Genomic DNA, 72,089 nt, shown 5'->3' with positions numbered 1-72,089 from the left:
ACTAGCCATTTCTTTTCTATGCTCGGTAGAGCAATTGTCTGTAAACATTCCTAACTTTGAAAGTACTCTAATTAGGCCTCTAGACTGCCAACATTTTCCCTTATGGTTTGATGTAAGGCCTACTATTAGGTTACTTTTCCCGAACTTGTATTACATCATTAATACTAGTAAAATTGGCAATTAACTACTCTGTTGCTATGACTCTCTCTCTCTCTCTCTGATTATTGGGCCATGTTGATTTAGTCCATAAAACACTCTTATCATACTTGCAATAGACTCTTACTATTGTCATCATCTCTATGAACTTTCAGTAAAAGATGCCTCCTCACAAGCACCCGAATAGAGGTAGACCTGCGACTCAAACACCACCTCCTCCTCCGCAGTTCGATCCAGTGCAGTTTCAAACAGCTGTGATGGCAGCCATGGCCCAAATGAATTCTGGTGATGCTAGTGGAGCCGGAATGGGCACCAACTCCAGACATGGTGAAATTCCCTCACGTACACAGGGGTGTACTTATAAGGATTTCATGAACTGTAAACCAACATTTTTCAATGGGACTGGAGGAATCCTTGCTCTGTCCCAATGGATCGAGAGAGCCGAAGCCGTTTTCGAAATGTGCTCATGCCTCGAAGAAAGCAAAATAAAGTTTGATGCTGCCACCTTCACTGAAAGAGCCCTGACATGGTGGAATGGCCGTGTCAATTCACTCTCTTTAGTAACATCAAATGCCATGGGCTGGGACACACTAAAGGACCTACTGAGAAGGGAGTACTGCCCTAGAGGTGAGATTCTGAAGCTGGAGGAGGAACTCTAGAACCTCAAGATGAAGGGGACAGACATAGTGGCTTATATGGCCAGGTTCTGCGACCTGGTAGCTATGTGGCCTAACATTATCCCTTGTGAGAGCAAGAAAATCGAACGACACATCTGGGGTTTAGTGCCCCCGAATAAAGGAAATGTTCTATCTTCACATCCTGCAACCTTTGACAATGCCAAGGAGATGGCCCACAGGTTGATTGATCATGAAACTCCTTCCACTCCATCAACAGCAACAACAACTGCCACTGCACCGCCCAAGACATCCGACAACAAGAGGAAAAGGTGGGACAAAAAGAGGGACAAGAAAGCTCAATCCTCTTCCAAAAACCAACAAATAGTGGCTGTCCATGCCGCCACCACTCCTGTTACCCCGGTACCAGCAAAATCCTATGTTGGGAACCTGCCCAAGTATCCCAAGTGCCCCTTCCAACACAACGGCCCCTGCCGTGCATTGCACTGCACCAACTGCGGCCGGAAGGGTCATACCGTTCGGTTTTGGAAATCCCAACCCAAACCCATTTCTCAGGTCTCCGGCTCGGGAGTGAGCCAGGCTTGTTACGGCTGCGGTGAAGTTGGCTATTTCAAGAAAAAAATTCCAAAAGTAGGGAATGCATGAGGAACAGGAAGACTACTCGCTATTGGCCACAATGAAGCAGTAGCGGACCCCACAGTATTCACGGCTACGTTCCTTCTCAACAACTCTTATGTTTGTCTCTTATTCGATAGTGGTGCAGAAAGAAGCTTTGTAAACTAAAACTTTAAACACTTACTTAAACAATCCCCACAACCACTAGAATAAACATTCATCGTAGAAATGGCTAACGGAAAGACGGAGAGCTCTAACGAAATCTACATAGGTTTCACCCTCACACTAGATGATCATTCATTCCCAATCGACCTCATACCAGTTCGATCAAGAGTTTCGATGTCATTGTGGGCATGGACTGGTTGAGTCTCCATCGCGCTGATATCCTATGCTTCGACAAAGCCATCCACCTAAATCTGACAAATAGCGAAACCCTGTTAATCTACGGAGACAAACCGGTGCAATCCTTCGTATCATCTCGAGTATTCAAGCCCAGAAGTACTTGAGTAAGGAATATCGCGCATTCCTTGCACACGTTGTTGACACGAGCAAAAAAACGAAAGATCTAAAAGACTTCCCCGTTGTATGTGATTTCCCCGACATCTTTCCAGAGGAGCTCCCAGGTTTACCTCCCAAACGTCAGGTTGAGTTCAGAATCGACCTAGTCCTAGGAGCTACCCCCGTAGCTAAATCGCCTTATTGTTTAGCGCCTACAGAGATGCAAGAACTATCCGGTCAACTTAACGAGCTACTTAGCAAGGGCTGTATAAAACCGAGCTTCTCACCCTGGGGAGCTCCGGTCTTGTTCGTAAAGAAGAAGGACAGATCGTTCCGTATGTGCATCGATTATAGGGAGCTCAACAAACTCTCGGTCAAAAATCGTTACCCTCATCCCTGTATAGACGACCTATTCGACCAACTGCAAGGGGCGAGTTCCTTTTCCAAGATTGATCTTAGGTTCAGGTCTCACCAGTTACGAGTGCATGAGGAGGATGTTCCGAAAACAGCCTTCCGAACTCGTTACGGACACTACGAGTTCGTAGTGATGCCCTTCGGACTAACTAACGCACCCGCAGTATTCATGGACTTGATGAATAGGGTGTGTCGTCCTTACTTAAATCAGTTCGTCATCGTTGTTATTGATGACATACTTATCTACTCTCGAAGTGAGGAAGAACATAGCGATCATCTACGACGAGTCCTAGAAACCCTACGATCGGAGAAGTTATACACGAAGTTCTCTAAGTGCGAATTTTGGATCCAAAGAGTTGAATTCTTAGGACATGTGGTTAGTGAGGAAGGAATCCACATGGACCCATCCAAGATTAAAGCTATCGAGAACTGGTCAGCACCGAAGACACCTACAGAAATTTGTCAATTTCTTGTCCTCGCTGGCTACTACCGCAGATTCATTCAGAACTTCTCTCGGATTGCGAAACCTCTCACCACATTGACTCAGAAAGGCGTGACATTTGACTGGGGAGAGAAACATGAGAAGGCATTCCAAACCCTGAAGCGAGCCCTATGCACCGCACCGGTGTTATCCCTTCCCGAAGGGACAGATGATTTCGTGGTGTACTGCGATGCATCAAACCAAGGGCTCGGTTGTGTCCTGATGCAACGAGGTAAGGTCATCGCCTATGCCTCGAGACAACTGAAGACACATGAGATTAACTACACCACACACGACCTCGAGTTAGGAGCGGTAGTATTCGCTCTAAAGATCTGGAGACATTACCTGTATGGAACGAAGAGCACGATATACACTGACCACAAAAGCCTCCAACACATACTGAACCAGATGGAGCTCAATATGAGACAATGACGGTGGGTCGAGCTACTCAAAGATTACGACTGCGAGATTCGTTATCACCCAGGAAAAACCAATGTGGTAGCAGATGCTCTAAGTAGAAAAGAGTATTATGGACGAAGAGTCAATTCGTTAACCATGACTATCCATTCGCATCTATCTGTACAGATTAAGGAAGCTCAGCTCGAAGCTTTGAAGCCTGAGAATGTGGCGGGAGAATCCCTATGAGGAATGGATAAGAACTTGGAGGTCAAGGGTGATGGAGTCTTATATCACATGGACCGAATTTGGACACCGCGTCATGGTGGTTTCAGAGACTTGGCCATGATGGAAGCACACAACACTCGATATTCCATTCACCCAGGTTCAGATAAGATGTATCTGGATCTCAAAAAGGTATACTGGTGGCCTAACATGAAAGCAGAGATTGCTACCTTCGTGAGTAAATGCCTTACTTGCGTGAAGGTCAAGGTCGAATACCAAAAGCCATCAAGTCTTCTCCAGCAACCAGAGATACTAGAGTGGAAGTGGGAGCGGATCACTATGGATTTCATAACCAAGCTACCCAAGACAACAGGTGGGCTTGATACCATATGGGTCATTGTCAACAGATTGACCAAGTCTGCACACTTCCTACCCATCAAAGAGACAGACAAGATGGAGAAACTCATAAAAACATACATTAAGGAGATTGTACGGCTGCACGGAGTCCCTATATCTATTATCTCCCATATAGATAGTAGATTCACTTCGAGATTTTGGCAATCGCTTCAAAGCACCTTAGGGACGAGGTTGGACATGAGTACAGCCTACCATCCGCAGACTGACGGGCAAAGTGAGAGGACTATACATACCCTGAAGGACATGTTGCGGGCTTGTGTGATCGACTTTGGTAAGGCATGGGATACCCACTTATCCCTTGTAGAGTTTTCTTACGATAACGGTTATCACACGAGCATCAAGGCAGCCCCATTCGAAGCCCTCTATGGTCGGAAGTGAAGATCCCCTCTGTGTTGGGCTGAGGTGGGTGACACTCAGTTAGCTAAAGGACGACTTCCTGACAGCTCTCTCACGGGTTCGGAGATCATTCGAGAAACGACCGAGAAGATTGTACAGATTCGCGAATGATTAAAAGTCGCTAGGGATTGACAGAAAAGCTACGCAGACAAACGAAGAAAACCTTTGGAATTCCAGGTGGGAGACCGAGTCCTTTTGAAAGTCTCACCCTGGAAGGGCACGATACGCTTTGAAAAGCATGGAAAGCTGGACCCAAGGTACATAGGGCCTTTCGAGATTCTTGCTAGAATCGGCCCTGTAGCTTACAAACTCAACCTACCCCGCGAGCTTAGTAACATACATACTACCTTCCATATCTCAAACCTGAAGAAATGCCTATCCGAAGAGACTCTCGTAATCCCACTCGACGAGATCGAGGTCAACGAGAGCCTCAACTTCGTGGAAGAGTCTGCAGAGATTATGGACCGAGAGGTCAAACGAACGAAACAAAGCCGCATCCCAATTGTGAAGGTTCGCTGGAATGCTAAACAAGGATCGGAGTTCACTTGGGAGCGCAAGTATCAAATGAAACTTAAATATCCTCTCCTCTTTGCTTAGTTGTGTTGTAATAACTTAGCTGCTTGAATTCTAAATTTCGGGACAAAATTTCCTCTAATGGGGGAATGATGTGACAACCCGAAATTTATTCCGTCGTTACAACCCATTTCCGTAAATAGAATATTCTATTTTTATTAAGATTCTGTTAATATTAGGGTGGGCAAATAAATAAGTGTTCTATTTTATTTTATTTTATTATTTTCGTAATGAAATAAATAAAAATATGTGAATTGCCCTCCTGTTTGGTTGGAAAAAGTTTTTAATTACGACCAATTAATCGGGTAAAAATTTTAAACCCTGTTTAGCGTCAGTATCGGGTAGATTCCCACCTAGCCCCAAACCCAACCCCTATATAAAGGGTGAGTGGGCACTAGATGGAGCTTTTTACAACTCTAGTCACTCTCTCTCTACTTTCTCTCTCTACAAGTGGGTTTGTTCAAGAATCACCTCATTTAAGCTCCAAATCTTAGGTAATACTCCCTAACTTGTTGTCTAGCTTTGCATTCATACAAACTCGAGATTTAATCACTCAAAAACCATAAAAAAAAACTCGAGTTTACGGTTTGGGAATACCTCCCAAAACCGTAAACACCCTTAAGGGGGGGGGGGGGGTTTGTAGCCCAAAATCCCTCCAAAACTCTTCTAATACTCATCCTTGACTTAGAAACATACATGCACAAAGCTATAAACCAAAAATCAGGCCTTTAGGAGAGTAAACATGAGTTTACGGTCCATGAATATTCATGAACTGTAAACACCATCAATTGTTTTTTGTTTCCCCTAACTCCTTCCTTAACATGATTTTTGGGCTAGAAACTTGTATGTTTGAGCTTAGGACCACAAGACACGAAGTGAAGGATGTGATAAAGGGTTTATGGCCGTAAACCCTAGTGTTTACGACCATAAACTCCCAAGGAGTGGTCCAAGGACCGCAAACTCCAAGGGAGTGCCCTATTTGAACCCTAAACACCCCTCAAGCCTTGGATTTGACCCTAGAACCCTTCTGAGTGATACAAGAAACCTTAAGGCACACAATTATATTCCTCCCATGAGTTTACGGCCCTAAAATCATGGGGGAATAGGTCCCTCAACCGTAAACTCACCAAAGGTGAGTATTTGAGGAGTAAACTCCATAGTGAGGCTTTACACTAGTTCATTGCAACCCAATAGCCTTCTAGCATTTAAAATAAAGTGTTTTCATGCATTAAGGTGTAATTACTTACTTATTTAGTGATTAGATAACTAATTAGACACCATTATGTGTCACTACGTGTTTCATAGGATCTGTGTGAGTGTTCATATTCTCATTTGGCGTTTAGCACTCTACCCGACAACTTCACCCACTAAACTCATTGCAAGTGAGTTCATACCCCTTAATTAACCTTTTCAAATGTTTTTACATGTTTTAGGGGGGATACAGGTTAAATGCAACAAGTTTTAGTATCAAATCATATCTGATTCATAACTTGCAACCAAAAAGCATTTTCTATACTTTTAGCTACTTGTCAATAAAATTGTTTTACATAATCATCAAACACATTTGAAATGTTAAATTGTCATCAAATTATTCTCAAACTGCTTTTAAATTACTTATCTTTTAAACTATATCTACACCAATATATTTATATAAGTAAGACTTGAAGGGCTTAGGGCCAACAACTTGCCTTATTTCTTGTTCTTGTTTGATTGTGGTCTTAGGGTATACTGTTATCCGTCCGACTGTCGTTGAATTCTTAGTTATATATCCTATATATTTGTGTTAGATATGAAAGTTTTCATCTTATTCTATACCTTTATAGATCAAAGGCTTACAACCCCGCACTCTATTTAACTATAATAGGTATAGTTAAGACTACTGCTCGTTACCTCTATTACTAGGATAACCACTATAAATACTACTACTAGAAGTTAATGCACGTTAAAGAGAACACTTAATAAACTATACTTAAAGTTACTATACTATAATACAGAGAATACACTAATCCAGAATATAACACACTATCCCTCTATACGCCACTCTACTGCGCAATTACCATGTAACCAGAGCTTCCCGGAAGGAAAGCAACACTACATGTATAGATCTATACAGGACGGACACTATTACATCCCGAATGTTGACTACAATCCGAGCCTACTAGGCCCAGGGGTGCCACTATATCGCTACACTACGTATGACCGGGAAGGTCATCGTACCCTCTATTACCATTCAATTTGGTTACATCAGAGATCAAAACCATATCCAAATTAACAACACTAAGACTTAAAGTCTAAGCTAACTTCCCGAAGTAAATAAACATATATTACTAATTGAAGTTTGCAACACTATTACAGCCAACAGGCAATACTATTCTTTACTTACGTTACTTGAATGAAATTTATTACCTTATTTTTATAACTGAAAGTTTAAATGGAAATACTTTTACACACTCGAAGGATTTTACTTACAAATGCTCAATTCTGGAAAATATAGGATTTTCTAGGGATTTTCTACTATTCTTAAACATTAATTACAGCTTTTATATTACATGATTATAACTACTTTTATACAAGCAACGACACTAAATTCTTATGAACTCACCAACTTTATGCTGATACTCGTTTTCAAAATAATTTGTATCCTCAGGTCAAAGATAGACAGGTACTGGTGCAGCTTTTGAGAAGATGGAGCATATACAAGATTCATCTTTTATTTTTGTTTATACTTTTGGTGTCTATTAACTGTGCAGAACACGTTGTAATTATAATCACTATATTAATGAAATGGATGTTGTCGCTTGTTTTTACTATTATGCAATTGTTATAATACTATACATGACGTCCTCCACTCCAGAACGTATTCCACCGTTCTCGGTTTTGGGGTGTGGCACCCGTGACGATCGTTAGGTAACTGACAAGCTAAGGGTGTAGGATCCAACACCTCACCAAAAACGAGAAACTGAAAACGAGCTCTATTGTAGCTTTCCTGTCTGCAATGGAAACAAACTTGTGCACTCGGCCTATAATCTCTACCAAAATGGCCCTCCTCGCTACACCTGTGACATACAAAAGTGTTGATTTGGTGTCTAAGCCCATAAATATAACTAGAATGTACTTAAGCCGATTGTAGCATGGTCCTTTTGGGTTGCCTTCACCAGTGCAATATGATAGGATGGACTTTTGAGAATAAGGTTATTTATGATTTATTAGTATATTACAAGTATAATATATTAATATGAAATCATATTATTCAAAGGAGACTAATTAAATATATGGGGATTGATAATGTAAATCAATGATTCTTATAATGTGGGCCAATGATCCATGATTATGTAGATGGGCTAAATTGATCCACGGATAGTCCATGGAGGTTAAACCCATGGAGCATAAGAATGTGGAAAGTCATGGGTCATTAGGGTTTGCATAGTGTAACCCTAGCATTTGCTACACTATAAAATGGATCCCCTAAAGCCAAAATCGGTGGTCACTTACCTTCCAAGAGTATGAAGTTGATTTTATGCAAGTAACCTATTCTCCCAAGCCTCCTCTTGCATATTGGTGTTTGTGAACCATTAGAGGCATCACACTTGGGGTGCTCAAGCTTTCAAAGGTCAAGAACTACAAGTCCTTCTACAAGGTAAGTCATCTAACTAGTTGTATCATTCAATTGTTTAAATGTATACTAGTTAGGACAATGCTTTGGAAAAATGAAAATATGCTTGTATAATTAGTGAAAACATATATCCAAAGCATTTAGGGTCACATGTACAACATATGAGTGTTATAGTGCTCAAAACCCAACATTGGTATCAGAGCCTAGGATTGTTTTCTGTTATACTTGGTGCTTATTTGTTTTCAAAGTTGAAAAAAATCAATTTTCAGCCTTCTGAATGGTGAACTCGCCGAGTGCACTGGCTGACTCGACGAGTCCACCCAGTAATGGACCAACTCAACGAGTCCAGTTCATGTACTCGCCGATTTGGTGCTCATGTGTGCAGAAATTCGAGTTTCTTGGTTTGGTTTGAATTGTGAACACTATCACAAATTGTTTTGGATCATTAAAAATATTTTTTTGACTTGGTAGTGCTTGTACTCATCCAACCACAAGATAATTATCAAATTTTTTAGAAAATTGTTGATTTATATGATAAACAAAGTTTCTTGCAAATTGTTGATATGTAATATCTTGTTTATGAGTTTAGCTAGATCATTCTTGAATTATATGATAATTTTGTTGTTGATAAATTAAAATAAATGAATTTGAATGACCTCTATTACTTGTCCTCAGGTTATGCAAAATGAAAGGTCTCATCTTTAAAAATTGCATTAAACTCATAAGTTATGAATATGAGGAGTTTTGACAAGTTTCAAAACCTGTCCTCAAGTTTTGGAATTGGTAAGGTCACACTAATGAAACTTTAATTCCAAACCCTAGAGTTTTAAAAGTTAAAATTCAACCCTTATATTTTATAATATTATAAGTTTAATAATATATATGTATAAGACAAGTCAGTCTTACCATTAGTAGGCCTCATTCACGAAGTCGGACTATAACGGGGTACTCGGCTGATATGGCGAGAAATATAATTTCCTTTCACAGTTTGTATAAACAATGTTTTACCTTTTCTTTTAATAATGAAATTGGTGGTATTAATGCTTATTACAATGGTGTATTTTATTTTGAATCATTACCTTGCAATGGTATATATGAAACTATGATGGTTGTAGATAACTTAGGAAATAATGTGTTACACATTGATTCTTCCAATGATTTGGATAAGGCATGCTTGTGGAATTGTCGTCTTGGACATGTCAACAAGAAGCGCATAGCCCAACTCCAAAAGGATGGAGTCTTGGAGTCATTCGACTTAAAGTCGGATGACACTTGCAAATCTTGTTTGCTTGGAAAGATGACCAAGTCACCCTTCACTGGTACTTATGAAAGGGATAAAGGTGTGTTGGATCTCATACACACTGATGTGTGTGGACCATTCAGAACTGCCACAAGGGATGCTAACCGCTTCTATGTGACTTTCACTAATGATTACAACAAATATGGGTATATCTACTTAATCAAGCATAAGTCAGAAACCTTTGAAAAAGTTTAAAGAGTTTAAGCAAGAAGTGGAGAATCAATTAGGCAGGAAGATAAAGATGTTACGATCCAATCAAGGAGGAGAGTATCTTAGAATCGAGTTCCTTGACTATCTTAAGGAACGTGGAATTGTTTCACAATTGACACTACCTATGACACCACAGCTTAATGATGTGGCTGAGAGGCACAATAGAACCTTGCTAGACATGGTTCGTTCCATGACGAGTCGAGCTTTGTTACCTATCTTATTATGGGGGTATGCCTTAGAGACTGTCACCTATATCCTTAATCTAGTCCCTACTAAAAAGGTTTTCTAAAAATCCTCACGAGATGTGGACAGGGAACGTTCCCTCGTTAGACCACATCAAAGTTTGGGGTTGCGAGGCTTTCGTGAGACGCGAGACTCATGACAAGCTCTAATATCGGAGTGAGCGATGTATTTTTATTGGCTACCCATAAAAGTCATTTGGATATCTCTTCTAGACCAAGTGACAATGTTGTCTTCGTCGCGAGTAGAGGAGTCTTTCGTGAGAGAGAACTCATATGCCAAGGGGATAGTGGGAGGCAAATTGACCTTGAAGAGCTTCAAGAAGCAAGTAGTGAAGGTACCTCAAACACTAACACTCAACCTGAGGAGGAAACTCCGGTTGAACCAATTAATGAGTCCGTACCTCTAAGACGTTCCAGTAGAGTCAGTGTTCCACCTGTGTTATATGGTTTTCATATAACAACTGAAGGTGATACATTTATTAGTGATAGCACACTGGTAAATCTGGATGAACCTAACAACTACAAGGAAGCCATGGTAGGCCCTGAGTCTGTAAAATAGAAAGAGGCTATGGACAGGGAGATTCAGTCCATGTATGACAATCAAGTTTGGAACTTGGTTGACAATGTACTGGGTCATCAGGCAGTCGGGTGCAAATGGATCTTCAAGAAGAAGACCGACGTTGATGGGAAATTACACACATATAAGGCGCGACTAGTTGTGAAGGGCTTTACTCAAACTCATGGAGTTGACTATGATGAGACCTTCTCACCTGTAGCGAAGATTAAATCTGTAAGGGTTATGCTAGCCATAGTTGCATTTCATGACTATGAAATATGGCAAATGGATGTCAAAACCGCTTTCCTTAATGGAAAGTTGGCTGCAGATGTTTGCATGAGTCAGCCATAGTGTTTTGTCAATGCAAAGTACCCTAATAGAGTGTGTAAGCTTGAAAAATCCATTTATGGATTGAAACAAGCATCTCGCAGATCGAATCTTTGTTTTGATGAGAAAGTCAAAGAGTTTGGATTTTTGAGAAGCGAGGATGAGTCATGTGTATATGTCAAAGCTAGTGGGAGTATAGGGAGCTTTCTAGTATTGTATGTAGATGACATACTGCTCATAGGAAACGACATCCCAACCTTGCAGGAGGTTATGTCCTAGCTTGGGAAGTGTTTTGCTATGAAGGACCTCAGAGAAGCTACTTACATCCTAGGGATAACGATATTGAGAGACAGGAGTAAAATACTAATAGGACTTAGTCAAACTACCCAGTTGAACAAGGTGCTGAAGCGTTTCAGCATGGAGGAGTCCAAGATAGGTGACTTACCTATCCAAAGCAATACCAAAATGAGTAAGACTCAAAGTCCGAGTACAGAGGCTGAGATATCATAGATGAGTCAAATACCATATGCTTCCACAGTTGGCTCGATCATGTATGCTATGACTTATATTCACCTTGATGTGGCCTTTTCTTTGAGCATGGTGTGACAACCCAAAATTTCCATTCTATACAACATACCAAGTCAATAGATATCAGAATAGTTAGTGTTAATTTTCAGACTATTTGGGATAAGTTTGAGTATTCTACGATTAACACATTAGGAGATGCCAGGAGATGGGATGCCCTAGGGTTTATTGTTAAACAATAACATTTCATACTCCAAGAAATTGGAATTTATGACCCAAACATGGAGTTTGCGGTCGTAAACCCCAAGGGGTATATATATGGCCCTTAGCCATTTTTATTCATTTGTTCCATTTCCAACTAGAGAAAAACCCGATTCTCTCTCAAGGATCTTCAGTCTTTCATCCCAAATCGTAAGTGCTTCCATCTTAGAGTATAATAGGGCTTGTTATATGTCTATACATCAAGAAATCATGAGGAAACAACAAGATCAAAGAGTTTAAGGCCCATGAACTCCTTGGACCGTAAACCCTTCTTTAAGGGCCAAAAGTGTGCCCTAGTCCCTTACTTTCCTTGTGAAACTAGTCTAGACTCATACCTTAATGTGTATGGGACTTGAAAGCACAAAAATACCATGGTCCCTATGAGATTACGGCCGCAAACACAAAGAGAATTGGTCTTAGGGCCGTGAACTCCTCAATAGAGGGAAATTGTGCCCTAATCTCTTCCAAGGACTAAACCATCAAGTAGAAATACTTCTAAGGGACATGTAAGGCTTCAATCTATCAAATGAGCAAAAGATTTAGAGCTTACGGCCGTAAACTCAAGGGTTTACGACCGTAAACTCAATGGGTTAAGGTCCTTGGGGAGTAAACTCAAGAAAGGGGTCCTTTGGAACCCTAAACCTAATAGCCTTCTCCAACTACAACTTAGATGCAATCCTTAGGACTTATAACACTTATATAAGGTGGTTAACATGTCCTAGGATGTCTTAACATTGTCAATTAGTAGTTTAAAGACTAATTGGATATATATATATATATATATATATATATATATGTGTGTGTGTGTGTGTGTGTGTGTGATTATATGTTAACTAGGATCTTTGAGTGTGTACAAGTCTTCACTTGACACTTAGCAGTCCTACATCGTTCAGTTCATCCAAACCACCATCTACAAGTGAGTTCATACCCCTTAATCAATGTTTTAAATGATTTTAAATGCTTTAATGAGGGGAATACAAGTAGAAAACAACTTGCTATAGAATCAATCATATGTGATTCATAACTGTGTTTTCATCCAACTGATTCCACATACTTCAAAATGTGATACATGAAATCGTTTTCTGTCTTAAAATATTTTGTTATCAAATGAATTACTTTGGAAATGTTTTATAAAATGACATCAACTCATTTTTATTTATTGTTCAAAACTCTTAAATGTTTTACAAAACCTCTTTCATGTCCTTGGTCAAATCTATATTTATACATTGATGTTCATACATACATATATATATATATATATATATGTATTGATATGACAGCTTTCATTCTTCATTCAGTTCCCACACTCTTGAGTAGCAAGGGTGTATAAACCTTTTTGGGCCACAAATACATTCCAGTAAACTATTATACGGATAGTTAGGGGATACAAAACATTATTCCTATTATAAGGAATCACACCAGAGTTAGCTCATTCATGAGTCTATACTAAATGCTATATGAAGAGATACACTTACATGGGTCCTCTTACATGGATACACTTACATGGATACTTGTACCTAGATACTATATGATGAGATACTATTACATACTATACATGTAGATTAGTTCTGTCTATCCTAGTACAAAAAGATACTATACGGGACTAACCATTCCGGCACCCACCTGTTAGCAACAGAGATAATGAACATCTACGGATGCCTACGATTAATACTTATACTAGGGGTACTTTTATGGGACTCACCATTCCTACGACCTGCTGTTAGCTACAGACGAAAATGAACATCTACGGAGGTTCAAGGTTAATACTTTTCGGCAGTCGCTATGTCGTCTTTATCCTAATACAAAAGGATAATACTTATATGGCTATATTTTCCCTATTACTTTTATTTTGTGATACGTTCACATAAACGATGAGGTAGACTATATATAGTTAATAGTAGTCATGCGGGGGAAAAACCATCTTTGTTACAGCAAAACATTCAAGTCTTGGTAGAAGACTACTTTCAAAACATTCGGGTCTTGGTAGAAGACTACTTTTATACTAGTAGGAAATATGGGATTTTCTAGGGTTTTCACACTTATATCAATGTTTCAATCAATACTTTACATGGCATTCATAACAGCTTTCCAAAACAGATTAATGACACTTAAATACTTATGAATTCACCAGCTTTATGCTGATCTACTCTTTCAAAATAACTTGTATTCTCAGGTCACCAGTAGACAGGTACGATGACCAGGTTTTGAGAAGACGGAGCACAGACAAGACTCGTCTTTTATTTTGATTACATATTTTGGTGTCTTATTACAATGAAAGAACACACATGTATTAAAACTTTACTTTTAATGCAATGGATGATGTTGTTGCTTGTTTACTACTTTACACTGTTATGATACTTCACATGACGTCCTCCACCCCTGAACGTTTCCGCCGTTCTTGGTTTTGGGGTGTGACACATGGTCAACAAATATTAAGGGGATCCTGGTAAAGCTCATTGGACTATGGTTAATAACATTCTTCAGTACCTGTAGAGGATTAAGGATTGGGTCCTTACCCTCGGTAGGAGTGATGACTTGAGAGTAACAAGGCATAGCGATGCCAGCTTTCAAACCCATAGAGATAATTTCCGCTCTCAGTCGGGCTGGGTGTTTACCTTGAATGGTGGAGCAGTGACATGGAAAAGTTCCAAGCAGGAGACTGTAGCTGATTTAACGTGCGAATCACAGTACATTGCATCAAGAGAAGCATTGAAGGAGGCGATATGGTTGAAAAACTTCATCGGAGACCTTGGAGTCATTCCATCCATAACAAAGGAACCTAGAGATTTGCTGCGATAATGAAGGGGTGGTTGCCTTAACAAAGGAACCTAGAGATCATGGTAGATCTAGGCATATCGACAGAAATAACCACTTCATAAGACATCAAGTAGAAGAAGGGATCCTCTTGGTAAAGGGGATATCATCAAAGGATAACCCAACAGATCCCATTACAAAGGGACCGACTAGGGTTAAGCACTTGCAGCATGTAAGGGGCATTGAGCTAATGGACGATATTAGTTTTAGTGGTTAGATAAATAGAAACTTGTAATAGCTAAATTGTAATTGACATTTGATGATTAAATAAAAGGGGTTTTATTTATAAGTAAAGTTACTGTCTTGTACCAATTATTTACTATTGTTTCATTTTGCATGTTTTGACTTCCAGAATAATAAAATTATTCAAACCATCCACAGTCGATCATAAGTTAGAAGTAAGTATGTGTCACACCCAAAAACCGAGAACGGCGGAAACGTTCTGGGGCGGAGGACGTCATGTATTATATCACAACAATGCAAAGTAGTAAACAAGCAACAACATCATCCATTGCATTAATAGTATAATTTTAATTACATTTGAGTTCTTTCATAGTACAATTCTACAAAAATGAATATTCAAAATAAAAGACGAGTCTTGATCGCTCCGTCTTCACAGAACTTGGTAGTCGTACCTGTCTATCCGTATCCTGGGAATGCAAGTTATTTTGAAAGCGAGTATCAGCAATAATGCTGGTGAATTCATAAGTATTTATGTGACTTTGATTTGTAAAGCTGTAAAGAATGACCTGTAAATGTTTGAAGGAAATTTTGTACCAACGAATATGTTTGTAAGTAATTGTAAACGTTTGAAAATCCTAGAAAATCCCATATTTTCTACTAGTATAAAATGTAGCCTTCTACCAAGACTCGACTATTTTGATTGTTTGCTTAAGAAATCCAATATTTGTTTATAAGTGGATGGTAGATTTAAAAGTCCCAAAATGAACTACCATAATGTTTTTCATATCTAAAATAGTAGATTTGTGTACAGTTATAATCGCTAAGTTATATCATAACCCCGTAAATCAACATGTTTTTAATACTCCATGTGAGTTTTATAACCATGCTAATGACCCAGACTGCCTGTAACAACGTTCTTCAGGCGTTGGAATGTTATGACATTTGTCACCCCAAACCCGCCGGTCTAACTGTAGCTAACAGTTTAGGTGCGGGATTGTCAATCCCGTATAGATCTATACACAAGTATCACGCTCCCCCTACAAGGGATTATGGTATATAATATAAGACTTAATAATGCATACTCGAAAGTACGTGAAATGTCTCACAAAACCTAGTATAAAACAGATTTACGTATGAAAATGTCCATTTGTTCTGGTATATGAAAATATCTTCTTTGATATGGTACTTGTAGTATGTAAAATTTTATGTATATCTAGTACACTATCTGATGTAATCCTATCTCTTGTAATTGTATTGTCTTGAAATTTGTATGCCTTGTAATGGTATATAATCGTATCTCTTCATATAGTATGTAATGTATTAGTATAGACTCATTAATAAACTGACTCTTGTGTAATTCCTTGTACTTGGAATGGTAAGTAGTATATCCTAACTATACCTATTATAGTTACTAGTATTGTGCATGTATAACCGAAGTATGCCTTTGCTACCCAAAGGGATTGAATCAACTGATGGAAACTTTATATATATATATATATATATATATACATGCGTGCATTTGACAATAAAAATATAAAAGAAGTTTTGTAAAACCTTTGAAAAGTTTAATAAATAAGAGATGATGACTTGATGTCAGTTTATAAAACGATTTGAAAGTAGTTTGTTTGATAAGAACAATTTTAAGTATAAGAAGACTTTTGTTTGAAACACAATTCTAACAGCGTTTGAAAGGAAACATAAAGTATGTAAGACAATTTGATAAAGAGTTTTTAACATGTAAAAATGTTTGTCGTAAACTATTATAGTTTTTCCAAAAGTTTGTTTCGTTATATAATAAACCCTAGTGAAATGCTCACTTGTTATGTAAAGTGTAACTTTTGTAGTGACATAAATGAACACACATACTCAAAGTATAAATAAAGTGTTTGTGATGAGATTTGTAATCGAGTTTAAGATCAATTCAAGTATGAATTCAGAAAGAAGAATAACGATGAACACGAGAGTAAATATAATATTTGTTCAGCTCATATTATGCTTTTGATTTTACAGAGTACAAAGAATAATCCGTAAAAGACCGAGTGAAAAGTTATCCTACTCACTTAGTACAGACCCCTATTTATAGGAGAACAAAAGCATAACAATACTAAGGACTAGACATTAAGACTACTCTTTATAATGCCTTAGTACAAATAACATTACATCCGAAGACCCTTCTTACGAAGACAAAATAAACTTCGTAACAATCTAACTGACACTTCGACTATTACAACATTTAAGCCCTAACAATCTCCCCCTTTGGAATAAAGTTCGAAGTCCTCAAGACGTCAGTGATTGAACGGCATACATCAACACTCTTCGGATTTCCATGTACCAAGAGATAACTTTCTTTATCTCTTTCTTGTCTCCTTCCGAGTTCTTCTTGCAATGATTCATACGAACAATTAAGTTCGTATATTGTGAATTTGTGTATCTCTCCACTTCGGAAGTTTGAAATAAGAACCTTTTAGCTCTTCCAGCTTTGTCTTTTCCTGCAAAAACAATCCCCAATGGCTTTAAACATATTTCACCGTCTTCGTATTTTTTTAACTCATTCTGCTTCTTCGAAGGTGCCATTGGTGCAGTTATGTCGAAGCCTTTAACAGTAGCAAGTTCGACATCAGTTTGAGCTAAGCACTCAAAATAATTCTCCAACAATATTTTTATGTGCTTACACCCAAGACTGAAAACATCTGGTTCTGTTTCTTGGAGATAAGAAAATGACTTGTCTTTAAGCATCAAGGCAATGTTGATGAGATCATAAGTGTTCATCAAAGGAAAGTCTGCCACAGTAAATTCTTGTAACTTTCCACTTGCTCTTGCCACAATGTACTTAAGATTTTGAAACTTCCCTTCGAAAATGACATCCCTTTTTATAGATATCACCTTCTTGATCTTCTCCAAGAACCATACTTCTTCTCGAGCCTTTGCTAATACAGCATGAAATCTTATCTTCGTCTTCTTTCCCTCTTCAATTTCCATTGTTTTTGTTTCAGCCTTGAACTGTGGCATAACGAACATCATTTCATTGATTGGAAAATCAAGTTGACCAAAATCTATGTTCGTCACCACAAAGCTCTTCTTCGGAATCTTTTCAAAAGAATACATGTGATCAAACATCACCCTGGATTCTATTGTTTCATAATTGAAAACTTTCGAAGGATCACCCTTATCAACATTCGAACCATCCAAAGCTCTTTGTCTCATTATACTTTGAACATGCCTCATTCTCTCAACCTCAGCTACCACCTCAGCTTTCTTCTCTTTATTAGACTTCTCAACCATAACTCCTTTTCCCTTGTCTTTATCATTTGAAGGAGTTATATTCTTTGACAAAGAGACATCACTCTATTTCTCAATTACAATACCTTTTGATATAGGTTTTGAAATTGGAACTGTTGTAGTCACAGTCGACATGATTGGAGCAGCTGAAACAACAGTTGGCTTTAAAACCACTTTCGAAGGATACACTTTTCCTACCACCTTCGTATCTTCAGTTGTCTTCACATGTTCCCCAGCCTTTGTATGACCAACCTTTTCTCCCCCTTGCACCCCTGTGACAGCAGGTGGGGCATCTGATATGTTTGGTAAAAGGCTTGAAATACGAAGTAATGGAGCAAGGTGTTTGTGTAAAATGGCTTCGAAATGTGTAAATTTCTGTGAAAGAAATTCTTGAGAAACAATTGGAGTGGTAGATTTCGAAGACAGGTCTTGGAGTTCTTTCAACAATTTGACCAACTCTCCAAAATTTTGTTCTTCTTTGGCAGAAAGAGAGATCATCTGAGGATTCATCTGCTCGAACATTTTAACACATTGAACAACCGCATCACAAATAATGTCGATCTTCTGATGTGCTGATTCACACCCTTGCTGAATATTCTGAACCTCCTTCGTCATGTCTTCACGAAGTTCGCAAATTTGCATGTTAACATCTTCACGTACCTTCTTAACTTCTTGTACGAAGAGCACATGACGCTCCTTCGTAACAATCTTCAAATCCTTCACCTCCTTCATAAAATCATACTTCAGGGAATTGATTCGATTCTCTGTAGAACTATCATTCTGATCAGTCTTCTCAAGAACTCTTCTTTCAGAATCACGAATTAATCCTGATGCCTTCGAAATAACCCTGCCTTCCATTTCCTTCATTATGGAATCAATTTCCATGGTTGTAACTCCAGCACTGCCCACATCTGCTTGAGATTGCAAGATAGAATTCAATTTCGAATTCAAAATCTTGAACTGCTTCATGGTCATCAGCATATGATCTGGAAAATCTTCTTTGGCTTTATCAAAATGAAGATCTTCGAACGTTCCTCCAAAGCCTTCGTTATCAATTTCATCATCAACAACCATGGTTTCAGCAATAGGTGAGGATGGATTGGGTGGATCAGTTGATTGAGTTGAGAAGATAGTGGTAAATGGTTGATCCATAATTGATTGAAATGTTGGAGAATCAGTTGTGGATGTAACCTGAGGTAAAGAAGTTGGTTCAATAAGCTTCACATCAGCAGGCTCCGAAATATCAGTAGTCTGACTAATATCTACTTCTTTAGGAATTTCATCTTCGGGTGTCTCAGGAACTTGATCTACTTCTTCGATTCATTGGGTTTTCTTCAAAAATTTTGCCATATCTTCAGCCCATCATTTCTTAGAAGATGGAGACACCGGAGCTGGAATTTCTCTAACTGTGACCCCTTGATGTGTAACCTGTGTTTTCTTCACCAACTGAGATTTTCTCTTGATTTTGACACGTCGAAAAACACCCGTCTTCGAAGGAATCGTTTCTTTTGATAGAGACGCTTCGATTACTGGTGTATCAACCACTGAGGTTAAAATTGGAGACACCTCTTCGACAACACCAGATGTATCTATTGGTTCTTGATCCTTTGGTTCTGCTTTCACCCCTTTTTCCGAAGACCCACCCTCTGTCTTCTTTGATTTCTTCGACTTCTTCTTCTCTTCGTGCTGTAACATACCAGTAACGACGGTTGTGTCAATGGATTGCAAATATGACACCAACACATCATTCGTTGGATCCACCTTCTTGAGCATTGCATCCGAAATGCGATCAATTGTTGTATAGATATCCGGATCATCATACACCTCCTTCGGACTATCATACATGTGAAAAACCGCTTTTTCTTCATATTCCAGAACTTCGATTTTCTCCTTCTGATAGACATATTGTACTATCAGACTCCAATATCTTGCACAAGAAATCCCCTGCTTAGCACTCGTCTTGGAAATGCTAGTTAAGAACTCTGTCCATAATTGTTCAGAGTAATCTACTTGCAGATCGTAATACAATCCAGCTACCATTGCATACACCTCCATCCTTCCTTTATCAAGACCCACAGTTCTTCCAGAAAGACATCGAAGGAAGATGCCAAACAAAAAATTCCATATTGTAGGTAACCTCGACTTCTTGAAATCACTGATACGCGTCAGAGGAGGTTGATGGCCCATCTCGTTGAACATGAACACCACTTGAGAAGAAGAAAGTTCATCATAAGGACCAGAATTTGGAATTCCCAAAATCTTGCAAAATAAACGCTTGGAGACCCTAATTCTCGTATCATTCACCATTGTGAATTCCACACAACCAGTCTCCTTGTTGTATGATGCAGTAGAACCCGCCTTTGATAGCCAAGACATCGGAGCAGCAAAGGAATCAAACATTGCTTTAGACAGAACTGAATTATGTAAAGCAACCACAAGCATTTGAAGTTCCTCCGGATACTTTGACAAATCCGATTCTACTTGGTAGTTGGAACCCTGGATCTTTAAAATCGGAACGCTAATTATTTCGTCTGTGGTTGGTGATGAAGTAGTCGCCATTGTTGATGATTAGAGCAAAGAACATTTGAAGAAGATGAATTGCAAAGAGAATTTTGTGTTACAGAAGGTTTGATCACATAAAGTGTTATTGATTTCTGATTTGCCCTTTTATATGTAACCCTAGAATTTTGAATTTGAAGCGGGATACAATAAATGCTTGCTGACATGGCACCTTGAAATACGGAATGTACTCATCAAAAAGTAACAATCGTAACTGTCAACATGCCTTACACGCTTATCATACACCATGCGTCATCAAGAAACAAGACTGTTTGATATTCCCCAAGAGAATTGTAACCGTCAGATGCCTTCGGAATAGAGGTCAGGCTCTTTCACTTTGAGGTTTAAAAAACGAAGTCATATGCCAGAATTTCGAAATCGTCAGTTTAAGTTGGTATTACTCAAACCTCAAGGATTTCGTGTGTGCTGTGTTCCAAAAGAAATTAGATGAGAAACAAAGAAAAAAATTTTGAAAACTTGTGATGTCAAAAATTTATTTTGACACAAAAACATTTTAATCCCAGGCAAAGATATCTTCGAAAATTATCAAGAGAGATAATTAACAGCTTGTTTGGTTTCCCGTGAGTTACAATCGATAACTTGTAGAGAAGTTTCGAAGGGTTTCTTTTATAGGTCAAATGGGTGGCTTCGAAAATTTCGTTACATATCAACCTTAACATAAGGTGAGAAATTGTAAACAAAATTAGTTGTATAACCAATTTAGTCAGTGACAACTTGGTTGCGAATGATATTCAAAGTAACTAGAATTTTGAAAATATACTCACACAGAAATCATATTCATAAAAAAAAATTATGTTGGATCTTGTTGGGAACAAACATCGTAGTTTTCGAATGTTTGATTAAGATCACTCAAAAGAAATGAATATGATTTTGAGTATAAAAGGTACTGAAACAAATGCTTCGTAAGATCTGGAACATGGTTCCCCGTCAATTCCTTAAGGTTTATGATATTTTGGGTTTCACTTCCATCACGGACTCATGATGTTAGATCATAAACACAGACTTGTGATTTGTCTAGGTTTTGATTGGTTTGATCAAAGACCTCAAGGACAAATCGCTTCGAAATTTTAGAATGTAAGAATTGTTTGGTATAAAAAGATTGGATAAGAATCGAAATGTACCTCTGCTATAATGGACAAAACAGAAAACTCTTAACTCATTTGAGAAGAGTAAGGTAGCTCTTGTTGATTTATGCAAATACAAGCCTTGTTGGGAAGAAATTTTCATGAGATAATTTCATCAAGGCTTTCATTTCCCATACATAGAATCATACGAGGCTTGAGACAACATGTAGCAGCATGCTTCTAGGGACATCCTAACTAATCCAAAGTTTATCGAGATCATACCTTTCCATAGAAACTAAACACATGAATCCTTCGTATTTGAAACTTGATAAAACTCACAATACACATGTTAAAACCAAAGAGAACAAAAAAATATTTTTGGTATTTCTGAAAATTTTCAAAAAAAAAAAATTAAAAACAAACCGAAACAAAATCTTTTTGGATTTTTAATTTTTCAATAAAAGAAAATATTTTTGATTTTTCAGGTTTTTCATATAAAAAAAAATTAAACAAACTAAAAGTCTAACCTTAGTTGAAATGTGTACAAATACGAAGCATTCGAACCGTTGACTTGAACATTAATCTCTGATTATGTATTTCAACAAGGAATAAATCTTCCGAATGCGAAGCGTTCGAAGCGTTGACCATGAACAGTAACCTCTGAACACTGAATCACCCTTTCCGTCCGTACACCAAATGATTTAGACCCATCACTCTTTGCTTTTATCACATAGAAGTAAATTTCCATTAATCATACTCAATCCTTCTAAGATACGAAGAAATGATTTTTCATCCAATGCCTTTGTAAAAATATCTGCCAATTGTTCTGTGGATTTCACAAAATGAACTTCAATATTTCCATCTTCAACATGATCTTTGATGAAATGATATCGAAGAGCAATGTGCTTAGTCTTCGAATGCTGCACAGGATTATGACAAATTCTTATTGCACTTTGTGAATCACAATATAAAGGAATCTTTTTCATATTAATTGCATAATCTCTTAATTGACTTTGAATCCATATTATTTGTGATGTACACGCAGCTGCAGCAACATATTCAGCTTCAGCGGTAGATATTGAAATACATGTTTGCTTCTTCGATTGCCAACTAACCAACTTTCCATCTAGTAATTGACACCCACCAGTTGTGCTTTTACGATCAAGACTACATCCTCCAAGATCCGCATCCGAATAAGCTTGTACAAAGAACTTTATTTTCGAAGGATACCACAAACCTAACGAAATAGTTCCTTTCAAATATCGAAAAATATTCTTCACTGCTGTTAGATGTGGTTCACGTGGATTCGATTGATACCTTGCACAATTCCTAACAGAAAACATAATATCAGGTCTACTTGCAGTTAAATACAATAAAGACCCAATCATGCTTCGATACAGAGTGATATCAACAACAGATTTATCTAACGAAGGCGGTAGCTTTATGCCCGTTGCCATTGGTATTCGTAACCTTGTGCTATTCGTCATTCCAAACTTTTCTAACAAATTCTTCGTATATTTCTCCTGATTAATGAAGATGCCTTCCCTGTTTTGACGAATATTCAAACCCAAAAAGTTATTAATTTTGCCCATCATACTCATTTCAAATTTGTTTTTCATCAGGTCTTCGAATTCTTTAGATAAAGCAGGGTCAGTTGAGCCAAAAATTATATCATCAACAAATATTTGAACAAGCATCAGATGATTTCCAATTTTCTCTCAAAATAAAGTGGGATCAACTGATCCTTGTTTAAATTTAGATTGTTTCAAAAATGATGTTAGAGTTGCATACCATGCTCTTGGTGCTTGTTTTAACCCATATACAGCTTTATCTAAAATATAAACATGATCAGGATGTTCTGTGTTTATAAAACCTGGTGGTTGTTCAACATATACCGTTTCTTCGAGTTCTCCGTTTAAGAATGCACATTTTACATCCATTTGATAGACATCAAAATCTTTATGAGCTGCAAAATCCAGAAAAATACGAACAGCCTCGAGTCTTGCGACAGGGGCAAATGTTTCTTCGTAATCAATTCCTTCTTGTTGAGAATATCCTTTAACAACAAGTCTAGCCTTATTTCGAATAATTTTTCCATCTTTGTCAGTTTTGTTTTTATAAATCCATTTGATTCCAACAATTGACACATCAACAGGTTTTGGAATTAATCTCCAAACCTTGTTTCTTTCGAATTCAGACAATTCAGCTTGCATAGCAACAACCCAATCAGAGTGTTCCATTGCAACCTTAACTGTCTTTGGTTCAATTTTGGAAATAAAAACATTAAACATGCATAACTCTTGATGATTATTCAATACCTCATTTCGTGCATGAAGTTGTGCCCTTGTCATTATACCTGCTTGTGGATCGCCAAGAATTTGATCTTTTGGATGATTTCTTGTCCATTTATCCAATGGTGGATAATTAGGATCAAAATCCAAAGGTGCATCTTCAAACATAACATCTGTTTCTGATCCATTTATGGAAATTGAATCTTCAGCATCATCAAAATGTTCTTCTTCAAGAATTGGATCCTTCTCAATTATGGGCTCCCCCTCGATGATTGACTCCGTTTTGATATTTTGCTCTGGGCGTACTCCGAGGTTACACTAGGCGTTCACTTGCATCACTGCTGACCGCATCCTCGGGCGAAGTGTCTGGTCGACGTGGACGATCCGGAGCCTAGTATCCGAGTACACTGGGCGTACGAGGGTACGCAGGGCGTAAATTGTTTCGGTGCGCGTGCCACGATCTTGTAAAATCCGTAACTTTCGCATACCGGCTCCATTTTTTACGTTCTTTATATCCACACGAAGGTGAGAGAATACTCTACAACTTTCATTCAGACTCCGTCGGCTAATTTTGACTTTATTTTTAATTATATTTTAATTAATAGGCCGGGACACGATATCTTCGTTAAAAATCCATAACTTCTTTATCCGACGTCCGTTTTCGTTTGTCTTTTTACCATCAAACCACTATTCTCGAGACCTTCAACTCTCGTTTAAGTCGTGTCGGCTAAAAATCGCTCGATCTTTATTTCGAGTTTTTAGTTGTCTACCGCTGTTACGAAACTTAGAAAATTTGTAACCTCTTCATATGATGTCTGTTTTGGGTGTTCTTTTTATGCATGATCATGGCTTAACGAAATCTACGACTATCGTTTAGATACCTAAGGCTAAATGTTATTGTATTGAAACTTCGCGTTTTTCGCTTAATCGGTGTCGCCTGGTTTTGCCGAGAATCTTCGGTTGGTCATAACTTCTCCGTTATAACTCGGATTTTAGTGTTCTTTATATGTACGAAAACCTTGATACAATTCCTACCACTTTATTTAACCCAAATAATATTTTAGGAAAGTTATATTTTGGCCTAAATTTGACTGGTGTTACATTATATTGTCTCAAAATGTCGGGTTGTCACAGTATGAAAGAAGGTTGTCATGAGTTGGATCGTAGATGTCTAAGGTGTTAGACATAGCAAGAGTTTGCTCCACCACTCATGAGTGCTCCTGAAATAAGATTTGAGTATTGGATTCAACCCACGCTCACCTGAATTACTTCATCAAATTTATCAAGAGTAATTGTGAGATGATAATATCATATAGTCTTCAAACCAAGATATATGAGTTGTTGACTACGAGTTGGTTGTGCATTGATGTCACGAAAACGCATCAGTAACTTGATGTTATAAAACGTGTCGTTGTGCATGATTTGATGAGTAGTTAGTACAAGCATATAATGTCGAAGTTTAATTGTTCCTTTTATTCTAAGAGGATTAAAAGCAATATCTTGGGCCCCTCGATGATTCTGTTTTGACTATATACCGGGCCCGGTCAAAACTAAATTGATGTGTTCAGTTATGTTCTATGTCATACGAATCGGAAATTGGGAAACAAATTGTAGGACAATAAGTATGACTATGTTCCATATGTTTGTCCGCATATATATCTTGAGAACAGAGGAATATATGATCTCTTATCTAAAGGACGTGTCATTGACTAGGTTAGAGTTCGACAGCAACTTTTGAAAGCTTACGATTGCTAAGTCGGATCCTGAAGTCGCGTTGGCAGTAATAGTTATTAGACTTATCCAAGTAGGAGGCTGTTGGATTTGGTGTCTAACCCATAACTATAACTGGAATGTACTTGACCCAATTGTAGCAAGGTCCTTTTGGGTTGCCTTCACCAGTGCAATTTGATAGGATGGACTTTTGAGAATAAGGTTATTTATGATTTATTAATATATTACAAGTATAATATATTAATATGAAATCATATTATTTAATTAGTATTGATCAAGAATTAATTTGGAATTAATTTTGTGGTCAAAAGAGACTAATTAAATATATGGGGATTGATTATGTAAATCAATGATTCTTATAATGTCGGCCAATGATCCATGATTATGTAAATGAGCTAAACTGATCCATGGATAGTCCATGGAGGCTAAACCCATGGAGCATAAGAGTATGGAAAGTCATGGGTCATTAGGGTTTGCAAAGTGTAACCCTAGCATTTGATACACTATAAAATGGATCCCCTAGAGCCAAAATCGGTGGCCACTTACCTTCCAACAGTATAAAGTTGATTTTTTGCAAGTAACCTATTCTATCAAGCCTCATCTTGCACATTGGTGTTTGTGAACCATTAGAGGCATCACACTTGGGGTGCACAGGCTTTCAAAGGTCAAGAACTACAAGTCCTTCTAAAAGGTAAGTCATTCAACTAGTTGTATCATTCAATTGTTCAAATGTATGTTAGTTAGGACAATGCTTTGGGAAAATGAAAATATGCATGTATAATAAGAGAAAACATAGATCTAAAGCATTTAGGGTTGCATGTGCATCATAGGAGTGTTATAGTGCTCAAAACCCAACAAAAAGATCCGTACCTCAATTCAACGACTCCCGAACTTCGGCCGGTGAACTTGAAGCGTTTCACTACAGGCTGGGATTGGATCGGAGCCTGATATTGCTTCCTCGTCTGGGTCTTTATCTCAATCTATCGCCTCCTCGCGACATCCTAAAACTCAGCTAGAGAACAACAACGATGGGTGGACACGAACTGTCGATATCCGTCTTGAGCATGCTCAATTACTAAGTCATCTGAGTCTACTCTGAAGTAGCGAACTCAAGTCTAAACAAAGTCCTCTCAGTGAACATCTTGGAGATCTCCGTCATCGACTCGGTCGTCTGTCTCAGATCCAGGTACTCCTAACCCAGCCTCTCCATTTCCACCAAGGGAACATATCTCGTACGGAACATCTCCAAGAGCTGCTACCAAGTCACCGCAACCCTCTAATCATGAGTGTAAGAGCTAGTCACCAGTCTCCACCAATCCTTCGCCCTCGATCTGAGAAGGTTTAGGGCACACTTGACCTTCTAGTCATCCGCACTAGAACATGTTAAAAAACAAACCTCCACATCAGATAACCATCTCATCGCTACAATCGGTTCCTTGACACCATTAACCTCCAGAGGCTTCGTATTTTCGAAGTCCCGATACTGGAAAGCTCTCTCTCCTCGAAACCTAACAACAGTAATTGCCACGATAGCTGCAACAACAACATCGTCATAAAGTAAATCATAACGATCATTGAATAGCTCGACCGTGGCACTCTTGACCAGCCCAAACAACTCCAGAGTAGCCTCCATGACCGCCTCAGCTACTTTTGTAGCAATAATCCCATGAATTTCCTCCTCACTCATACCTACTCTCCTAGTGCCTCCAACACCTAATTATGAAACTCCAAAAGGCGGCATACTGAAAATATACCAAGGAAAGATCAGACATTACAACACAATGCTCCACACACCAGACCTACTCCTATTAGTTCCTTAGTAACCTCAAAATTCCTCCTGAATTTCATACGTATTGTAACACCCCATTTATTTAATAAATAAATAAATTAATTAATGAATGAATAGTAACCCTAAAATAGCAGCAGGATAAGGATGTGTACACTGATGATTCGGGAGTTAAGAGCTTTAGAAGCTCTAGATTATCATAGGGCTAGGCACCCCATCGCTAGCAGCAGATGGTTGGTAGATGTCACAAACACTTTTCGTACCAGACGTTGTCTCGAAAGGAGACAAGATTTGACTTACTTCCTATCACCTAAGGGACAGAGCATGAGATTGATAGGAAGAGTTGGTAGAAGGTTGAGTGATGATGCGGTTGATGCTATGTCATGGGATGACTTTTAGACTAGATTCTGGGCAGAGTGTGCGCAGGCGATTAAGGCGCAACACTTGGCGCAACAGTTGTTATCTCTCCACCAGAAGACTGAGACTGTAGCAGAGATCACTGCCAAATCTCGGGAAAGAGCTTATATGGTACCACAGTATGTAGCAGATGAGGAAATGAAGAAGCTAAGTTATCAGAACATACTATAGAATGATAGGAGGGAGATCGTGGGTATCTCGGGGTGCAAGACCCTGAATGATATGACTTCTAGATCTTGAGAACGGGATATGGACTTGGAGAACATTGCTAAGAGGGAACCATATCAGTTGCTTATATTTGAAGGGTCTCGGGATGAGACCCTAGATTTAGGATTAGCTTTCGAGAGACTAGTAGGACCAAATTCGGTGCAGCACTTTCGGGAAACTGCACAAGGGAGCCTTTCGTTCCAAGGATTTGAGTAAGTGTAACCCTGAGTTATCATCGGTTTGTGTCTGAATTATATTTTCAAGAGATTTCATATGCCAATTTTATATCGAGAAGCACTTGATGGAGGTGATCAAGACTTTGAGGAGGGAGAGAATTTTTGCAAGGTTCTCCAAATGTGAGTTCTAGTTGCGTGGGGTGCAATTCCTTGGGCACCCTGTCAACCAAAAGGGTATACTAGTCGATCCAGCGAAGATATAGTCTGTGATGCGGTGGGAGATTATGAGGTCTCCAACTGAGATTCAGAGCTTCCTGGGTTTAGCGGGTTATTACGGGAGATTTATTCAGGTTCTTGGAGGTGGTGTGATCTTTTGGACTGGATAGTATTAAAACACTAGCAATGGTAAGCGTGGTTTTCAGTAGATTGGGCACAGAATGGTGGGAAGGATTGAGAATCCTTCCAGTATTGTGTGATGTAAGACATTAGATGAATCAAAGTAGGGGAGAATCATCCAAGGATTCAGAAGTAGGAGCAGTTTTGAAACAAGGATAAGTTTAGCATCCGTGTCAGGAAGTAAGACAGCTCAACCGGCTATATGGTTTGAGGATAGTGTGAGAGGGAAGTTCGGAAAAACTTGCCAATAAGGAGATCGTGTTCCCGTAATGTTTTCCAGCAAGCCTTGGGGTATCAGGTTGGGGATTCCAGTCAGGACATGAGTTCAGTTGAGTGCGGGTCAAGCGTGTGTTCGATCCAGTGTTAGAGTGTTGTAAATCTACAGGTGTAGCTATAGCGTTCACTAGCAACCAGATAGTATTAGAGTGTTGTAAGTTTGCGGGAGTAGCCATAGCATTCACTAGCAGCCAGACAGTGATAGAGTGTTATAAGTCTGCGGGTGTAGCCATAGCATTCACTAGGTTAGTATATAGCATGAGTGCATTGTTAGGACGCGGAAAGAATAGTAGTACCCACCAGTTTGGGTGTAGCAGTGAGGATATGGAAATCCACATATTGGATATCGGAATTACCCAGACAGATTAGACCTGGTTAAGCCAGTGATAAGACTGTAGGAGCGCCACTGTAGTTATGGGATTAGAAAAGCAATGGACCATGTGAGGTCGTTTGTGATTTAAGGCTACCTTTGGTCATGTAGCAATCACTTTTAGCCTTGGGTTTGGTGACATCTCGACACATGGAACCAATCAGTTAGATCAAAAAGTTGTTAGAGTCACAGTCGCATGATAACTAGTTGCAACTAGTTCCAGAGAAGGATTTCGTTCAGAAGTCGTGTGAGGTGACTAAGTGGGAGTCCTTTGGCTCCGCAGCCGGGCCGGAAACCGGTATTTCAGAGGACTGACAAATGAACTGAGACTAGGAAAGTCTTGGTAGATTCTGGAAAGTAGTCGTGTGGCAACATACTGCTTCAAGCAGTTCAGTGTTCGGACAGGTTTAGCGTTTAGGCAGTGTTAGTATTTGTGTTTTAGGTTGCAGATACGGACGGAATAGCTGGTTGATTGGGAAGTGACAAGTCACTCACAGCGGGATCAGCTGAGCCTTGGCCGAGTATAAGTGAGCTACAAGGGTAATGGGTCAGTGACTCTTTTTTCCAATGGGAACCTCTAGTTATCAATAGTTGAGTAGTCAGTTGAGGGATAAGTGGATTGGGTTCAACAATGATGATTCAGTATGAGAGATTCAGACCATCTCGGGATAGCAAATTTTAGACGGGGTATATGTGGTCTTGTCGTGGGGAATTCGTTCACCTGCGGAATTTTAGGGCTTTACGAAGATTGGTCACGGCTACCTTGGGAAGGCTAGGGTGTGCCCAGGATGATGACCATGTTACTTGAGTGGTTAGCGCGTAGGGAATGGTAAGAAATAATTTCAAGGACGAAATCTAATTTAAGTGGGGAGAGTTGTAACATCCCGTTTATTTAAAAAATAAATAAACAAAATAATGAATGAATAGTAACCCTAAAATAAATAATTATATAGCAGGGTGTTGGTCTCAAGGGTTAGTTATTACAATTCTAGAAGTTGGGGGCTAGAGGTGCAAGTTCTAGATTTAATTTCAAAAGGATTTCAGAAGTCAGGGTGCGTGTGGTAATTAAAGGACTTAAATTGAAAAGATTTGAAGGTTTAGGGGGCTAATTGGTAACATCAGGACTTATTATGAAAGGAATTATGGAAGTAAGGGTTAAAAGATAATTTTCGGATTAGTTTTGCAAATAATTCACAAGTGGAGGGTTGTAGGGTAACTTTTGGACATCAACTGAAAAACAAATATTGTAAGGAGGGCCATACTTGTAATAATGCTTCAAGGCTTCAAATGGAACATTACATACATGCCTTCTCCATCACGCATCTTAAACCCTAAACCTAAAGCTATGCAACAGCTGCCACCACCATGCGGACATTCTTCATCCGTCGCTGCCCACCTGAGAATCGACCTCCATGGTTGCTACCGGTGACGCCCACTGCCGACAAAACCGCAAACCCGAATCCCAACCTCGTATGCTGCCGGAAAGTCACCGAAATCGATAGAGGAAGTCGGGAACGACGAAGTTCAGGCGGAAACGACTGGATGGCCCTCGGTAAGCTTGATGATCTGTCAGCCAGCAGCCTGGAATTTATTCACGGGACTTCAGCAGCATGAGGTGAGTTTTCCTCCAGTAGGAACGGGTCTAAGGCACCAATTCTGACCCGTTTATGTAGTTACAGTATGTCGGGGAAAGCCCGATGTTGGGGATAAGCCGGTGCAGTTTATATGTTTAGTTTATTTCAGATTTCGGTCTGATGTCGGGGTGGTCCCGAGAAGTAGTTTTGTATGCTTGATGTCTTTGTGATTCATGCATGTTTATGTTATGTGTTATGTGTTCCAGACTCTAGGCCGATGTCGGGCAAGCCCAATGCAATTTATGTATGTTATATGTTTGAGTTTATGTTATGATTCAGTTTATTCTGGACTTTGGTACGATACCGGGTGGGGCCTGATGCAGTGGGCGGGGCCCAAGTTATTCCGGACTTAGGTCAAATTTCGGACGGGGCCCGATGTAGTTGGCGGGGCCCAAGTTATTCTGGACTTAGGTCTGATGTCGCGCAAGGCCCGATGCAGTGGGTGGGGCCCAATTTATTCTGGACATAGGTTCGATGCTGGGTGGGACCCGATGCAGTGGTCAGGGCCCAAGTTATTCCGGACTTAGGTCTGATGTCGGGCGGGGCCCAATGTAGGGGGCAAGCTAGTCCGGACTTCGGTCTGATGTCGGGCGAGGCCCGATGCAGTGGGCAAGGCCCAGTATGTGCTATATGAGTTATTGTATGGTATGTGGTAGTTTGGGGAGACTCACTAAGCTTCGTGCTTACAGTTTTCAATTTTGGTTTCAGGTACTTCAGGTTTCAAAAGAGGAGCTTGGGAAGGTTGCATTGCACACACCATTTGTTCAGCCTGGGATGTTTATACTCTGATATACATGACGGTTGTTATAGTATTCTAAGATAGATTGTTTATGATTTTTCTAAGACATATAATGACTATGGTTTTTATTATTAAATTAAAACGAAATTTTTAGACCGTGTTTTTGGGTTGTTACACGGATCCTGTGTTTTCAGTAGTACGGGACAATACAACCTTCCACACGGATCCTCTTAGGTATGCTAACACCCACTTCTCCTACAAGCTACAAATAATTTCCTAGGCACTCTTCCTAGGATTATCCCTGCTCCCGCACCATTGGTTGCTTTTGTGCATGCTTGTTGTACACAATACGAGATCAGATAGACTATCGCATAATTGAATCTGCCCTAAGTCCACAACCAAACAAGGAACATGAAATAAGGCTAAGTTGATCATTCTAAGGCTATTAAATCCCGAACATATACAACTAATCAACATACACATAATAATCACAAATCATGTAATATATATCAGGCAAGCAAACCCCTATATCATAAGGCATCATAGAAATCAGGCATTTCTATCCAACAGTTCCTAAAAGGACCTTAGCTTATCCACTAGCACATTTTCCTAATTTTTCACATATCAACAACATCAAAACTCAGTACATATAACGAACCACTCTCATGTTTGGGCTCTAGCTGACTATACATATCGCATCTTCCTACAAAACCAAAGTTAAGTCAAGGTCCACGTTCCTAATCCTAAGCTAACAATCAAATAAGAACATGAAAAGAGAGTAATTCCATGTCCCTAACCCAACCATTTTATTATAAATTCTTTTTCAAAACGTTTTTTGAAAATTCTTGGATCCTAGTTTGAGACTGCATTCACATAAGTGTCCTCCAATTCGCTCAAACCAGGGCTCTGATACCAACTTGTAATGTCTGATTTTCACGACCATTTTTTCATTTTATTTAAAGTAAAACTTCCCAATTATAAAACCATTTTAAGAAAACCATCTATTCCCAATTACAATTATTAAAAATCAGATTATTATAGTGAATGCGAAATCCTCAATGCTGCTGATGAGTGTGTACAATCCTGTCTTCGCCTTCCTGTAGCAACCGATGATACCTGAAACAATAAACAACTGGGTAAGCATAAAGCTTAGTGATTTTCCCCCAAAATACCCCATATGATAAACATACAAGCATGAATAATGGCCCACAACCTCCCGGTTGGAATGCACAGTCCCAATCAGTCCTTAGACTGGAATGCCAACATGTAACGGGTCCAATTAGCCATCGGGATGGAATACGCAGGTTTTATTGGCCTACCGCCTAAACCCAACCTCTCTTCCCGAGCCTCCATTCCTATAGCTTACATTCGGCCTGCACCGAGTATCTTGGCCTACAACACAAAGCAAGACCGCCTCAACCCAATATTACCATATATTGACATATAAACAATCAGGATCAAGTAGGCACACATTACAGGCAAACAACAACTATACAAATCACTCCTGCCTACTAGTCCTCTCACAGCACACAATCGTACTACCAACTAACTTCCATGAAATACGTAACCATAAGTACCCAAATGTGAGATAGCCACCCAAAGAGATGATCCTACTCTAAAGCCACAACCAAACAAGGAACATGCAAGAAAGCCTAGATCAACAGTTTGCAGGCTATCCTTAATGACTACATACAGTCCCTAGGGCACTCCATTAGATGATAACCAACAAGTACAGGTGAACATACAGATCTACATATCCCTATCGCATAGCAACATCCTACATACCAGGATACAGATCTAAGAGATCACTACAACATAGCAACATACTAAGTACCAATAATCCAAGGAATACATGACCGTATATACTTAGAGTTGAGATGGACACCATGCATGTGATCCTACTCTAGAGCCACAACCAAGCAAGGAACAGGAAAGAGAGCCTAGATCAAGATTCCTCGGTCTACCCTACATAACCATATACAGTCCCTATGGCATCCCTCTATTAAAAGATAACCAAAACTAATGGGTTGGGATTGGTGTCTTCGCCCCATGGTATAATGAGTTGAAACTCACCTGAATCGAAGAACTCTGAACACTGCAATATAATCCCTTTCTCAGCACTGCTTGTTCCTGCATATCCACTAACACCAGAACCAAATAGAATCTCAATCAATAGCCAAAAATCCTCAAGTTTTACCTAAAGTCAAACTTGGTCAAAAAGTCAACGTTCAGTGCCACGTCTTGGTTCTCCTTGGCCACATCGTAGCAAATGTCAAAACAAGGTAGTTACGATTTTTGACTTCCCCACGTCGTAACTACCCTCATCACGTCGTGGCCACCGGAAAAATCACCAATTTATTAATATGAGCTTAATCCTTTCATACTATGCTCATACTTCCAGATCTACTTCTCTATACTGACTTAATAGATAAAGTTTCCAACTTTATCCATTAGGACCTCACCATAGGACAAGATCTTAAACCCTATGTCCATTAAGTCCTAAATGTGACCAAAACTCAAACATTAGGCTAAGAACACTCAAGCTAAGAACTTTTTCTCACTAGCTTAGAAGTTAATGACCAGATGAGCACCACATCAAACTCTAGAGTTCCTCAAACTCCAAGAGCACTCAGTAATGGGACCAAATCATCCAAAAATGGTCCCAAACATCAAACAAGAAACACAAAGGTCAAGATATGAACTTTATACCTCCAATAACTCAGAAATGTGAAGAAGATCTTGGATCCTAGCTTGCTCCTTGCTTCATTGCACCAAAATAAACCACCTTCTTCTTCAAGTTTCACCAAATGAAGCAAACAACCACATGATATAGCCACCAAGCTCATTTCCATGGAACAGAGGATATGATTTTGAGATGAAGGAATGGAGGCTGAAGAAGATGACCTAAAATGGGGCCTGACCAGGCGCTATGCTGTGGCTATCCAATGCCACGCAATGGTGACCCTCAAAAACACGCATTAAAAAATATCACGCCACGTTGTTGGTATCCAAGTCCCACGTCGTGGCTGGGGGTCTACTCTAAAAATCCTTATTTGATTTCTTAAGTCTTGGCCCAACTTCTTTGGAAAACGGGATGTTACAAATGTTGTTTCATGTGGGGTGATTATATTAACACTTTCGCTGACAGTTGTATTGGTACTAGGTGTAGCCAATGTTGAAATGGTGTTTAGAAATCGGCTTTTTATTGGTGTGGGTTGAGTGGTTAGTGTTGTTTCCATGTTTGGAAAAATTAGGAATGAGGGTGTTATATGTGTTCATCCTTGAAGTTTGGTTGTTGGTGTAGCCTTGAGCGTCACCATTGGGTGGATCGAACTTGGATTGGTATCTATTGAATCATAAAAGTGACCCTCTTAAACTTGACCTACCGTAGCCCCTTGAAGATCCGCAGTCAAGTCAATTCAGCAACCGCATCCGAAGTCACCATCATCAGCAGTTCACTATCTAGTTTTCTTAGTTTAGCTTTTTATCTGCTTTTCTTAGAATAATCTCTTTTATCCAGTATGCCTTGCATGGCTCCGTTTAGATAGTTGAACAAGTGTAACCTTTGAGTCTCTATATATAGAACTCAATCTTTCTCAACTTAATACACATTTCTGGTATCACTTCGCATCCTAAATCTCATATATTGTCTTATTACTCTCATCTCTTTCTTACTCTCTAATCTCACTATTTCATAACTGAACATCATCTCTCTTCGGAGCAAGTCATTCTTGACTTAATCACTAAGCTTGATCTCATTTACTAACTTGGTTTGAATGCATTCCTTGTTTAGAATCAACTTACGTGTATACTTGATATAATACCTGCTGTCATTATATTTCCTTACATTTCCGCATCTAACACACTAATTATCTAACTGTAACTTATTATTATTGTTGAGATTTTAGATCCATTGAGATAAACTATTCCGCAACTATACTTGTTCTAACATTTGTTCAAGTGTGTCTCAAGTTTTTCTCTCTACAATTGGTAAAATAGCCAAAGTGGTTGCCTTTTGAAGCAAAACTCTGATTTTCAAAAAGCCTTATATACCACTGAAGCTCATTTCGTTACAAAAAACAAAAAAAAAACTTTTTAAAACAAGGAAATATGGCACAGGCATTATCTCTTCATGTATCAAACAGTGTTGGTGGTTCGAATAGAGCACCAATACTTGTGGCAAATGAATATCATCACTGGTCTCAGAGAATGGAAAGATATTTAAGGAGACTTGGAAGAGACATATGGAGATCTGTAAAAGAAGGACCTCATGTTCCTGTTCTTACTACAATACAAACCGATGGAGCCACATCCAGACTAGGAGGAGGTCAACCAGCATTGAATCATCCCACCAAGGACGATCTTGACAAAATCGAAGATGACGCTATTTCCTTTTATGATATTTCTTGCTGACTTGCGCCTGACAACTTCGACATAATCATAAATTGCAACTCTGCAAAGGAGATCTGGGATGTTCTCAAAAATCTGTATGAAGGAACTGAACAAGCTCAAGACAAAAAGCTTACTACTGCACTCAATGAGTTTAACCACTTTAAAGCTCATGCGGGTGAAAGTTTGGAAGATTCCTTTAAAAGGTTTAATCTGATAGTCACTAAACTATCCATGATGGCACTGTCCGAAGCAACCATGAAACAAATCTTCAGTTTCTTAACGGTTTATGAAGGCATTGGACGACTGCCAAAATGATTGTTCAAGGGGATAGAAAAATTCATTCTCTACCTCTCTATAAGCTCTATGGTGAACTGTAAGCTCAAGAATCTACCGTACTCAAAGACTATGCAGACTTCGGTGGTCCATTATCCCTCGTAGCACAATCCCCTCACTCTCAATCATACTCCACTGCTTATGACAACCGTCCGCATTCATATGAAGCAGACTTAGAGTATGACGATGAAGAAGAATTTCAGAATGCAATTTCTCTTGTCAGCCAACAATTCAACTGATTACCACCTTCATTCTGAAAGAACCAGCAGTACAACAAGCCACCTTTCAACCGCAATCTTAACTCTCAAAACAATCACTCCCATTTCACTAAAAAACCTTACCCACCACCGCAGTCTCAAAATACTCAACCCAAGGAGTCACTGCAGTCCATCCAAACTATGGACTCTGGTACTCCTTCAGAAGATAAAAGTGATGTTGTGATATGTCACAAGTGCAACAAAAAAAATCATTTTGCCAAAGACTACAAGGCAAATGTAGTTAAAGATAGAGCATTCTATCTCAGGATGGCTCAAGAGATGGAAGAAAGGGAAAAAGGAAGAGCATATGTTGCTCAAGTGAAAAGAGACCATCAAGTTTGGTCCTCGGGGATGAAGATGAAGACATCAGCAGCATCAAAGGAAAGGGAAAGATTTGTATGATTGCAACTGCTGATGAGGATGGATCCACAAAGACGGATAAGAATTATTGTTATATGGCTAAAGATGGGACACTCAGCATCGTCGAACAGGTAAAACTTATGATCAAATTCTAAATTATAGCATGCATGATTGTCAGCCCTTCATAGACAACCTTAATGACACATGTGTTGCCGTCCTTACATACTATAACAAAGCATTAGATGAGAAGAACATTGCGTCCCAAGAGATGTTTCACGTAAGAGGACAAATGGACAACAAATGACTCAAAATGGTTATGTTAAAAAGGGAATTAATGTTAGAGAAAGATGCAAGAATGTTGAGTGAAACACAGTTAGAAATAGCTTTGAATCAGAGAGATTTAGCTCAGAGTGAAATTGTACGCTTAAATATTTTAAAAGAAAAATTGTTAATAAAAGTGAAGCCATCGAGAATCTTGTTAACAATGGGACTACTGATAATACGTACAATTGGGGTTGGTCCAATGGGTACTCTACCGCAACGGACTCATCACCCCGATTCAATAAGGACTATCCCTCCTGACCGTGAGTTTATGTTTCCGGTCAATAGCAAAACATTTCCTAAAGATATCAAAGTTCACTTTGGTAGACTTCATGATCTGAGTAACAATTATGTTATCAAAGAAATTCTTCCTGGATTTTCTAATCCTATAGACAACACAACTATTCCCAGTTCTTAGACTTCATCAATCGCTGATGAGGAAATTGTCTTGGAAGGTCCCCAAGTCTCAATAGACTTCCCGTCTCTATCGTCAGACTGCAATATACCTTACTGCAGTCATGAACCTCAGTATGTCCATCTATCTTCCATCAATTGTCACACCAATGTATCCACTTAGACTTATTCCGCGGTTGTTGAAGGCTCCAAACCGTAGACCTTAGTCAAAAGTATTGTGACCATCCAACCAATTCACCATGAATTACCAGTCGAAAATTTTGAAGTTGGTCAATGTTCCCTGAATCCTGAACTCTCTAGTTCGGATGAATCAAGTCCTCATTTTTCAAAATTACCAATTGTCTCAAGGAAACTGCAACTAAATGTCACTGATTGCGGTTCTCCTAAAACCAAGGCGAGAAAGGCTTTCAAGGAAGAAATTCGATCTCGTGGGAAAAAGCGGGAAAATCTTTCAAAAAAAGCAACTTGTCAAAATTCCTACGTCTAGAAGTCCATAAAAACTTGTTTTCTCAAATTATCTGTCCAAAAACTCTATAGTCAAGAAAACGAAGAAAAAGGAATGTAAAGTTTCTAAATCCATTCCAAATCCATCTGACACAACCCAAAAGAAAGTAAAGTCTTTTCGAAGTAATGGTTTTCAAATCTATTCCTTAGATAATCCAAAATGGAAGGGTATTTTGCCAACTCCAGCACTCTTAAAGTCACATCAAAATTTTAAGAAATCACTTCACAAAAGGTCTACACGTGCTTTTACACCTGTGAAATCTGCTTTTTCAAATCCTACTGTCATACCTCACAACCCTCGGACTGGTCACAAACATACTTCCTTACAAATACCATTGACTAAACAAAAGGTCAAAACAAATGACAAAAGTCCAGTTTGCAAATGTCAGTTTCAAACATTTTCTTCTCATATCAAATCACACTCTTTTCAAAAACCTCGTATCTTTTTTCAATCTCACAAAACTCCAAAAAAATCTCAAACACCCAAGACTAGGTCCAAAATTTGACACGAAACCTGTCCCTGTAACCTCGTATCATGCATCAATTAAGAATTTGTATGTTGCCCCAGGCTCCAAACTCGTTTGGGTTCCTAAATTGACCGTTTAATTCTCAGGCTTTGTGCAAGGAGGACCAAGAAGAAGAATGGTTGATTGACAGTGCCTGCTCTGTAACATCCCAAAATTCAAGGCCAAAAATTTCATTTTTAATTAGGTTATTACATAAAACCAAAGTGTGAATAATCAAAATATAATATTATAAAACCATATCATAGTATAATCCCAAGGATCTCGTGTGCGGAAAACATAGTGTGATGCGCTGCGACCAAGCCGAATCCTTTCCTTTGAAACAAAGTACCTAAAACCAAAACTGTAAACCGTAAGCACGAAGCTTAGTGAGTTCCCAAAATACCACATATACATATTAGCTACTCGAGGCTATAGCTCTGTAAGACCTTTCAGTCAATGTGTCTCAGTGGGACCCTCCGGTCCCACAACTCTGGTAGACCTTCCGGCCCTACCATGGCTTGCCTTTCGGCCTCAACTCTGATCGCCTTTCGGCCATAACTCTGATTACCTTCCGGCCATAACTCTATCAACCTTCCGGTCCCAAATCATACAACATATACATAACACATAGATAAGAACATATATCACATAAACAAAATGCATAATATCACATAGACAAAATGCATAATATCACATAACTCGCATAAGCATGTAAGACCTTCCGGTCACACATAATTACCACTCTAGATAAGGTATAGCGAGAAGACTCCCTGACACTGCTGAAGTTTCGTAGACTCAATCCCACACTGCTGAGGTCCTGTAGACTCAACCCTAGCTGCTGGATGACAGATCCCGATCTTTCAATTATCAAAACATCACCCAATTAATAATTGGTTCCCCCTACCTAACCATAAGTACCTACTTTGGATGATTACTACATTGCCCCAGGCTTGGCTTTATTTAAGCCCAAGGCCCAATCCATAGGCCCAAAGTCAATTAGGAATCAAAGCCCAACATATGGCCTAGTTTTCCAAATTGGGCCCCAGCCTATACATGGTCTTATTCTAAGGCTCATCCTCATATAATCATTAAGGCCCAAACTGTGGCCCAACTATGGCCCAATTTTCCAAATTGGGCCCAAACCCCTTACATGGGCCTTACCCTAGGCCCATTAATTTATTCTAGACTATTTGCTTGATCTTGGATGGTCCAGTATTATCTTAATCATTTAGGCCCAATAAGAAGGCCCAATAATAAACCCAAGTGAAACTAGGGTTTCACATAAAATGATGATTAGGGTTAAGTTTCCTACTTAAACCATTAAGGACTTAATCCATTAAGTCCAATATTACTTAGATTAATTTCTTGCCAAAGATTATTATTTAATATCTCCAGTTATTAAATAATTCCCGTGTGTCCCGATTGATTCCCCAAATTAGGGTTTTGATGGCATTAGGATTTTCCAAACCAAAATTAGGGTTTCCAACCCAAATGCTAGCCCATTTATTAATTTGTTGCGCTTTTAGATCAATTAGGGTCTTATTGGGCCTATTAAGCCCACTAAAATATTATTAAGCCTATTAGGGTTTTCTTGGGTCCATTAGGGCTCACAAGGCCCAATAGGGTTTCGAGCATCCCTAATTGATTCAATTTACAAGGCCCAATAGGCCTTCGGATATAAGATATCTGCTGATCCTTCCGGTGAATCAGTGGATCACAAGACTTATAGAGGAATAATTGGCTCATTGATGTACCTCACCGCAAGCCGACCAGACATTGTCTTTGCAACAGGTGTATGCGCAAGGTACCATGCTGATCCAAAAATGTCACACATGACCGCAGCAAAGTAGATTCTACGATGCTTAAAGGGTAGTAAGACCCTTGGTCTATGGTACCCCGCAGGAAATGACTTCAGCCTACAAGCATTCACTGATGCGGATCATGGCGGATGCAGACTAGATCGAAAAAGCACCTCCGGTGGATGTCAATTTCTGTGTGGAAGACTCGTCAGCTGGTCGTCAAGAAAACAAAGTTGTGTATCATTGTCTACCGCAGAAGTTGAATATGTGGCTGCAGCCATCTGTTGTTCACAAGTCTTATGGATGAAAACACAACTTATAGACTATGGATACAAAATGTTGCGGATACCAATTTATTGTGACTTTGAAAGTGCTATAGCGATTTCTCACAATCCTATTAATCACTCTAAGACGAAGCATATTGAACTACGGTATCACTTCATCAAAGACCACATCCTGAAATGTAACATTGAACTAATTTTTGTTCATACTCAAGAAGATATTGTTGATGTATTCACAAAGGCACCTGACTCTACAAAACTCAACAGTTTCTTACAAATGTTTGGAATGATGAATCCGGACCCACAATGCTTTTTGAATTGATAGGTACCACAGACCACTCTTGGTCTCTAATTGCGGTCCTAATTAAATTTATTTATGATAGATAATTTTGGTGTATCCCAGGTACCGCAGTATCCCTCTTACACCGCAACTATATATCATATCTATCTTTCAATGGTCCTTATTGATTGTTATTACTAATTTTTGTTCAAGTGTTCTCCTCAGCTCTTCTACTGCAGTCATCAAACCATCCATCCACAATGATAAAAGATCCATCCGCAATGAAGTCTCAATTTCTCATCTACTTCCAAAATTCTTGAAACAGTGTGTGCTATTTAATAATCCATCATTAAATAAGAAAAACATTCTAAAAAAACATTCTTGGTGTAGCATATAATCGTTTCAATTCTACTTTTCAAATAAACCTTTTGTCAGGCCTATTTTATGTATGATGACAAAAAGAACAGTTTTCCATAAATATTTCTTTTTAAGAAATCCTTTTCCTCTAAACTATCGCTTCCTATTACCCCAAAACGTCAAATCCGTTACATATTCCTCCTTTATACAATGGATTAACCCCCTTCACCACACGTTCTTTAGACATGATGGTTTAGGGACTGACATTTTATTAAATGCAACTGCTTTTGAAAATTAAAAAAAAATAAAACAAATCTTTTAATGATTTGTGGCTGAGATTGCTTTCAAATAAAAAAACAAACGTTTTATTTTACCCGAATCTACTTAGGGTAAAATCAACTAAGTTTTAATCTGCCACCATAAAACCTTCCTTTTCTTCCCAAGAAAGGTGTACGCTTTTTGAAAAACTCTCAAGACGAACTTCATCTTCTTGCACTCAATTTTTCTGCAAGTTCTTCAAACCTTTTTCAAAATGGTGAAATTGGGTGTCTTAAAGAAACAATCCAAAGCATCTGTCTCTGTTCATCCAACTGGTTCAGACTCCGACTCAAGAAACCAAATGCCATCAATTGCTTCAAGCAATTTTAGGACAGTGTTTGATGTGGATTCGTCTTATAATGCTCCAATTAAGCTGATGATCAAGTTCTTGTCAAATTATATGTTGTTCAATCCATTCGACACCTTCACCGATGTAGTACCATTTTCAACCCTCTACAAATGTGCTTTCTCTGCATATCGCCCCTTCAACAACCTTCAAGAGATGCATCTGAATCTGGTGAATGATTCTTTGGTTATTCTGACCATAGAAAAGTTTCTCAACGCCATTAATCTGTTAGTTCATCCTTCAACAAAGTTCTTCACCCCAAGCACGACCGATATCTTATCTGCACTCTACTAAATTGGATACCAAAAGAAGCTCAAAGGCGTAGGCGAATTCAAGAAGAATCAGTTGCCTACGGTATGGTAGTTTGTTTTCCACTTCGTCATCCGCAGTCTGTCTGGCAGGACCGGAGGCACTGATAACATAGGTCTCAAACTATTAGAGTTGGTATGGAGCATCTTCACTGGCCACGATGTCAACTATGGTCAGTTTTTGTGGGATGACTTCCTGTAGTACATTCCCAAAGAAAGTCCAAGAGAAAGTCCGACCAAACTCACATTTGCAATATTCTGGTCTCTATGTATCTCTGATCTACATACTGATGCGGGTCTGAGCATGGCAATGATGTCAACCTCTTTATCACCAGAGATCTTAAAAGGTACAACCCCTCTAAAGATTAATCTCTTTTAGGACCTATTAGACGACTGCCAGCCCACATACTGTCTACACTTGGACTTGAAACCAATGATGTTACAGATCACTTAGAGGCTATGGAAGGTATTGACCCATACCTTCCTACCCTGCCTCTACCTATTCAAAACATTCAAACCTCAACCCCACCCATCAATCCTGATAGTACCGCAACCCCATCCTCTACTACTCTATCAAACTTTCCTTTATCTCAAAGGGTAAAGAAGGTTGCCTCAGCCAACCAAGGCCCCCACAACATCTCCAAGAAACATGGAACCCCAACGAAGAAGGATACTTCCAGGAACCTTGAACCTTCCATGAAAAGGAAACTCAAACCAATTGTGCCTTCAAATGACGAATCAGATGATGATTCTGATGATGACGCACAACCCATTGCAATCCTCAAGAAACGAAAAACCCAATCCACATACCAAATGCGTGACCGGACTGATACCGCAGTCTCTCCAAAGGCTCTGGTAGTCCTTGGGGTGGCTGCAGACCCATTCAACACCACAATCGAATTCCACTCAGACACATAAAGTGTGTATGTTTCAACTATTCATGGAGACTCACCCTCAGCTCAATCCCAAGGGGATGGAACTGGTTCTCGCCCTAAGGTCTCCAGGGCTTCCCGTCTACATTACTTTTCTCCTGAGGAGTTGAATTCCATCCTTTTGTCTGTAACCTATACACTACCAACACCTTCCCAACTGCAGGGCACTTCTTCCGCCCTTACCATAACTGAGTCGAGGCTATACTTGACCACGGGTCAAGGAGACCGAGGAAGCTCAGGAAATCCTACTCTGCTTCCATCTTTTCTTGGTGGTTTAGGCACGGTGAGCACAATGGTGCAAGGATCCGTGAACCCGAGGGACACCTTGGTGCGATTTCAAGGAATTGACGATATTGATCTCAATGACTCATTGAGTACTTACAAGCCATCAAATGAAGTTGAAGCAAATAAATATGCCGCTTTCCGTAGGGCATTTCAAGCAATAAAGGATCGTCAAACCAAGCAGCTTCAACAAAAACAGCTAGAAATTCAAACATTGGCTAAGTACTAGGCAGACACAATTAACAACGCCAACACCGCAACCACTATTTTGAAAGTGCAGGAGTGGATGTCCAACATGGCTAAGACAGTCTGCAACGCTCAGACTACTCCCGGTGATCAAGGTACTTCAAGAATCCCTCCAACTCCAAATGCTCAAACTTCTCAAGACGATGGCACCGCAATCGAAGTTAGCTCTGCACCTACATTCAGGTTCGATGACTTTGATCTCAATGAGGTCAATCAGCCTACCCCTTCTAATGATGACTTAATGATATTTGATGAAGAAGAAGCTTCAAGTGGCTCTCAACACTCCACCTCCAAGCCCAAAGACAAAAAGAAGAAGAAGATTGTTGTCTCAAGGAAAGAGTTTCTGAGTCTACAAGCCAAAGTAGATCAGATTATTGATGCGGTCAAGCCCACTCAACCGCAACCTGAAAACATTCCAGGGCCGCAGTCCTTAATTGAAAGAATCTAAAGACTGGAAACTCGTGAACGACTGGCTGCTGAGCGAATTTCTCTGAAAGTTGAAATGGAGATTCGTTCTTTGGACACAAGTCGCAAGGCTGACCATCAGCAATTTATGGATACTGCAAAGCGCCTCATCTCTGAGGTATCTACAATCAAGGCAGACCTTCAAACCGCCATTGCGGTTCAATCAACACACTCAAAGAAGTTGATAGATGAAACTCATACTGCCTATGAGTCCACCATCTCGGTCCTCCAATCTACGATCAACAGTCTTCGACTTTCACTATCTTCAAACTTTCATGGTCCAGAGATCCTTCAACTTACCAAAGAGATTCATCGCTTACTTTTTAACACCACCATTCCCAACAATCAACAACTGGTTGATGCACTTAAAGATCAATTCGAAAATGTGTGTGCTAAAGTCGATGGTCTTAAGCAATGGCTTGAGGAATCTCCGGCTCTGCATTCCTCAAGAGGGGGAAGTAATGAAGACCATCATTCAGAGAGCATCTCTAAGCAACATAGAAGCTCTCTGGTTATTAATGAAAGAACTCCTTCACCGCAACCATCTCCTCACAAGAATCCAAGCCATCAAACTCCACCGCAACATCAGTCACCACTGCAACAGGGAAACATTCAAGAAAATGATCCTAAGTGACCGAAAACTCCTCCCCACTTCAAATATTTAGCATCCAACATGTCATCCGAACACTCAAGTGACTCTCCCACAACAAAACAAAACAAAGCAGACTGGAAAGCAACCAAATTTGTTGAGCTTATCTGGAGAGAAAACGGATTCGACATCACCATGGATGAATCCTTAATCAATTCTTGGATTAATCCTCACTGCAGATTGTTAGATGATGACTATAAACCCGAACTTACCTTTGTTGAACACCCATCTGATGGATACTAGGATGTTCCAATATCACCAATGCAAAATACTTCACTGTATTTGAGCAATTTGACCGCAGCTTACCTGATCACAAAAGACTACCCATGGAATTTGAAAGACTTAATCGATTCCATGCCAAACATGCTTCATCAATAGAGAAAATCTAGTCTAACGATAGACCATCCGCAGTCAAGAACTTTAAACCCCGGAAATTCATGAAAGTTGACTTCATCCGGTATACTCTTACAAGAAGGAATCAGGACTACGTCCGCACACAAGCGGACTTCCCATGTATGAATCCAGAAGAAATCTTCCTGATAGCAAAGGTGTTCCAAAACAAAGCAGAAAAGTATCCAAAGATGAAGATAGCGTTTGAAAGGGCAAGCACATTCCTAAGGGAAACCATCTGTGACTTCGCAAAAATTAATATAGACATTCACCCTGCCCTGCCCAAAAAGTTCAATCTACCACCACTAGATCTTGCACCAATGTTGACTGAAGGATATCAAGAGAGATATTTGGGTGCAACAAATTCCCAGATCTTGGAGTCATTTTCAAAAGGAAACTCAATGATACCAAAATGACTGCCATGAATCGTCTCACAAGGAAGCAAATTGAAGTTTGTCCAACTGCAGTTCAAAACTCCAAACACACAACTGCTGAAGTCAGGTTCGAAATTTTAAGAAGGATCACCTGGTTAGAGAATATAAGAAAGTTTTGGTGGATTCTAATCAAGTTCCTAAAACTTGATAATTGAAGAAAAAGTTGAAGAGGTCAGTTAGGGGGAAATTGTTGAATCATAAAAGTGACCCTGTTAAACTTGACCTACCGCAGCCCCTTGAAGATCTGCAGTCAAGTCAGTTTAGCAACTGCATCCGAAGTCATCATCATCAGCAGTTCACTATCTAGTTTTCTTAGTTTAGCTTTTTATCTGATTTTCTTACAATACTCTCTTTTATCCAGTATGTCTTGCATAGCTACGTTTAGATAGTTGAACAAGTGTAACCTTTGAGTCTCTATATATAGAACGCAATCTTTCTCAAATCAATACACATCTGATATCACTTCGCATCCTAAATCTCATATCTTGTGTTATTACTCTCATCTCTTTCTTACTCTCCAAACTCACTATTTCATAACTGAACATCATCTCTCTTCGGAGCAAGTCATTCGTGACTTAATCACTAAGCTTGATCTCATTTACTAACTTGGTTTGAATGCAATCCTTATTAAGAATCAACTTACGTGTATACTTGATATAATACCTGCTGTCATTATATTTCCTTACATTTCCGCATCTAACACTCTAATTATCTAACTCTAACTTATTATTATTATTATTATTATTATTATTATTATTATTATTATTGAGCGTTTAGATCCTTTGAGATAAACTATTCTGCAGCTATACTTGTTCTAACGTTTGTTCAAGTGTGTCTCAAGTTTTTCTCTTTATAGTATCAACCTTCTACTTTCCATCCATGTTTCATGATCATAGTAGTTGTCATAACGGATGATGCTAATGATGCAACCAAGTCCCAAAGGGAGAGGATTTAGATAGATGAGTATAGAGTATAAAGTCTTCTTGCTTGAGTTAATTGTGCGAAGACCCATTGATCATAAAGAAAAGACTAGGGTCGGCTGTAATCTGGGGGTGTTTTTCGAGATTACGTTTCTACGCCAAAGTTAGGGGTGTATACTCAAGAGACTGTCTGAGAGCGATAAAGAGAGTTAGGAAGTAAAGTGTTATATGTTGATACCTCCTATAAAGGAGGTATTTATAGTTTTGATGAGTGGACAATGTTTGTCTCATCATATGATTTATGAGGCACTGTCATGTATGATTTTGCAGGTGATTGTGGGTGACGAACAATTCTTTGTAAGAATCTGGTGAGATGATTTTGATTCTCACGCCTTCTTTTAGGTTCGGTTGTATCGCAATCAGACTCGACCTATATCGTAGTTCCTAGGGTGTCATTGCTTGGTCCAATATAATTCAACCGGGTCGTTGTCCGTCTTACAGACATGTTGGGTGGTACTCTACTAGTTTTTTTGTTTATATTTGATAAATCATGATTTCGAAGAAACATAAATGTGTTTGTATGGCTTTGTTTAGAAGTTTTAGTAATGTGTGTTCCACCACTCTCTAGATATTAAAATTCTATACATATACATCTATTTTACTCTCTAGACACTTTCCTAGAACGAAATGAATGATTGTTTCTTGTAGAAGGATTCATCCTGCTTATCTACCCTCTTCATAGTTCGAACACAAAAGCAAGTTGTAGGTTCATCATTTGCTCACTAATGAAATAAACCACATATGAATTTTGGTGAGTTTTTTACTTTTTAAGCAAAATATATTCGGCATTATTTTCGGGAACCTTAAATTGGCAGATCTAGAACTCAAATGCATGTTGTAAACTCAATTCAACTTGATTAGTCTTAAAAATATAAAATACTTTTTATTTAATAAAAAATAAATAAAAGAAAATTCCAAACTAAGCAATTCTCGATTCAATGACCTCCGCCGAGAATTTCGGACTGCAATTGAAATCATTCTCTACCCAACTAATTAAAAAATAATAAATAAAATAAAAACTTATCCAGATAATATCCAACAATAAAATAAATTTTAAAAAAGGAAAATACGATTCCATTTTGGAATGTCTGTACGGATAATCAGGATACTGAATCCGACCCAAACCCAAACCCAAAACCTCCAAGATAATGCTGACATGGCACAATAACTGAACCGTTATCTTTGGTTGAATAGCGTTAAGGTTAGTTATTCCGGATCTAACTAATTAGTTAAGCGTCGGTGATTGAATTAACTTAACCATAGTTAATTTGTTTTTTTAACATGTCGAAATCAAACGCCGTTAACTTTTAGCCAATTTCATGTATTCTTCTCTATAAAATGAGGCCGTTAGTTGGGACTGCTGATTTGACTCCTCACTTCGTCTCTTTCCCTCTCTCTGCACACATATATATCATCCCTCACCTTATTCGGAATTCAGATCCAAACATACTAAAATTACACACACTCACTGTGTGTGAGAGTGTCAGAAAGCTTGAAGGAGAGAGGAAGAAGCTAGAGTTTTTGAAATGGCAATGGCGGTGGTTAAGGAATCGGTGTTTCGTTGTTCAATTCTGTTGCTTATTGCGTCGCTTATGGTCGTCTCCGCCGCAGCCGCCGCCGGTGATAAATCGGATATTAGGTGCGTTTCTCTTTCCTTCATTCCAATCGGTGTTTGTTTTGGTTACGACGAAGTTGAAGCTTGATTCTGATTCATAACAATGTGTATTTCCGTTTGTCGTAATCTGCGTTAATCGTTTTCAAATGAGATTTTAGAATGTTGAAGTGAGTTTATTAGAAATATTGAATTCGGAATGTGATATGTGAAATATGTGTATGACGCAGGGGTGTTGAAACAGAGCAGTTTCAGAGCTTGAACGTTTCATCAATGGCAGAAAGGTATACAATGAAAATCACCCCTCTCGACTTTTAATTACTTTTAAAAATGCTTAATCGATTGAATGGAAGTTACAATGACAAAATCGAAATCGTTAAAAAACAGTAACAATTTTGAGATCTGAAACTGTTACTACTGTTATTTATCATTCGAGTCGTCGTCTTCGTTCAACCGATCCTCTGAAACAAAATCCGAAACAGCATCTTCTGGGCAGATTGGTCATTTCACACAGATTCGAGGCCGTTTTCAGTTACAATGTTATTTTCTCTTTCACGCACTAAAAACACACTGCAGACACAAATCAAAATACAGTGACCACTGGTTGCAGAGTGTACTTTTCCCTTCGTCTACTTTTTTTCCCACCACTTCCTACGTGCAATTATATGATGCATGTCGGTACTTTTACAGAATTGCCCTTGGCTCAAGATCACTTTAATGGCATTCCATTTTATGTTTGTGTATATGGTGCTCAAGATCACTTTAATATGGAAGGTTGAATGATACTGAAATTCCGATACATCAGACATTTTTTTTTCTTTTTAATATAGCTTGCATTGATGACTGACAACAACTGTCTTTGTTTTTTACTTTTTATATTCTTTTCTTTCTGATTTCCTAATGTTAGCTTCATATTTTACAAACAGAGCAAAGGCGTCTGAAGCTTTGAACGAAAATGCTGTTCAAGATCCTGAGGAAGTGGTCTCCATGGTTGAAATGTAAAACTCTCTCTCTGTAAATTCTCTGAATCTCTAGTAAATTTGGAAGAGTAAAATTAAAATTGACAAACTGTTTATAATAGCATTAATTGGGTTTAAAAATAGGTATAGGCGTACCTAAAACTCAACTCACTTTTTTGACTCTTAATTCTTCGTATCCACTTAATAATTAATACAACTTCACATTTCATTCTCAACTCACATGGGATGTTTATTCATAATCATTAAACTCATTGATTTTAATTTCAAATGGCGCACATTGTTTTGCCGGGAAATGAGATACCTATAATTTTGGATTTTGATGAAATTGGAATTCGAGATTTTCTATCACATGTTTTGGTTATGAAATGAAAGGAATTTAATCCGTTGCTAAAAAAACGTAAAAGGAATTCAATTTATTTTTTACAATAAGATGGCATGTCACCTTGATAATATATATATAAATGAAAACCCAAATTGAGTAGCAAACATCCATCAATTTTGGTAAAAGCCCAACAAGAGCACATGAGCACAATTATTAATAATAGTTAAAACACTGTGCTAACTTCCTTTTTTCACACTCAAGTAAACGTACCAAACAAATCTTCTTTTTCTATTTCTTTATAGAAAATTACATTTTTGGTCCCTTAATATTGTTGATTTTTGTAATTTTGGTCTTCAAAACATTTCTTTTACAGTTTTAGTCCTGGTTTGAGGTTTACTAACATTTATGTTCTTGTTCCAACCAAAATGGTAATTTTTGGTATATCCACCTTTGTATTTGGGTCAAAGAAAATATAGTCATTTTCATGAAAACATGAAGTAAAAACATTACAAAACATCAAATAATGTCCATATATACAAGATATATACAAGAGAACACTTTAAGACAAACATTGTAAAAATCAGTTATACTAAGAACAAAAAAATATATTTTACTTTTGTTTTTCTGATTTTTCAATTTTGGTCCTAAAAGGTTTATTTCGCAATTATAGTCCTCAAATGATAATTTATTATTATTGATTATATTTAAATATTGTCACAAAACTCATTTTTTTGAACATAAAATCTCAAACAAAAACAAAAGCGAAAACAAAAACTACTAAAGAAAAATATTTTTAAACTAAAATTACAAAAATCAAACAAAAAATGTAACTTAGTAGTATTTAGTAATTTACTCTTTTTTATCTTTTAACAAAGTAGTAATTTATATTTAATTTCTCTTAATGATATGAAACAGGGTAATTAAAAACAACACCGAAAGAAGAAAACTCGGATACTTCTCATGTGGAACCGGAAACCCAATCGACGATTGCTGGCGTTGCGACCCAAACTGGCAAAAAAACCGGAAACGCCTCGCCGACTGCGGCATCGGATTTGGCCGGAATGCAATCGGAGGTCGCGACGGCCGTTATTACATGGTCACAGATTCCGGCGACGACGATCCAGTGAACCCACGACCCGGCACCCTCCGCCACGCCGTCATTCAAGATACCCCTCTTTGGATCGTGTTCAAACGCGACATGGTGATTCAATTGAAGCAAGAACTTATTATGAACAGTTTTAAAACCATCGATGCTCGTGGAGTCAATGTTCATATCGCGAATGGAGCTTGTATTACTGTTCAATTTGTTACTAATGTTATTATCCATGGGTTACATATTCATGATTGTAAACCTACCGGAAATGCGTTGGTGAGAAGCTCGCCGGAGCATTTTGGGTGGCGGACGATGGCGGATGGTGACGCAATTTCGATATTCGGGTCGAGTCATATTTGGGTGGATCATAATTCGTTGTCTAATTGTGCTGATGGGCTTGTGGATGCTGTTATGGGCTCAACTGCTATCACTATTTCTAATAATTACTTCACTCACCACAATGAGGTAAAAAAAAAAATCTATTTTTCATCTTTTGATATTACTAATATAGTCATTTTCTCTATAACATAAATGTGAAGTGTAATAAATAATAATAGCATGTTATTTGATGAAAATAACAAAACAGGTGATGCTATTGGGGCATAGCGACTCATACACAAGGGATAAGCTTATGCAAGTCACAATTGCGTACAACCATTTCGGAGAAGGTCTTATTCAAAGAATGCCAAGGTATTTATTTATTCATAACTTTTTAAAAAAATATATATAATACTAAAATTAGACAAAAATGCAAAAACTAAAATTTGGTAAATTATTTTTAAAAAATTGACAGATGCAGACATGGATATTTCCATGTGGTAAACAACGACTACACCCACTGGGAAATGTACGCAATTGGTGGAAGTGCAAACCCCACAATTAATAGTCAAGGCAACCGATACCTTGCTCCTGTTAATCCCTTTGCCAAAGAGGTACTACTACTTTTAACTTCCTGTACTTCTCATAATTACTTTTTTTTTTTTTCCTTTTTTGTTATTGTTCACTTTAAACTCATACCAAAAATTAAAAGAATATTTAATTTTTTAACTTATTGTTATTATTATTATCATTATTTTGCATTCAAAGCTAGTGATTATTACATTTTTGACATTTTGGTTCTGGTTGACTCAAAGTCAAACCAACCATTATTAAATTTTAACTAATTAAAAAAAAAAAAAAAAACATTTTACAGGTCACAAAAAGAGTGGATACAGCTGCAAGCCAATGGCACGGATGGAACTGGAGATCAGAAGGCGATTTGCTCCTTAACGGCGCTTATTTCACTCCATCCGGCGCCGGCGCCTCCGGGAGTTACGCTAGGGCTTCAAGTTTAGGTGCCAAGTCTTCTTCCATGGTCGCCACCATCACCTCCGGCGCCGGCGTCTTAAACTGCCGTAGAGGCCGCCAGTGCTAACCGCCGTTACCCTTCCGTCAATTCTCATTTTCTTTTTTTTCTTTTTTTCTTTTACAGCTTCCACTATCATCACCTTATATACACTACTTTTTTATTTTTCTTTTTCATTCTTCATTTTCGAAGTTCAACCAACTGCCAAAGAGCAGATCCGTAGCGTTGTTTATGATTATATTTCCTTCTTCATTCTACCAAAACCCATTATCCATTTATCCCCTTCTACCTACCCGACCGACCCGACCCGGGTTTATTGGATTACAGGATCCGAATGTTTTAATTTTATTTATTTTGGTAATGGTAGTTTTTCTCATATGTGAATGTCAAAAACTATGAGTAATGAAAAAGGAAGAAATAGAAAGGGGAAATTATTTGTTGTTATGGTGTATGGGTCATTGGATTGGATATATATTGTTGATCTCTTTACTTTTTCTTGCGAATGGAAGCAAGAATCTTTTTTCTTTTTTGGATTGGTGACACGTGGTGCAATCCTTTTACTCTTTTGATATTGAAAAGGTTTGAGGACATTATGTTTTTGTGTCAACCCTTTGTAATGATCGTGTGTCGAAAGTATGATCAATCGTATAGGATTCTTTATCGAAGTTGGGCAATTTTTATAACAACTTTTTTGTTTCTTTTTGCGTAAAGTAACTAAATGTTGTAATTTGAAGCTTAAATTCGAAGCAAATCGGGTATTCTTTTAAGATCATGTTTAGTAAAAATAGTTGGTATATGAAAATTAAAAGTCAGATTTTATTGTGTATAAATTTTTTGTAAAAATATATGTAAGCTTTTATAAGATTTAAAATTACATAAATATATAAACTATAAAATAAAAACTTATAAAATCTATTAAAAGTTATTTGAAATAACTTTTGGATTATTAGCTTTTTATTCTAATGTAAATTTTTTAATTCCATTAACTCAAATGGAGTTTTTTTTGTCAGTTTTTTTATAGGTTAAAAGTTTTCAAAAATACATGACACCAAAATAAAACATAAAATTGAAAAAATAAGTTATAGAAAATTAAATATGTACTTACCTTCTATATCAAATTAACCCGTAGGCTTAAAGTCAATTGGTTTAGTTGGCTAAAAAACCCTTTCATAGTCATTGCCTTGTAATTTTATTAGTTCTCTAGTGTTTTTGATATTTATATACAATTATACATGAAGACATTCAAAAAAAAATTAAAAAAAAAATAAATAAATAAACCTAAAGCATAAAATTGAAAAATGTAAGTTAATAGACATGCACTTTACGATTCTTTATCAAAATAGATAATGTATAAGCTTTACCTACATTGTGTCAAAGTTGTATATTTCTTTCGATTTAGGAGACATAATCTTTTTAACCGATTACCGGTTAAAAATATTGTTGGCTAGTTACAATGGTGATGTGGTATTTTTTTTTTCCTTTGACTTGGTTGCCACATGTGGACCAAGATCTTGATTCTTAAAAACCGGCTCATATCTCTGAATGACAATGACTCGTTTCGTCATACATGAGACGGTTGAGGGGTTGTCGAAGAAGAAAGCGAATTTGATTGCACTGGTGGGTCAGATGGATGGGGAGGTGTAACCTAAAAACCAGTATAATTAAAGTAAACGTTATTTTTCAAAAAAAAAAAAATTTCATGTAATCGTGTTTGTGATAATGTTTAAAAACTTGTGTCACATATTCATGATCATGTCTACATTGGCTAAAAAATACAAAGTGGGTGCTATTTTGAGCCACAAATAATGTCTAAATTAATAAAATTAATTATTATTTGTCGCAATTTAAAGCTCAAGAAGTGATGAAACTTAGAGAATAAGGAAGCATAAGGTGGATTTATAAATTATAATACCATATTTGGGTATTTCTAATTTAGAATAAGGAAGGATTTATAAATTATAATAGAGTAAATTACATGAATGGTCCCTATGATTTAGGGTAAGTTGCATGTTTGGCCCCTAACTTATTTTTTAACCTGAAAGGTCCTTGTTGTTTCTTTTTGTTACACACTTGGTACCTGTATTACCTAAAAAGACTATTTTGCCCTTGATTTATTAATTTATTTAAATAAACACACCTTCAACACCGCCCTCTTACCTTACCTTACATATATCTTAACATTTTTATCTATTTAAATAATAGTCTTTTTAGGTAACACAGAGATCAAACGCATAACAAAAACAAACAGCAGGGACCAAGTACGTAACAAAAATAAACAGTACGGACTTTCCGAGTTAAAAAGAAAGTTATAGACAAAGCACGCAAACTACGCCAAACCATAGGGACCATTCATGTAATTTACTCATTATAATATCATATTTGGGTATTTTTCTAATTTTCTATTTCCATTGGATATTTAGATGTCATTATACAAAATCCAAAAGAGATCCTTGAATGAAAGAAGGAGAGGATTTAGGTTTAAGGGTCATGTGAGGTCTGGGCCATGATCAACATGTGCATGTGACTCTAATCGTGGGTAGGTCCTGTTTTCAATACATTAATATATAGATGTGGTAATGGTAATGGTAATGGTAGGGGCATTTCCTTTTGGCTTCAATTGCATTGCCATGTTTACATGGATTTTGTGAAGCAAACACATTCCAACATTTTCAAGCTTTTTATCCTATCATGGGAAGGGTTAACGTTATTTTGTCCAATTAGGCAAGGTAATTTTATTTTTATATAGTATATACTAATCCATAATAAATTTATAAGCTATTGTACTAGAATCATTGGATAATATGGATAATAGGTGGATTAAGTTAAATATAAATATATCATGCATAACATACATGAGGGTATTGTTTTGTTCATGTTGATTTTTTATTAAATATAAATATATGTCTAAATATTTGTATTGTTTAGTTTATTTTGTTTTAGGGTTTACAATCACAAACTAACTAATCAAAGTTTGTTTTTTCGTCATGTATTCGAGTTGTTATACTTTTGAATAAAATAGAGGTCCTAATCTAACTACTAACCAATTAAGGGGTCATGGGTTCAATCTCAGTCAGAGGAGATATATAATTATTTGTTGTTAAAAAAAAAAAAAAATGAATACAGACTACTTGTACACATTTCAAAAATTTATAATCATTTTTGTCAAACATTTATATATAAATAAAAACTATAAATTTCGGTTTTTAGCTGACATCTTTTAGAATATTGTTTTTTCTTGACACGTGAATATTTACTTCTCATTTAAAATCAAATACACACTTTCTATCAAAAAAATAAGTCATCCATAAATCAGCTAGTTTTTGACAAATTTATCAAAATCATTGAAATATCAATTTTTTCGAGTTCATATTGATTTGTGTAATGCACCGAATTAAACAGTCTCATTCAAGTCCTTTAACATAGGGTAGAGACCATTATTAATGGTGGTCTACAACAATTGACTTTTAGTTTTAAACTTGATCACCGCAATCAACTCCAAACTCTATGCCAATTAATAACTCAAGATTAATTTACAACTTGAAGTTCTAACTTATCTCCAAAATCTAGAACTTCATGTCTTCAAGTTGAAGTTCTATTGTAAATTTCACATAAACAAAATGATGTCACGTAAATTGGTTTCAATTGGATACATAAGATGATTTATTTGACATCCATTCAAGGTTTTTCAAAGGCATTCATCATGTTCCATTGAGTTGTTAGAAGTCCAGTGTAATGTCTACATCAAGCATCATAATTAACGCCACCATTTGTTCGAGCATTGTGCAGTTAGGCTATAAAGCATTAAGTGTATTTCAACAGCAAATTCTATACGCACCCCTTAAACAACAGCAACCCTGGGTGTCCCTTAATCAACAGCAACCCTGGGTGTATGAGTGGTGCGGTCCTATGAGGCCTCCAATTTAAGGAGCCTCCAAATTTAAGGATAAATATATAGTTATGGTGTTTGTATTTTCATTAAATACATTTTAATGTGTTATTATTAAAGAAAACTAGTGATGTCATTTAGCTATAAAAATAATGTGATATTTGGTTGTAACCTTGAAGTAATTTTAATTGTGAAAAAAATCATCAAAAATCAAAATCTTATCATAAATTTTATAATTTATCAAAAATTTGAGAAAATATTTATTTAAAAAATTATAAAACTTACAAAAAATATCAAACCCTGACAATACTAATAACGGTGTTGGTAGATCATCAGCAACGGTGTTGCTCATCTCTCTCGTTGGAAATTGTCATCATGAATGATTTATTTGTGAATTCATAATGAAGTTAAACGGTCATATTAGGGCATTTATTTGTGATTTGTCACTATGTTTTATTGTTTTAGTTTTTCAATGTTTGATATAAACAGTCATAGTAGGGCATTTAAGGCATCACAGGATTTAGCGTGGGATGGGGGAAGGGGGACGATGGTCTTTCCATTTTTTGGTTTTTAGTATTAATATAGTCTAATAATAAGAAAAAATAGAAAACAAATCAAATTTTGTTTGATGCCTTCACTATTTTAAACATTAACGTTTTAACAAATATTATAAATATATATAGTTAATTTATTATCATTGATTTCTTTTAGTTACAAAAAGATTTCTCAAACTATAAAATTTAATCAGGGTTGCTCTAAACATAAAAAAAAAACAATTTATTCATAGTCAAATAGGATATATCAATTGATTTATCGTCGAACAAATGCTGAAATATATTCTTAATGAAGAATCGGTTGTGGAAGAACATAGAAGCTGAATTGCATGTGCCAGTAAATATGGATGAAGCTGTTGAAGAACCTAAGGAAGAAGTTTACGATGTAATGAAAGAACCAAGAAAAGAAGAAGTTGAACTGCAATTGCAAGAAGATAAGCCTTGTGTAGAAGAAGACATAAACACCTTGAATGGTAATGGTGATGGCAGAGAAAATATTTATACAAACGTCTATTATCCTATAAATCGGAACAACTAATGAACGAAGACATGATGTTGTGGTAGTGAATTTAAAAGATATTTATTAGCAACTTTAAGTTTTGAATTTTGTGGCAACAAATTTACTTAATAATATTGTACAATAATTTTTTTTGGGAGCCTCACTGTGATTTTCGCACAAGGCCTTTAAAATGCCAGGGTCGGGACTTCCCTTAAATTGTTTTATGTACCCCTTGTGAGTGGAATATTGTGTGTACCCCATTGATTTGAAAATTTATATGAGTGAGGAAAATACATATGGTAACATCCATTTCAACATTTCAGGCTATATCACCAACATATATCACCATCATACCAGTTGCTTCATCAACCTTTCATAATATTTTTTTTAAATCACTCTTTTACCTTTTACCACAACCCTATATATAAAAGACACATAAATGTAAAAGTAAAATCAACTTGAGTATTAAAAGACAAACTACATGCTAAGCTATAGAAAAGTAAAATTAGAACAAAATTAAAGGTGCTCGGTATGCCTTCAGCAGGTCCTGCTTATATCGCATATATGATATGCATGCTCTTGAAAGAGAATGAGTGCCTTCTGCTCCTTCCCCATCATGTAGTTCCTCTGAGGATACATTTTTCTTCTTTCTCTCATTCTGACGTTGGGACTATCTCAAACATTCTTGTTGCAACTCTCTTTCTAGCTAGCACAACCCTGCCTTTAATTATTCCTCATTCAACCACCGTTAGGGGGCTCTGAGTACACTTGTAACATCCAAAAAAAATTTGATTTTTAAATTAATAAAATTGTTATCCAAACATCATCAACAACCATGGTAAATCAAATTTATCATCTATGTCATCAAAATATCAGAGTCATCATGAAAACGCGGAACAATATTGTGTGTGCACTACAATCAATCCGAGCTCTTCCCCTCAGCACCCAAAGTACCTACAACATAAACTAAAAACTGGAAGCACAAAGCTTAGTGAGTTCCCCAAAATACCACATATCATACATAATAATCATATACTAGGGCCCCGCCCTTTATCGGGCCTCGTCCGGCATTGGGTCCCTCTCGGCATACAGATCTGTCGGTCTTCAGGCCCTGCATAGCATCGGGCCCCCGCCTGGTACAAATATAAACATATAAACATATACTCATATGAACACATGCGATAATCAAAAAGATAATAGCATAAAATACAGTCATCGAGCCCCGCCCGACATTGGGCCTTGCCTAGTAAGCATACCAACACATAACACATGCAAGAGTCACGCATACATCTAGCATCCTAAAATAATAAACCATGGGTCGACATTGGTGCCTTCGACCCGCTAAACACAGTGAGGAGACTCACCTCTAACTACTGAATCACTCAGATAAATCTCTATCTACTGGTCCAGCAAATCCCCACGTTGTCATCATAAAACACATCCAATTAACAATTGGATTCTAACCCATATCTAAGACTCTAAGCTAGGGTAAAAGACCAATTTACCATTTATAAAACATGGCCCAAAACCAAGGCCCAACTTAACCATACAAAGGACCAAATCCTAAAGATGATGGGTTCGGGCCCAATTTGGAAGATTGGGTCACATATATATATATATATATATATATATATATATATATATATATATATATGACCCAATCTTCCAAATTGGGCCCGAACCCATCATCGGCCTAAAATCCATGGAAGCATAACATGCTAGTCCAAAGCCGCAAACCCTAATGGCCTAAGGCCCAAAATCAACCCATTGGGTTTCTGCACAGAACGCCTAGCGTTCCTTCCAACGATGGCTGGCTTCCGAACGCCGAGCGTTCACATGCAAATGCTTGGTGTTTGCTCGTTATTCACCAACTTCCAAAGCAATGCCCTAATGGCTTAAGATATCAATTCCAAACTTTAGATCCAAATATAAGGGAATTTCTAAAGCCATAAAGTTGCAAACTTTATGGCCATGCAAGGTTACAAAGAGCCCAAAAACTAAAACTCCAACTCCTTAACTGTCACACCCCAAAACCGAGAACGGCGGAAACGTTCTCAGGTGGAGGACGTCATGTACAGTATCATAACAATGCATAATAGTAAAGACAAGCAACAACATCCATTGCATTAATATAATAATTATAATACAAGCGTGTTCTGTATAGTTTGTTAGACACCAAAAGTATAATCAAAATAAAAGATGAATCTTGTATGTGCTCCATCTTCTCAAAAGTTGCATCTGTACCTATCTACTGATGACCTAAGAATACAAGTTATTTTGAAAGCGAGTATCAGCATAAAGCTCGTGAGTTCATAAGTATTTATTGTCATTTCTTATATAAAAATGTTTACAACCATGTAGTATAATAGCTGATATTGATGTTTGAAATTACTATGCTCCCTAGAAAATCCTATATTTTCTAGTAAAAGTAGTCTTCTACCAAGACCCGGTTGCTTGCATGTTTGATCCTTTGAAAATGTAAAAGTTTTCCCAGTGAAACTATCCGTATGAGAATATAGTTTTAGACTTCATTCATATAAAGTAATTGGGATAATAATGTTTTATCCCCAGTAGTGTCACTATCGGCGTAATGGAATGAAAATGCAGACTCCAGGTAGTATTAAATGTACAATACACCTTGAGGAATCTGTTTTGCCTTTAATTCTTAATGTGTTAATTAAAGGTCTGAATGTGAACTTGTATATAACCATACTGGTTGACGATCGAATAACGGATGACCCTCCAAGTCATATGTAGTGATGTGACATTTTGTCACCCCTCGGCCTTTCGGCTCGGGCTGTAGCTAGCAGTTAGGATATGGGAGTGTCTGTCCCGTATAGATCTATACACACAATGCCCACTCTCCCACCAGGAGACTCTGGTTACACGGTGTTACCACTATGAAGTGTCGTATCGAGAAGTAGTATGTCACATTCTAATTATAGTATATTATCTTGTATATTGTATAATGTATTTTCTGTTAAAATGTATCGAGTGTTCTCTTGTATAGTATATAGTATTCTCTTGGTATAGTATTTACCATGTATTGACTCACAACTGTACTGAATCTAGTAGGTGTCATAGTAATAGTAGAAATGAGTAGCAATCCTTAACTATACCTATTATAGTTAAATAGAAATATTGGTTGCATGCCTGTGATACACAAAGGTACTGAACTGAAGTGAAGACTTTTATATCCATCACAAATATATATAATATATAACTAAGAATTCAACGACAGTCGGACAGTTAACAATATACCCTAAGTCCACAATCAAACAAGAATAGGAAGTAAGGTGAGTTATCAGTCCTAAGTCCTTCAAGTCTTACTTATATAGATATATTGGTGTAGATATGATTTAGGAACAAAAGAAGTTTAAAAGAGTTTGGAAATATTTTTATAACAATTTATCATGAAAATGAGTTTGATAAATATTTAAAGCAGTTTTGTTGGCAAAGCAGTTAACAATATAGAAAATCCTTTTGGTTGCAAGTTATAAATCACATGCGATTGATACTATAACTTGTTTGATTTAACTTGTATCCCCCCCATAAAAGCATTTAAAAACATTTAAAAGGTTGATTAATGGGTATGAACTCACCTGCAGTGAGTGGAGTGGATGGAAGTGTCGGGTAGGATGCTAGGTGTCAAGTGAGGACTTGAACACACACGCGGATCCTATATAACATGTAGTGATACATAATTGTATCCAATTAGTTATTTAATCACTAATGAAGTAAGTAAAGACACTCTAATGCATGAAAACACTTTGTTTCAAGTGCTAGGAGTGGTAAGGGTTGTATCAAAGGAGAGTATGGCCTCACATTGGAGTTTACTCCTCAAATGGTGGCCCTTAAGGGTGTTTACGGTTTCTGGGCCATTTCCCCCATGAGTTCACGTCCGTAAACTCATGGGAATGATGCATTTGACTGTTTCAAGGTCTCATGCTTCACAAAGAAGGGTTCTAGGTTCGAATCAAAGGCTTAGGAAGCGGTTAGGGCTCGATATGGCACTCCCTTGGAGTTTACGGTCCTTGGACCACTCCTTGGGAGTTTACGGTCGTAAACCCTAGATTTTATGGCCGTAAACCCTTGGCCACTTCATCCTTTTCGTGTTTTGTGGTTCTTAGTTCATGCATGCAAGTTCTAGCCTCTTGTCCAAGAATTAGAAGGTGTTAGGGGCATCAAAACACCCTTTGGGAGTGTTTACGGTTTTGGGAGATCCCCAAACCATAAACACTTGTTCTTGGGGATTTTTGGTGTTCATTCCATGGATTTGCAAGCACACTAAGTAAATAACTAGTTAGGAAGAGTATACTCACTTATAGGAAGCTTGTAAGAGTGTTTAGGACCCAAGAACACTAGTGTGTGTTCTTGGTGTTTAGAAGAACACTTGAAGATCTAGTTAAAAATCGAAAATCTAAGGATGAAATGATGTATAAACACTACATTAAGTGTTGTATGAAAGAATCTAGGAAGGAAAACTTACATTTTTGGCGGATTTGGAAGAAGTGTGTGATGATACTTGAGAGAAAAAGCATGTGTTCTTGAGGTAGGAAGTGGGAAGTGAGTAAAAAGGGTGTAAACTAATGTTATATGTATGAGTCTTGGGAAAATGGTGTTTATGGCCCAAACACCCCTTGTTTGGCCATAAACACCTAGCTAAGGTGTTGATTGATTTGGTTGTTATACCTCACTAATAACGAGACCACCTTTTATTTAAATCGTTTGACGAAATTAAAATAAAACACCCAAACGGGATTAAAACCGGCCAAAAATGTACTGGAATGTTTTCGACTAATATTAGAAGTGTTTGATTGTATAAATTATACAAATGAAAATTTTGGGTTGTCACATCATCCCCCCGTTAGAGGGAATTTCGTCCCGAAATTAGAGTTCAAACAACTAAGTTATTACATAATAACTAAGCAAAAAGATGAGGATATTTAAGTTTTATTTGATCCTCGCGCTCCCATGTGAACTCTAGTCCTCGCTTGGCATTCCAGCGAAATGCCGCTTTGTTTCGTTCGTTTGACCTCTCGGTCCATAATCTCCACAGGTTCTTCCACGAAGTTGAGGCTCTCGTTGATCTCGATCTCGTCGAGTGGGATTACAAGAGTCTCGTCGGATATGCACTTTTTCAAGTTCGAGACGTGGAAGGTAGGATGTACGTTACTGAGGTCGCGGGGTAGATTGAGTTTGTAAGCTACGGGGCCGATTCTAGCGAGAATCTCGAAAGGCCCTATGTATCTTGGATTCAGCTTTCCACGCTTTCCAAAGCGTATCAAGCCTTTCCAGGGTGAGACTTTCAAAAGGACTCGGTCTCCCACCTGGAACTCCAAAGGTTTTCTTTGTTTGTCTGCGTAGCTTTTCTGTCGATCTCTAGAGGCTTTTAATCGTTCACGAATCTGAACGATCTTCTCTGTCGTTTCCCGAATGATCTACGGACCCGTGAGAGTGTTGTCAGGAACTCGTCCTTTAGCTAACTGAGTGTCACCCACCTCAGCCCATCACAGAGGGGACCTGCACTTTCGGCCGTAGAGGGCTTCGAATGGAGCATCCTTGATGCTCGTGTGATAACTGTTGTTGTAGGAGAACTCGACAAGGGGTAAGTGGGTATCCCACGCCTTCCCAAAGTCAATCATACAGGCTCACAACATATCTTCTAAGGTCTGGATAGTTCTCTCACTTTGTCCCTCGGTCTGTGGATGGTAGGTTGTACTCATGTCCAACCTCATTCCTAAGGAGCTTTGCAGTGACTGCCAGAATCTCGAAGTGAATCTACTATCCCTATCGGAGATAATAGATATGGGAACACCATGCAGTCATACGATCTCCCTAATGTATGTTCTTGTGAGTTTCTCCATCTTGTATGTTTCCTTGATGGGTAGGAAGTGCGTGGACTTGGTCAATTTGTCGACGATGACCCATATGGTATCAAGCCCACCCATTGTCTTGGGTAGCTTGGTTATGAAATCCATGGTGATCCGCTCCCACTTCCATTCAGGTATCTACGGTTGCTGGAGTAGACCTAATGGTTTCTGGTATTCGACCTTGACCTTGGCGCAAGTAAGGCATTTACTCACGAAGGTAGCGATTTTCGCTTTCATGTTAGGCCACCAGTATGATTTCTTGAGATCCATATACATCTTATCTGAACCTGGGTGGACGGAATATCGAGTGCTGTGCGCTTCCTTCATGACCAAGTCTCTGAAGCCACCGTGTCGTGGTGTCCAGATCCAGTTCATGAGATATAAGGCTCCATCACCCTTAACTTCTAGGTTCTTATCCATTCCTCACAGGGATTCTCCCGCTACATTTTCAGGTTTCAAGGCTTCGAGCTGAGCCTCCTTAATTTGTGTGGATAGATACGAATGGATAGTCATTGTTAATGACTTGACCCTTCGACCAGAATATTCTTTTCGACTTAGGGCGTCTACTACTACATTGGCTTTACCCGGATGATAACGAATTTCGCATTCGTAGTCATTGAGTAGCTCGACCCACCGACGTTGTCTCATATTGAGCTCATTCTGGTTGAATATGTGTTGTAAGATTTTGTGGTCTGTAAAGATGGTGCTCTTCGTACCATACAAGTAGTGTCTCCAGATCTTTAGGGAGAACACAACCGCTCCTAATTAGAGGTCGTATGTGGTGTGATTGACCTCGTGTGTCTTAAGCTGTCTTGAGGCGTAGGCGATGACCTTACCTCGTTGCATCAGAACACAACCGAGCCCCTGATTGGATGCACCGCAGTATACCACGAAATCTTATATCCCTTCGGGGAGGGATAGTATCAGTGCGGTGCATAAGGCTCGTTTTAGGGTTTGGAATGCCTTCTCTTGTTTCTCTCCCCAGTCAAAGGCCACGCCTTTCTAGGTCAATGTTGTAAGGGGCTTCGCAATTCGAGAGAAGTTCTGTATGAACCTGCAGTAGTAGCCAGCGAGGCCTAAAAATTGACGAATTTCTGTAGGCGTCTTCGGTGCTGACCAATTCTCAATAGCTTTAATCTTGGATGGGTCCACGTGGATTCCTTCTTCGCTAACCATGTGTCCTAAGAATTCGACTCTTCGGATCCAAAATTCGCACTTAGAGAACTTCGCATATAGCTTCTCCGATCGTAGGGTTTCCAGGACTTGTTGTAGATTATCGCTAAGCTCCTCCTTACTTCGAGAGTAGGTAAGTATGTCATCAATGAAGGCGATGACGAACTGATCCAAGTAAGGACGACACACTTTATTCATTAGGTCCATGAATACCGCGGGCGCGTTGGTCAGTCCGAACAGCATTACTACGAACTCGTAGTGTCCGTAACGAGTTCGGAAGGCTGTTTTTGGGACATCCTCCTCAAGCACTCGTAACTGGTGATACCCGGACCTCATATCAATCTTGGAAAAGTAACTCACCTCTTGCAGTTGGTCGAATAAATCGTCTATACGAGGAAGAGGGTAACGATTTTTGACCGTCATCTTGTTGAGTTCTCTATAGTCAATGCACATACGGAACGATCCGTCTTTCTTCTTTACGAATAAGACCGGCGCTCCCCAGGGTGATAAGCTTGGTTTTATAAAGCCCTTGCTGAGCAGCTCGTTAAGTTGACTAGACAGTTCTTGCATCTTAGCAGGCGCTAGACGATAGGGCGATTTGGCTACAGGGGGTAGCTCCTGGAATTAAGTCGATCCTGAACTCGACCTAACGTTGGGGAGGTAAACCTGGTAGCTCTTCCGGAAAGACGTCGGGGAAGTCGCGTACTATAGGGAAGTCTTTTAAGTCTTTTGTTTTATGGCTCGTATCGACGACGTGTGCAAGGAATGCATGATATTCCTTACGCAAGTACCTCTGGGCTTGAATACTTGAGATGATATGAAGGCTCGATCTGGGTTTGTCTCCATAGATCATCAAGGTTTTGTTATTCGGTAGGTTTAGATGGATGGCTTTGTCGAAGCACATGATATCGGCACGATGGAGACTCAACCAGTCCATGCCCACAATGACATCGAAACTCTTGATCGATACTAGTATGAGGTCGATTGGGAATGAGTGATTATCTAGCGTGAGGGTACAACCTTTGTGGATCTCATTAGAACTCTCTGTCTTTCCGTTAGCCATTTCTACGACAAAGGTTTCTTTTAATGGTTGCGGGGATTGTTTAAGTAAGTGTTTAAAGTTTTGGTTTACGAAGCTTCTTTCTGCCCCACTATCAAATAGGATGCAAGCATAAGAGTTATCAAGAAGGAACGTACCCGTGACTACTGTGGGGTCTGCTACTGCTTCATTGTGGCCAATAGCAAGTAGTCTCCCTATTCCTCCCATATTCCTAGCTTTTGGACAGTTTCTTTTGAAGTGCCCTGTCTCGCCGCACCCGTAGCAGGCTTGAATCACTCCGGTACTGGGAACCTGAGTGATGGGCTTGGGTTGAGATCTGCAAAACCGGGTGGTATGGCCCCTTCGGTCGCAGTTAGTGTAGTGCATTTCACGGCAGGGGCCGTTATGATGGAAGGAGCACTTGGTGCACTTGGGTAGGTTCCCTGCATATGTTTTGGCTGGTACAGGGGTAGTAGGAGTAGTGGCAGCATGGACAGCCACAGTCTGTTGGTTCTTGGAAGAGGATTGAGTTGACTTGCCCTTCTTTCGGTCCCACTGCTTCCTCTTGTTTTCGGATGTCTTAATCGGTGTAGTGGCAATTGTTGTGGTTGTTGATGGAGTGTAAGGAACTTCATGATCAATCAACCTTTCGACAAATTCCTTGGCACTATCAAAGGTCATAGGGTGTGATGCTAACACGTTCCCTCGATACGGGGGCACTAAACCCCAAATATATCGTTCAATTTTATTGCCCTCAGTGGGGACCATGTTAGGACATAGAGTTACCAGGTCGCAAAACCTGGTTGTATAAGCCACTATGTCGGTCCCCTTCATCTTGAGGTTCCAGAGTTCCTCCTCGAGTTTCTGAATTTCACCCCTAGGGCAGTACTCCCTTGTCAGAAGGTCTTTCAGTGTGTCCCAGCCCATGGCGTTGGATGTTACCAAGGATAGTGATTTGACATGGCCATTCCACCATGTCAAGGCCCTTTCGGTGAAGGTGCAAGCTGTGAACTTTATCTTGCTCTCTTCGAGGCACGAGCACATCTTGAAGATGGCTTTAGTCCTTTCAATCCATTGGGCCAGTGCAATAATCCATCCGGTCCCATTGAAGTATGTGGGTTTGCAGCTCATGAAATCTTTATAGGTACACCCCTGTGTACGTGTGTGGATTTCACCATGTCTAGAGTTGGTGCCCATTCCGGCTCCACTTGCATCACCATAATTTATTTGGGCCATAGTTGCGGTCACAGCTGCGGTTACAGCTATCTGAAACATCACCACATCGAACTGCGGAGGAGGTGGTTGAGGTGGAGTTTGATTCGCAGGCGGGTTTCTGGTTAGATGCTTGCGAGGAGGCATCTTTTACTGAAAATTTATAAAGATGATGAGAATAGTGAGAAACACTTGTAAGCATGATGGGGCGTTTCATGGACTAAATCGCCATAGTCTAACTGTCAGATAGAGTTATAACATAGAGTAGGGAAACATAAGAGCATAGACTTTTCCAACAGATTAGATAACTTCGGGAAAAACGACCTAACAGTAGGTCTTACATCAAACCATAAGGAAAATGTTGATAGCTTAGAAGTCTAGTTATAGTACCTTCAAGGTTAGGAATGTTTACAGACAAGTGCTCTACTGAGCATACAAAAGAAAAGGCTATTCCTTAAACAAAAGAGAAAGATGAGTTGACATCTTCTATTGGCGACGGGTATCCCTTGGGCGAACCCTAAGATCAGCCAGTTGGCATACAACTTCCTGAAGATGTCGTTCATGAGCCCTCTGACGTACTCAGTGTTCAATGACTTCGGCTCGGGATGCAGCTAGCTGTTGCTGCAGAGCCTCATTGGTCCTCTTAGTCCTATCCATGGCTTCTTCCAGTTGGCGGATACGGACAGTGTTAAGGTTAGAGTTGGCATCAATATCCACAACTCTGCCGATGGCTGCATAACTTTGTTCGACGTTCCTAGCAATCCTACGGACCATGATGGGTAAGACTTTGTCAGCTGAACCTCCCTCGGTTATGTAGTACATGTTTCGGTCTCCGTCGAAAGGTACAGGCTGACCTTGTTCATCACTCCATCAATTCAAGGTTGTTGCCCACAAGGGAGTGGGACCTTGAAATGATGGACGGGGGTTGGGGTTTGGAGCTACTGGGGGTAGGTTGTTGACTTCTGGTTCGGAGTCAGAGCTATCCGAAAATCCCTCTGCACGGTGATCATCCAAAGGGATTGGGTGGTCATCTTCTGGATCCTCATCGAGCCATCCTCCAATGCCTTGGTTCGGATAGTACAAATCGCCAGGAAGGTGGAAGCCATTCATGCTATCTACGCGAGAATAGGGAAAGAATAGTTAATAGACGATCCAATCTAAGATACTTATAAGATGATATTTACCAGTTACTCCGATACTTGCATAGTGCATACTAATTACATGTAACCAAGACAAGATAGACCTTCGAATAAGTGACACTAACTCTAAATCCACAACCAAACAAGGAACAGGAAGTAAAGCAAAGGTCACAGATTCTGAGTCTATAGCGCCTTAGTTGCAGGTAACCTTATCGTATCCACTTAGCAACTATCGCCTACTAGTAAAGACCTTTTTAGTTCTCACATATGTAAATTGCAGAAATGCATAATACTCCTATAGAATTCTTGTTCTAATATTCTTGTGGTGGTGTTCGTAAGTTTTTAGACTTGTCGCAACACCACAATCATTCTTAGGCACATGCTAGTCACTCCTCAGAAAATATAGTTGATCAGGCTATATCCCCTTAGGATTGACCATATGTCTCTAAGCCTAATTGTGTTGTTACCAATCGTAATACTTTTGTTCTGGTCTAGTATGATACTGACACTAGTATGGATAAATGTATATATACACTTGCTTAAATGTGTTATTAATTAAAAGTATATATTCTGGGTGAGAGTGTTTTAATCCCGATGTGTTTATAGTTCATATATATTTTATGGGTTGATATACTTGATTCACTATAAACAGTGCTCTGATACCAATCTGTCACACCCCAAAACCGAGAACGGCGGAAACGTTCTGGGGTGGAGGACGTCATGTACAATATCATAACAATGCATAATAGTAAAGACAAGCAACAACATCCATTGCATTAATATAATAATTGTAATACAAGCGTGTTCTGTACAGTTTGTTAGACACCAAAAGTATAATCAAAATAAAAGATGAATCTTGTATGTGCTCCATCTTCTCAAAAGCTGCATCTGTACCTGTCTACCGATGACCTGAGAATACAACTTATTTTGAAAGCGAGTATCAACATAAAGCTGGCGAGTTCATAAGTATTTAGAGTCATTGCTTGTATAAAAATGTTTACAACCATGTAGTATAATAGCTGATATCGATGTTTGAAATTAGTATGCTCCCTAGAAAATCCTATATTTTCCAGTAAAAGTAGTCTTCTACCAAGACCCGGTTGCTTGCATGTTTGATCATTTGAAAATGTAAAAGTTTTCCCAGTGAAACTATCAGTATGAAAATATAGTTTTAGACTTCATTCATATAAAGTAATTGGGAAAATAATGTTTTATCCCCATCAGTGTCACTGTTAGCTTAATTTAATGAAAATGCAGACTCCAGGTAGTATTAAACGTACAATACACCTCGGGGAATCTGTTTTGCCTTTAATTCTTAATGTGTTAATTAAAGGTCTGAATGTGAACTCGTGTGTAACCATACTGATTGACGATCGAATAACGGATGACCCTCTGAGTCATATATAGTGATTTGACATTTTGTCACCCCTCGGCCTTTTGGCTCGGACTGTATCTAGCAGTCAATATGTGGGAGTGTCTGTCCCGTATAGATCTATACACACAATGCCCGCTCTCCCTCCAGGAGACTCTGGTTACACGGTGATACCACTGTGAAGTGTCGTATCGAGAAGTAGTATGTCACATTCTAATTATAGTATATTCTCTTGTATATTGTATAATGTATTTTTTGTTAAAATGTATCGAGTGTTCTCTTGTATAGTATATAGTATTCTCTTGGTATAGTATTTATCATGTATTGAATCACAACTGTACTGAATCTAGTAGGTGTCATAGTAATAGTAGAAATGAGTAGCAATCCTTAACTATACCTATTATAGTTAAATAGAAATATTGGTTGCATGCCTGTGATACACAAAGGTACTGAACTGAAGTGAAGACTTTTATATCCATCACAAATATATATAATATATAACTAAGAATTCAACGACAGTCGGACAGTTAACAATATACCCTAAGTCCACAATCAAACAAGAATAGGAAGTAAGGTGAGTTATCAGTCCTAAGTCCTTCAAGTCTTACTTATATAGATATATTGGTGTAGATATGATTTAGGAACAAAAGAAGTTTAAAAGAGTTTGGAAATATTTTTATAACAATTTATCATGAAAATGAGTTTGAGAAATATTTAAAGCAGTTTTGTTGGCAAAGCAGTTAACAATATAGAAAATCCTTTTGGTTGCAAGTTATAAATCACATGCGATTGATACTATAACTTGTTTGATTTAACTTGTATCCCCCCCATAAAAGCATTTAAAAACATTTAAAAGGTTGATTAATGGGTATGAACTCACCTGCAGTGAGTGGAGTGGATGGAAGTGTCGGGTAGGATGCTAGGTGTCAAGTGAGGACTTGAACACACACGCGGATCCTATATAACATGTAGTGATACATAATTGTACCCAATTAGTTATTTAATCACTAATGAAGTAAGTAAAGACACTCTAATGCATGAAAACACTTTGTTTCAAGTGCTAGGAGTGGTAAGGGTTGTATCAAAGGAGAGTATGGCCTCACATTGGAGTTTACTCCTCAAATGGTGGCCCTTAAGGGTGTTTACGGTTTTTGGGCCATTTCCCCCATGAGTTCACGGCCATAAGCTCATGGGAATGATGCATTTGAGTGTTTCAAGGTCTCATGCTTCACAAAGAAGGGTTCTAGGTTCGAATCAAAGGTTTAGGAAGCGGTTAGGGCTCGATATGGCACTCCCTTGGAGTTTACGGTCCTTGGACCACTCCTTGGGAGTTTACGGTCGTAAACCCTTGGCCACTTCATCCTTTTCATGTTTTGTGGTTCTTAGTTCATGCATGCAAGTTCTAGCCTCTCTTTTCCAAGCATTAGAAGGTGTTAGGGGCATCAAAACACCCTTTGGGGGTGTTTACAGTTTTGGGAGATCCCCAAACCGTAAACACTTGTTCTTGGGGATTTTTGGTGTTCATTCCATGGATTTTCGTGCACACTAAGTAAATAACTAGTTAGGGAGAGTATACTAACTTATAGGAAGCTTGTAAGTGTGTTTAGGACCCAAGAAAACTAGTGTGTGTTCTTGGTGTTTTGATGAACACTTGAAGATCTAGTTAAAAATCGAAAATCCAAGGATGAAATGATGTATAAACACTAGATTAAGTGTTGTATGAAAGAATCTAGGAAGGAAAACTTACATTTTTGGCGGATTTGGAAGAAGTGTGTGATGAATACTTGAGAGAAAAAGCTTATGTTCTTGAGGTGGGAAGTGGGAAGTGAGTAAAAAGGGTCTAAACTAATGCTATATCTATGAGTCTTGGGAAAATGGTGTTTACGGACCAAACACCCCTTGTTTGGCCGTAAACACCTAGCTAAGGTGTTGACTGATTTGTTTGTTATACCTCTCTAATAACGACACCCCCTTTATTTAAATCGTTTGACGGAATTAAAATAAAACACCCAAATGGGCTTAAAACCGGCCAAAAATGTACTGGAATGTTTTTGACTAATATTAGAAGTGTTTGACTGTAGAAATTATACAAATAAAAATTTCGGGTTGCCACATTAACCCATTAAGACGCTTCAAAACTTGCATTGTGTGAAAGGAAGGTCCAAGATCACATTTTTATCACCTAATATACCCTAAAACGTCCAAAAGGACAACTCCTTTGGTCTAAGGTAACTGAAAAAGACCAAGAAAAAGGGGCTAATAAGCATAGACTTCTAACATAAACAAGATCTAGAGATATGGTGATCAACATCAAAACTTTATACCACAAAATGATGCTCTAAGATGCCAAGAGTCCAGATCCATAGGCTTGAGAGTGACACCAATACTCCAATGATCTTCTTTCTCTATCAAGAACACTAAAATGATACCAAAAAGATGCACAAGGCTTCAAACTCTCATATACACTTAGAGTTTTCGAAATGAGGATGGAGGATGGAGTGGTGAAGGGTTTTGAGGCCATAATTGTTAGGGTCGGGATCCTAAAACTGCTATAGGATCCTTGAGTCTAAGGATCCTCAAGAGCTTAGGATCCTCAAACCTCAGGATCCTGAATATACTCCAGGATCCTGACTAATCCTTTTATTATTATTTATAACGGACAACTATTCTTTAGTCTTTCTCACATGTGGAGAAATAACTGGTCAAAGTCATATACTCAATGGATAGTCATCACAAATATGCAAAAGACTCGGAGTACTAAGTCAAGCAAACGACTATAAGTAATCTCGAAGGATCCCAGAATTCTTGGAGTTCTAGTTGTTAAGAATTTTATGTTGTATAAGGAAATTCTATATATGTTGCATTCTAAAAATTCGATTATGATTACGACATACCTCTTCATAGTTCGAATTGTGGGAAGATGGCAAGTAAAATAAATTTATAGCATGAATCATGTCCCATATGCTTCGGGTAGAGGATCGATTACATGTGCTATAATATTTATCCATTCTAAATTTTTCAAATGCCCAGGGCATTAAGAGGGAAAAAGGAAT

General features: G+C 38.4%; 1 protein-coding gene and 1 long non-coding RNA gene across 2 annotated transcripts; both read left to right on the top strand.

Moving 5' to 3' along the window:
• Positions 1-48,302: 48,302 nt before the first annotated feature.
• Positions 48,303-52,733, top strand: LOC145086622 (putative pectate lyase 8). The gene is made up of 7 exons (XM_079024439.1): positions 48,303-48,576; positions 48,780-48,833; positions 49,476-49,547; positions 50,767-51,409; positions 51,531-51,634; positions 51,738-51,876; positions 52,137-52,733. The coding sequence occupies exons 1-7, from the start codon at positions 48,464-48,466 to the stop codon at positions 52,356-52,358; spliced, it is 1,347 nt and encodes a 448-aa protein (XP_078880565.1). The 5' UTR covers positions 48,303-48,463; the 3' UTR covers positions 52,359-52,733.
• A 2,131-nt stretch (positions 52,734-54,864) lies between these two features.
• LOC145086621 (uncharacterized) lies at positions 54,865-56,357 on the top strand. Its single transcript, XR_013700516.1, has 2 exons — positions 54,865-55,015; positions 56,076-56,357. It is a non-coding gene; the product is annotated as an uncharacterized LOC145086621 (long non-coding RNA).
• Positions 56,358-72,089: the final 15,732 nt, after the last annotated feature.

This window comes from Lactuca serriola, chromosome 2 (assembly GCF_051521515.1).
Source record: "Lactuca serriola cultivar US96UC23 chromosome 2, Lser_US96UC23_V15, whole genome shotgun sequence".
Lineage (NCBI taxonomy): Eukaryota > Viridiplantae > Streptophyta > Magnoliopsida > Asterales > Asteraceae > Lactuca > Lactuca serriola.
Note: the sequence above shows the minus strand (reverse complement) of the source record. Positions and strands in the feature narration are given on the sequence as shown.

Coding starts and splice junctions, on each gene's coding strand:
- LOC145086622 (XM_079024439.1), top strand. CDS start 48,464: ATGGCAATGGCGGTGGTTAAGGAATCGGTGTTTCGTTGTTCAATTCTG. Junction 48,577..48,779: donor GGTGATAAATCGGATATTAG/GTGCGTTTCTCT, acceptor TGTATGACGCAG/GGGTGTTGAAACAGAGCAGT. Junction 51,635..51,737: donor CTTATTCAAAGAATGCCAAG/GTATTTATTTAT, acceptor AAAAATTGACAG/ATGCAGACATGGATATTTCC.